The 72089-nt window shown below is 39.0% G+C and overlaps 1 protein-coding gene and 1 pseudogene across 1 annotated transcript; both read left to right on the top strand.

The window, feature by feature from the left end:
• The first annotated feature begins 19516 nt into the window (after window positions 1-19516).
• On the top strand, window positions 19517-37245 carry LOC149144472 (suppressor of mec-8 and unc-52 protein homolog 1 pseudogene; annotated as a pseudogene).
• Window positions 37246-42420: 5175 nt separating this feature from the next.
• Window positions 42421-43072, top strand: LOC149144471 (uncharacterized). The gene has a single exon (XM_089448105.1). It carries the CDS (start codon window positions 42473-42475, stop codon window positions 43001-43003), a length of 531 nt encoding a protein of 176 aa, XP_089304231.1. The 5' UTR covers window positions 42421-42472; the 3' UTR covers window positions 43004-43072.
• The last annotated feature ends 29017 nt before the right edge of the window (window positions 43073-72089 follow it).

Genomic DNA, 72089 nt, shown 5'->3' with positions numbered 1-72089 from the left:
TTTCCTTCTTCTCCAGCTATACAAGTTGGCCAGCAGTCAAAGAGTAGAGACAAAGGGAAATTGAATATGCATGAGGAGGGCCCTACTGAAGGGCAAGAGAAAGATTTTGTTTTGGTTGATCATGAGGACATTGACTTGGGTTCTCAAGGCTCAAGGATTAGAGACATGATTATAAAAGAGAAGGAGGCTGAAATACAAGCCTTATCAGTTAACCTTGAGAGAGCTAAATGGGTCATTATCTACCTTGAGCAAGAAAACAAGCGGCTTACTGACAAACAAGACCTCATGGAGCTGCAAATCATCAAAGAAAACTGGCAAAGGGCCAAGAAGGTAAAGGTCAAGCTGACCTCGATTGAACAAGAGATAGAGAATGACCAGGAGTCTTGGTTGGAGAAGGTGAACATGCACTTGGAGAGGTTGCTTGAGAAGGAAAAAAAAGAGAAGAAAATGCTTCATCACTTAGCCTACCACTACCTAGCCCGGAACAAGATTTGCAATGCAAGGACAAAGAAGCTAAAATCCAAGCTAGGAAGAGTTTTGAGGAACAAGAAAGAGCAAGATAAACTCAAGATCATGGCTAAAGCATCATTTGACCATCAAAGCACCTAACAAGGATCATTCATGCCAAATTTCAAGGAATTTGGAGAAAATGTTGTCATTTTTGAATTTTTGAATTGGAAGAACAGGTGTTTCCAAGCTTTTTTTGGGGGCATCCATTTCTAAAACGGCTTATATATTTGGAATTAGCATGGAAGAATAATTAAGCTCAAAAATAATGAGGAATTTTGGACAAGTTCTAGGTCTCCAAAAGGGAAAAAAATACCCAAAAAGTGCCCTCTCTGCCACTTTTTTGCCACATAGGAAGTAGTCTTGGGAGAATCAAGTTTTGTAGGGGAAAATGAGCTCAAAATTCAGAAATTAAAGTTGTTCCAGAAGGTATATTCGACAAGCTTTCCAACGAGCTATCTTGTACCTGATTTGGACTCCGGGAAGGCTTCCAAAATTGGGATAGAAAAAGCGTTGCGCATTAAAATTTTGGCGCTGCGCATTAAATTGATTTTGCCAATTTTGCTTGATTTTCTAGATTTTTCCTAGTTTTCTTGGGAGATCATTTTTTCCTCATTTATTGGTAAATGTAAGCATGGTAAATGATGAATTCGATGAAAATATGGATGAAAATAACTTCATATGGTAGATACATCAAGTTCCAAGTGGTTTTGAGCTGTAATGAATTGGTTTCCTTGGTTTTAGAGGCAAGTTGTTCCACTGCCTATATTCCTGTTCTTAGTTTAGATATGGTTGAAACCACTCCTCTTCTCATGGATTCGACCCTTATAGATAGCATGAGTGGTTTCCTTGCCTATATTATGTAATTTCTTAGTCATTTGTAAAGGTTGGACTTTGGCAGAAGTGTTGGACTCACTGAGCATTTGTATCAGTAGTTTGGCAAGGAATAAAACCAGGTTTCACAGCTATTTTTGTGGGATTCTTGTGATAGTGAGTTTATGTATTGTTTCTTCTTTGTAATGAGTTTTTTTGTATGTTTTATATGTATCCACATCTCTCTCTCTCTCTCTCTCTCTCTCTCTCTCTCTCTCTCTCTCTTCTAAACTAAATGAATCAAGGTGAATAGACAAAATACACTAATTTTCAGTGCTTTGTCTTGGGAATGCATTTGGTTTTCAATGTTTCCACTGTTTGAAGAGGATTCATATTTTCTTTATACCCTCCTCAACCCCTCAGCTATCTTAATCTACCATCTCAATCCATAGCTAGTACATAAACCCTTGTCTACCTTGCCCTCCAGGACATGACTATATCCCTGAGTTGATTTCTTGGACCCAATCTACCTTCTCCAATTGATCCAGCAACCAAAACCTAAAATCAAACAAAATTCTCTGATCTACTATACCTAACCTAAAATCACCATTCATTTCAGTCATCTCAAGCCCTAGTTGTCAATATCCTAATTGAGATGGACAAGGAGAGAGCCCTCTCCCGACCTGGTAGGGTTAGCTACCAGGTTAATCATGGTTTGATGTTATCCTAAACCTGCCTTCCTTCAACCTAAGGTAGATTTAGGCACTAACAGGGTTCAAATGATGGTAGTGGGTCCAGTGTGAAAATTTGATGAAAAGTGGCCTACAAGTTGTAATGTTTTGTATCAAGTGGATCGAGTGTGATAATTTATAACACCTTGTCCACATAAGTTTTGAGGATTAAATCCTTCAGTAGGGAAGTCGAAGCTTCCTTCCAGTGGTAGCTGGTAAATCATATCAGGGGGTAGTGTTATAGACATTTTTGTGCCTCGCGTCAAGGAGCAGGAAATGTCGATAATTACAGGGATCCTCAGTCCCTAAACATGTTGTTCTTACCCCTAAAAGAGCAAGGTCATCAATCAACAGCACTTCCAATCAGTTCTCCACCTGAAAACACTTCAGAACAGGCTTATTTTGGATCATGTCAGCTGCTTAACTGAGCTTCTGCGCTGTATTGCAACTGTCCCACTCTGTACCTGCGCTGGAAGTCAAAAACAATGAAGGCTACCTGCGCTGGGCGAGATTGGCCAAGTGGCACAGTCATCCTGCAAGGTGTCAATTGCCCAGGAAGCTTCCAAACTGACACTTGGGTCATGAGATTCGCCCTGTGATGATCACCATGTGTAAGCAAGGATCTCCAAGTGGACACAGGAACTGAAGATTAACTGAAGATGGAGAGGACACAAGGCAGCTTCATGTCAGTCTCAAGCTGACTCATCCTTTCCTCTTCTCTCCTATATATAGAGCTCTTCTATGAGGTCTAAGGGGGCTGGAATTTTGTATAAGCAAGGAGGTGCTGTTGGTATACTGCCAGGATTATTGGGTGATTGTTTTACTAGAGGTGAAGAAGAGAGTTCTTGCTGCCGAGGAGGTGCTGCTGGATTGGGGCCAACATCATTGGTTGTAACTTCCTCTGGAACCCTGTTACTTTCTATCAATAAAGTTTGCATGTTCTTCTATATACTTGTTTTACATAGATGCTTTTGTGTTTACATGTATATTTGATGCGACCTAATCCATGCTTCAATTATGATTGCTTGTATCTCGTAGTTTGCTCCCTTTTGTTGTGCAGATTCTGTGTGTAGCTGGATCGGCTTGGAGAGTAAAGAGCTGGGAACGGGATACAAAGCGAGAAGGACAAGGATCGACTAAGCGCAAAACACCAGGTTGGTTGATCCTCTTTCTATTCTCTCTGTGCTTTTATAAAGATGAACATGAAAACTTTGTCATTCAGTTGTTGCTAAAGTCTGTCACCTTTAGAAAGGGTTAGTGTCATCCGCATCGGATACTTTTCCCCACAACAGGTAGGAGCTCCCTTTTAGTGGGTGTTCATAAATGAGAAAAGGGGGTTGGAGCTCCATTCCAGTAGGTGTTGGAGAACGAGAGAAGGTTGTAGCCTTCTACAGGTGGGTTCCTGCATGCTAGTATATGTATGTGCCAGTATAATATTGTAAAAAGTTTTTCTTAATGGGAAAAGAGGACAAAGACAACAACAACGATGGTTTTCTCCCAAATTGGGCTTCCACCTAAAATTCATGGTGTTCATATTTGTTGCTTAATTGTGATTCTTTATTTTGTTCTTACTGCACATTACTGCTGTATATCTAATGTTGATGAAGTACTAACATATTGGTTCAATATATATTGATTGAAAAACTAAGTTGACTGGATATATGCTAGTTCTCTTCATTAAAGTCATGTATATATATAGGTTTCTTTCAGTAAAGTCGCGTACATAAATATGAGTAATAAAAGAAAAGTTTAAGTGAAATTTAAAATATTGATTCAGCCCCCACCCCTCTCAATATTTTTTCCATCTCAAAATGTAGATTGTAATATGCTAAAACAATTGAATTGAATATATTATACTCCTCAGTGGAAACAAAAATTGATCAATGAAATCACGAAGCAGAAAAAGGAATAATTTCAATCACACATAACACAATAATTTTCTGGGGAAAGCCACAGCGAAAATCCCCTTCTATCTATATATTGCATTAATCAGAATATCTGAGAAGAAAATAAAATTCTTGTTCAACCTAAACAATATTTGCACAAGTACAATCTATCTCACTACTTCACAAACCAACTCAAGCCAATACTTAACCAAGTCTGTTGCCTGACAAGCTCCTATTTCCTTCGGCAATTTCCTAGGGAATTAGCCCATATTTAATTGGGAAATTCCTCATCCATAACTATGTAATCCATCCATAGGCCTTCCTCTGATTGAATGCATCACCGATTTAATTTATATGATTTTACAACTGATAGTACAGTGTCCCTAAAATCCAATCTCAATTGGGTATTTCTATAGAGGACATGCACGAGGTATTTATGAGTGAATTATCAGTTATTTGATTGATCACTGCATGTGAATTAAATCCAAATTAATTCACTTGACCTCTCACTGGTTCCTCCATCAGTTAGAACTACTTTAAGTGAATTTAACTCAGTTAAACTAAATTAAATAATTACAACTCAATAATAACTCAACTTAGGACCATAATATTTAGGGATCATGATACATGACTCTAGATAGACTCCCAACTCGAATTTACTGAGCCAACTATGTCAACTTAACTTAGTTAATTGTTACAAGTTTCTATGACAATTAGAATTACAATTTAATTCCTAATTTAATTCAAGAACAAATTAAATTAGTATTTTTCATATTGCATTTTTCCAACACTCCCTCTAAACAAGAAAAGGATTATCTGCTACCTCGATCCTACCTCTTTGAAACTGGAATATGCGTCTTGACAATGCCTTTGTCAAAATATTTGCATCCTGCTCCTCTGTAGGAATGTACTCCAGCAACATGATTCTCCTCTTCAGACAATCTCGTAGATGGTCATACCAAATGTCAATATGCTTGGACCGATCATGAAAATCTAGATTCTCATAGATTTTGATACAAATTTGATTGTCGCAGTAAACCATTGTAGGATCCATCTACTAACCAAACAACCCAAAAATGATCCTCCTCATCTAGATATCCTCACAAGTTTCTTGACTAGCATCCATGTACTCTGCTTCTGCTGAACTGAGTGAAACTGATCTCTACTTCCTGTTGTACCAAGAAACTGCTACTAACCCAATACTGAAAATTCCCACTCATTTTCTCTTCTTGTTGAATGGACTTCATGCCCAATCTACATCTATGAATCCTTAAAGCTTCACTCCCTTTGTCTATCTGTACCAAAGACCAAACTTAGTGGTGCCTCTAAGATATCTCAACATGTGTTTATATACATTAAAATAAGGTTTGTTTGTCTTGACCATGTATTGACTAAGATGGTTAACTGCAAATCACATGTCCATTCATGTTTTCACCAAATACATAAGTGAACCTAGAAGATGTATATATATATATATATATATATATATATATATATATATATATATATATTAGCCTCCACTACTTCACTTGAAGTAGCAACCTCCTTCATCTAGTTACCTATTAGAGGAGTCTCCATGTGTTTGTTTCTCTCCATGTGGAACTTCCTATATATCTTGTTGGTGTACTTTCCCTGAGACATTTCCTCATCTCCTTGTCATACTTCCATACAAAGAAGGTAATGCATGAGCCCTAGGTCCTTCATCTCGAACTCTCTTGCAAGATCCTCTTTGCAATATTTTATCAGCTTCTCATCACATGTCAAAATCAAATCATCGACATATAATACTATAATAAAAAATTTACCTTCAACCACAAAATGGTAAAGGTTCGCATATACTTATTTTTTGGTGAAGCCCAACCTAGTCAAATAGGTGCCAATCCTTGTCTAACAAGCACAAGGTGCTTGTTTTATTCCATACATCACTCGCTTGAGTCTTCACACATGCGAATCTCTATTGAAGGTCTCAAATCCTTCTAACTGCTCAATATACACTTCTTCCTCAACCATTTGTTCAATAATGATGTCTTTACATCCATATGATGTATCTTCCATCCCATCTGCACTAACAATGCTAGAATAGATCTGATTGATGAGTACTTTGCTACACGAGAAAAGGTCTCATTGTAATAAATTCCTTCCACCTAAGCGAACCCTCTGGCCACAAATCTGGCCTTGTGTTTCTCCACACTCCCATATGCTACTTAATTTACTTTGTAAATCCATATAGAACTCATCACTGACTTGTCTACTGGTCTTAAGACCACCACCCAAACATTGTTTCTGATAATGGAGTCATACTCCTCAACCTACTGGTTGTTGCATTACTTCCTCGAATGAGGATGGCTCAATCTCTACACTCTGGCTCATCAGGGCCATGTAGCCAGTGTACCAATTTGGTGACCTCCTCTACTTGCATTGTGATGTGGGTGCTCCCACATTCTCTTTAACATCATGCATCAATCTGTCATCCTTGTTAGTTCCAGTCTTTGTAACCTGTCACCAGGGATCAACATGAGCTCTTACTAGGTTTGGTTTGGTTAGATGTTTTGCACATGATATTCAGCACAAAACATGTCACAAGTGTGTCCATCAGGAACATCTCAGAAAGAGCTTTCCAGCGGTATATTACACTCCAAAAACCGGCTCCCGGATCAAAAGATATGACCAAATGAATGATTGGCTCAAAGACCCTCCCATGCAGCAGTTCATGTATTGAATGATCCAGAGGAAACTAAGAAATGTCAGTGTTTGGTTTTGTGGCTAGACTATTGTGGAGTACCAAGGAAGGTATGTTTCGATGGTCATTTTGGTATCTTTTCATCAGAACTCAAAAGCCTTTTGCATGAGAAATCTAGATAATGATAAGAATTTATAACGAAACACGAGAGATTAATGAAAAGCACTGATAGTCATCATTTCTATGTGCAGGAGGGAGGAAATACGGGAGGTGGTCATTCCAAAAGTAAAGACAAGGATGAGCTAACTGCTGTCCCTTTGACAAAAGATCGGAAACGAACCAGATCACAACGAATCAACCCAAGAAAGGACGCGGAGATACCAGCACGAAACAGAAAAGGGAAGAAGTAACGCAGTATTAATGATTCTGCAAATCCCTCGGGATCTGAGATCCTGAGGGATCGCTATTTTACCTATTTTTTGTACCTAGATATCTCCGCCATCTTCCCTATAAAAGGGGTAGCACTGTTGGCTTCAGGGAGGATCTTTTTGGGGTGTAATTTCTTTTAAGGAAGATCAGGACTATGATCTTTATGTTTGGTTGAAGACTTGAGTTCCTGTAATTTTATTGCATGCTTTAATACAGACTTGTTCACTCTTTTATCTTTGAGCCTGGATCTATCTTAAGCGGTGTACCCCTGGAGGCTAAGGGCCCGGCCCTGGAGGACACTTGCTCTTGTATTATTACGTGTGGTTTCCGTGTGGTTTGTTCATAGACGTACTCTGGTAATCTGCTGTGTTTTGAGAATATTCTATTACATGCTCTGTTGTAATTAAGTCATTTCGTGTTCTTGAACTTTATATCGATGCTACGTTATTTTACCAATTATTTAAGCATTGATTAATCCCTACAGGACACTGTTACTTTATTACAAAATTCTTCACGATTGTGTTTTGCATTATAACAAGTCATCTGGAAATATTTGTTTTACATGGGTATTGAATGTGACTATTCTTTATTATGAGATACAGTTGTATGTGTTTTAACAGAAGCAGATTAAGTATGGTGTGTTTCTAAGGTTCTATAGTATTGTTCCATCATATAAGATTGAGGGATTGGTGTTTTGATTGGCATGGTTAAATAGAGTTGCAGCTTAAAGAACTCAGTTATTACTTATTTCGATTATTGTTCTATTCTTGAACTGCTGTTCCATTTACCTGCTGTTCCATTTATTTGTTGTTCCATTTACTTGTTGTTCCATTTATTTGCTGTTCCATTTCAATTTGATGTTCCATTTCCAGATTGCTAATTTGTTGTTTCTTGAAGACGGACTTAGGCTGTAGAGGACCCCAGCATCTGCTACGTGGTCCCCAGACCTCTGATCTGCACCCATCAGCTATGAAAGGGATGTTTTATTGTTACCAAGCCCTTGGCTGATGTGTTGTTCCATTTCATTATCACTTCTTTTATCTGCTGTTTCATTTCTAATAATTAAGAACGATCCTAGGCTGTAGCGAGCCCAGCATCTGCTATTTGGCTCCCAGACCTCTGATCTATTCTCATCAGTTATGAAAAGGATGGGTTATTGCTACCGAACCTTTGGCTGATGCAATACTTGGTGTGATTTAGTCCTTTGAAGTAGTTAAGTTGTAGACTTGCATTAGTTTACTTTTGTAGTCGTAAATAGCTGTACTACAAGCATTACTCTGGCAAATGCTAGCCTCAGACTGAGACACCCCTTGAAATAACCAGACGATCCCGGATTGACATATTAATGTGAGGTAACTAGAGGTGAAAGAGACCCTTTTTATAGCTCTACATTTTGGCGCCATTGCCAGGGAAGGAGTGTAGCCATTTGTCTTTCTCAGAGTAGTGTACAAACCTGCTAGGGAAGAATTGGGTTTTGAAAACGGAAGGTAAGAACCTACGTGCGGAGCATGTAAAAGCCCTGCTCCTTTGCCCGCTTTCCTGCAGATTTGCTGTTATCTGCTTAAAATTTAGTAGTTAAATTGAGTGCATGACTAAGCAGAAAAAGCTAGAGAAAAATCCCAAACCGTTACCGAAACCAGAAAAAGCTAAGGGACCGGTGACCCTTGGTCGATCGACATACATAGACGAAATCTATAAGAAAGCCGAATCTCAGCCTTCAGTAGGACCCAGGAAAGTTACTTCCAAACAACCTACTAGTTCCCTTCAGGTCTCAGGCTCACCATCTGAAGCCTTTGTTGAGGTGCATAGTCAGACTGATGAACAAGACTTTCAAGAAATTGAAAATTCTATTCCAGAACGACTGCAGGAAGGGAATCTAAGCAATCTTTGTGAAGGAGAAGGAGAAACAGGGGAAATTGGGAAGCCAAGATCTCCTCCTAGGATAATTCAGCCATTAAATAGCCCAGACAAGGGGAGCACTGTAAAAATTATTATTGAAGACACCCTATTTCCTCAAACAAAAATTCTAGATAGAGGAAGTGCTATTAAAACTGTTCCTGTTGAAAATATTCCTCCTCAACCTAGGAATACCCTCTTAGATCTTCCGGAAGGTTATTGGCATATATTTGACCCAATGGCTCAAAATCCACCAAACACCAAAACCTCTACATTACAATACCCCATAGTGGATTCTGCAACAAATGCTCCTATGAAAGCAATCCCCCTTCAACACATTCCTACATTTCACGGACTTACATCAGAGGAACCCGATGCATTCTTATTTGAATTTGATGTGCTATGCAGGGGATATGATTACACCACTGACCCCCAGAAATTAAAATTGTTCCCCTCCACTTTGAAAGGGGCAGCTTTAAGATGGTTTATGGGTTTAGGTGGTGGAGTTATAAATAACTGGGAACAAATGAAAGAATCTTTCCTAAATAAATATCAAGATTACTGTAGGTCTAGAGAACTGAAAGATGAAATATTTCAGATGATAGCTAGACCAAATGAAACATTAGAAGAATACATGGAACGTTTCCAGTATAATCTGAAAAGATCCCCTTATGCATCGTTGCCTTTGCCTGATAACGTGTTGAAAACAACATTAATAAGGGGCATGAAAGAACAATGGATTGAAACATTAAACATTATGGGGAAAGGGGATATATATCAGGAAAGTTTTGCTGACATAATTGATTTATGTATCAGGAGTTCGAGAGGCAGTACACGAATCAAACCAGCAGAACATGATCGATTTGCACGGGAAAATAAAATTTCATCAGAAGGAGTAACACGTGTGGAAATTGGGAATTTACTTGAAAATTTTAAAACTGATATACTAGGAACACTGACTACACAATTGGACATTTTGCAGGCTAAGCAGAAACAAATGGAGGCAGAACAGAATTTAGCAATTTTCTGCCCCAGATGCAGGAAGAAGCATAGCCATAAGGAATGCCCACTAGATACAGTTCAGACATGCGCCATTTGCACAAGGGATCACTCTACAGAAAGTTGTCCCTCATTACCTGGACTGAAAGCGGTATATAAGGAAGCGGAAGAAGAACCAGAAGCAGTGTATCTACTTAACCAGCGTCGTCAGTGGCAGTCGCGACAAACTGGTATGTTTTCAGACCCAGCTTCTTCTTTTCAGTATCTGCAATACAATACTCAATAGTATAATACATGGCAAAGTCAGTTTCAACCCCCATTTCCAAATTGGTCATCACAGTCATACCCTTCTGCAAACCCATGGCTAAATCAGACAAGCCAATATGGCTGGTCGAATCCTCCTTATCCCCCACCATACTGGCAAAACAACCCTTATCCACCGCAATGGACTCCCCCCACTTCACAAAGTTTAAGCTGGCAGAATAACTAGCAGAGACCAACACAGCAGCCAGTAGGAAACATTCCTTTCCCTCAACCTACACTACCAGCTTTACAGCAAAACCCCCAATCTAATCTCAGACCCCAACTCCCAGCCCAGCCCAATACCAATCCAAATAACAGACCGGTCCAAGCACTCCAAATTTTGGAAACACCAGAAGAAGGACCCGATCTGAGGGAGTGCAATGATCTGCAGTTAAGATCTGGGTGTATCATTCAAACAGAGGGAAACAAAACAGTTCAGATTGAAGATCAGTTACCTAGAGAACAGCTGTCACAAGAAGAGGATGAAAACATGCAACAAACTCAGAATCAAGCAACTACATCCTCTCCCCCGTTCCCAGAACGTTTAGTCATACCTCGACCTATACAGCAACCTAATTTTGACATTCTGGGAGAATTACAAAATTTGTACATAAAAATCCCGTTCCTTCAGGCCATTCAGGACATCCCAATATACGCTAAAACTATTAAGGAACTGTGCATAAAAAGACCAAGAAGGAATGTAATAGATAATCCAAGAGTTCAAGTAGTCGGCACTTTATTTGACCTATTATCAAGAAAGGAAACACCTATTAAGTATGAAGACCCAGGAAACCCAATAGTAACTGTTCAAATTTATGGCCAAACCTTAACCAATGCCTTAGTTGATCTTGGAGCTGCAATCAATATATTGACCACCTCCACTTGCCAAAAGTTAGGAATTACATCTGCAGAACCTACTTCAACTTTGCTGGAATTGGCTGATCGATCTGTGGTCAGGCCAGAAGGCATATTGCATGATGTTATGGTCTCAGTTGATTCCTGGGAATACCCAACTGATTTTCTGATAATAAATCCTAAAACCCGACTAGATGGACATCCATTGATCTTAGGAAGGCCTTGGCTCGCTACCGCTGATGCCTACATCGGCTGTCGGCAAGGAAACATGATCATAACTAAGGGGGCAGATATTAAGAACTTAGTACTATATCCCCCAGCGCAGCCAAGCATCACAATAGTCAAAACTAATAGGCACCCTGTAACATATATTACTGACAACATTAGATCTCCATTAACTATACAAGAAGCGCTAGAGTTCAAAAATCAAACAGAATATGATGCCATCAGTAATTTTATTAGTCAAACTAAACTCACATCTCGTACCCAGTGTCATATGATAAAAGTAGCATTTGATAACGAAGTAGAGGAGGAACCTCTGAAAGATGTGCATGACCATACAATCCCTGTCACATCAGTTGCACATAGTAAAATAGTGGAAATCGAACCTGGGAAGACCTTAAACATTAACGCCAACCTTACACTGGAACAAGAAACAAAACTCATCCATGTTTTAACAAAATATAAAAATGCATTTGCATGGGATTACCCCGATATGAAAGGAATTGATCCTCAATTGTGTACACACCACATCTACATAGAGAATGATGAAAAACCTGTTAGACAACCTCAGAGAAGATCAAATCCTCATCTAAAAGAAGTAGTAAAAGTTGAGCTCCAAAAACTTTTAGATGTTAACTTTATCTACCCTATCTCTAATAGTAAGTGGGTCTCCCCGCTTGTGGTGGTACCGAAAAAGAATGGGAAGTGGAGAATCTGCGTGGACTATAGAGAACTAAATAAGGCAACGCAAAAAGATCACTTTCCTCTCCCATTCATCGATCAAGTATTGGACACTTTGGCAGGCAAGAAATTCTTTTCTTTTCTTGATGGCTTCAGTGGGTATAACCAAATACAGATTGCCACTGAAGATCAGGATAAAACTACTTTTACTTGTCCTTGGGGAACATTTGCCTACCGAGTTTTACCTTTTGGTTTATGTAATGCCCCTACCACATTCCAAAGGGTTATTCTTAACATATTTGCAGATCTAATAAATGAAGGATGGAAGTATATATGGATGATTTCACTCCATACGGAGAAGAGTTTGATCCAGCATTGGAAACACTAGAAAAAGTCCTACAACGCTGTATAGCTACCAGGCTTTGTCTAAGCCATGAAAAGTGCTACATGATGATGACAGAAGGACTTATTCTAGGGCACTATATTTCAGCAGTCGGCATACAGGTAGACCCAGCCAAAATCCAAATACTTTTTCTTATTCCTACTCCTACTACTCAAACAGAGGTACGTAGCTTTCTTGGATTCTTTGGTTATTGCAGAAGATTTATAGAACATTATTCACGTATTGATGCACCATTGTATGCACTAACTGGTAATATTGATTTCCTTTGGACAGAGAAATGTGAACGTGCTTTCAATGACCTGAAAAAGCTTGTATCTACAGCCCCAGTCCTTCACGGACCAAACTGGGATTTGCCATTTCAGATATCATCCGATGCCTCAGATACAGCCATTGGAGCGGTCCTTGGTCAGGAGGAGGATAGAAAACCATACGCCATTTATTACATTAGCAAAAATCTATCCCCTGCTGAATTAAATTATACTGTAACTGAAAAGGAATTTCTAGCTGTTATACATGCTATCAATAAATTCAGACATTACATCACTGGATATCCCGTTATCTTGTACACAGATCATTCTGCTATAAAGTATCTAGCAAATAAACCTGTCACAAATGGCAGAATAACTAGATGGCTGATTTTATTGCAGGAGTTTGACATTACAATCAAGGATCGACCTGGCAAAGAAAACCCGGTAGCTGATTTCCTCTCAAGAATGCCAAAACCAGTCGATGCAGAAACAGTTGAAGATCAGTTTCTAGATGAGCATCTCTTTGTTGTTGCTGTTCAAACACCCTGGTATGCTGATGTCGCCAATTACCTAGTAGTAGGTAAGTTACCAAAACATCTAACCCTTAATGAGCGAAAACAGATTGTCCAGCGAAGTACCAGATTTTCCTGGATTGGAGGCTATTTGTTTCACACAGGGGCAGACATGCAAATCAGGAGGTGCGTTCGACAAGATGAAATCTTTGATATATTGAAAGCATGCCATGACCAACCATGTGGTGGAAATTTTGCTGATCGCAGGACTGCACATAAAGTATTACATACAGGGTATTATTGGCCCACAATTTTTAAAGATGCAAAGAAATTTGTCCAAGCATGTGATAGTTGCCAGAGGGCGGGACACCCTAGTCACTCAGATGAGATGCCCTTGAAACCACAGCTAGTCATCGAACCATTTGAGAGATGGGCCCTTGATTTCGTGGGGCCAATCAACCCACCATCAAACCAGAAAACATACATTCTAGTGGCAACAGAATATGTCACTAAATGGGTTGAAGCGGAAGCCTTGCCCAGGGCTACAGAAGAATCCGTTATACAGTTCCTGCTCCATCTATTTGTGCGCTATGGCCTCCCTAGAGAGATAATCACAGATGGAGGGCCACAATTTGCTGGAAACAGAATAGCGGCAACACTCAACAATTATCATGTTCAGCATAAAATGACCACCCCATATCACCCACAGGCAAATGGGCAAGTAGAAAGCAGCAACAAGATAATAGAAACAATTCTAGCCAAAACAGTTGCATCACATAGACGCGATTGGGCTGCCAGACTACCAGAACCACTATGGGCTTATAAAACAACATGGAGAAGCACCACTAGCCACTCACCTTACCAGCTTATATTTGGAAAACAACCTATCTTTCCTGTAGAATTTGAAATCCAGACATTACGAACAGCACAAGAAGTAGGGTTAGACTTAACTGAAGCGCAAACTAATCGATTGCAAAAGATTAATGAGCTGGATGAAATTAGACTGTCTGCACTTCAACATACTGCCCTGATACAGCAACAAAGAGCTAAATGGCATGATGCTCTCATCAAAAACAGAGTCTTCCATGAAGGAGACTAGGCTCTTTTATATGACTCTAGATTTCAGGACTTCCCCGGGAAACTCCAGACTCGTTGGTTGGGACCATATGAAATTCAGAAAGTACATGACAATGGTACCCTCACACTAATTACTATTGATGGTTCTGGGTATACCTTTAAGGCAAACGGCCATCGAGTCCGTCTCTATCGCAAACCACTTACTCGGCAGTCCTTTTGCCAGCAATTACGCCGAGATTCAGATATGGAGATCTTACGGGAGGAAGACAAGTCTCCTCCACCTGTAACTCGCTAAGAAGTTTACTTTTCTTTACAATTTGTATATAATTCTTTGAATTGTTTTTGTACATATTTTTTACAGCATGTTGTGATTTTTGCTATTCCTTTTTCCAAAGGAACAGCACTTGTGATTTTTTCTGTTCCTTTTTCAAAAGGAACAACACTTGTGATTTTTGCTGTTCCTTTTTCAAAAGGAACAACACTTGTGATTTTTGCTATTCCTTTTTCAAAAGTAACAGCACTTGTGATTTTTTTGCTGTTCCTTTTTCAAAAGGAATAGCACTTGTGATTTTTTCTGTTCCTTTTTCAAAAGGAACATCACTTGTGATTTTTTTGCTGTTCCTTTTTCAAAAGGAACAGCACTTGTTTTTTTTTGGTGTTCCTTTTTCAAAAGGAACAGCACTTGTGATTTTTGTTGTTCCTTTTTCAAAAGGAATAGCACTTGTGATTTTTGCTGTTCCTTTTTCAAAAGGGACAACATTTCTGATTTTTGTTGTTCCTTTTCTAAAAATGAACAGCACTTGAGTGTTTTTGCTGTTCCTTTCTAAAAAAGAACAGCATTTGTGTGTTTTTACTGTCTCCGAAAGAAACAGCACGGTTTGATTTCTACCGGTCTTTTTCCAAAGGAACGACATTTGTTTGATTTTATTGAACTGCACCATTGATTTCCACTGCTCCTTTCTCTAAACGAACAACCGTTGTTGTATCTTTCCTTGAAACTGCACTACTCATATGATTTAAAACAACTTGTTCCTTCTCAAGGATGCAGAGTGCTAATGGTCTTTAGAATACAGCTATCTACTTATGTGATGGAAACAAAAGCACAGTATACGGAAATCGGTAAATCATAAATCGCTATCCTTATAAGCAACTGCCCTGAATTGATGAAAGGATGTAGGGAAAATATATGCTTACTTATCACCTTTTGTTGCCATTGTTCTACTAACTCTATTCTGATTGGTAATCTCTATCATGCTGATTTTTTATCTATTTTAATTATCATTCGCCAATAAGATCAAAGAGTTTATATCTTCCTATTGGGATTTTAAGACTTCTTCCACCATTCCTACTCTTAAGGAGTGCGGAACCACCCTTTGTGTATAAACAGGAAAGGTTCTCTATTAAAACCAAAGAAAAAAGAAGCAAGCAAAGCAGTTTTGTCAAATTGTAGGATAGGGAGTCTCATTACGAGCTGGCCTACCATGATCATCAGGATGGAAGCGAAGTGGCATTCCCATTAGGGCCACCACACCCGGGAAATGGTCCAAAAGGTATATCAAAATAAATAAATAACCCTTGGAACAAGAGGTCTCACCACGAGCCGGCCTGCCCACTATTCGCTCCTTCCTCGTGAATGGCACTATGACTAACTGGTTACCAAGCCTGCATAGTGGCCTACAGTTTTGACATCACATAACACTTCCTCGCATACACAAAGGACTATGGTTCCCGGGGTGAAATAAACAACTCTGCCAAGGTTATGGACACCTGTTGGCAGCAGAGATCTGTTAATGGTATCGAAGTCGTAACCTTTACACCAATGGGTAAGGAAATTATAACCTTTGTATCTTATAACGTGATAATTTAATTACCCAGCCATATACCGCATGACTATTTATTACCGCCAATCATTACGGAGCTAGTGACAGTGATCGCATGGGGCTCGCTAATTATGGCAAATGTCTATTCCCAAACTTCCATCAACTCATTGCAGTCGCTTACGTATTAAAAGCGATTTAACTTTTCACCTCGATTCCAGTAATACGTTGTTTTTGCGGACATGGCATATTTTCATAAGCTGCTCCATAAAGGCCTCGTGGACGAAGCAGACACTGCTCCTTTATTTGATGGCTAGGACAGCCTATCATATTGCGGGGGGGGGAGTAACCTCATTATTCCCCAGAATACGTGTCAGCTCGTTATTCGAGAATATCTTGTACTTGAGCACAACACAGCTCAACGATATGATCATTTGCCATTTTTGTTTCTTCTGCATGAATCGCTGTTCGAAGTTATTTCCATTGCATACGCCGTTGTATTTAAATTTGAACGAGAAACTCGCCACCAGCTTCTCTGCGTCTTAACGAACAGCTGATGTTCCTTTGAGAATTTGCAAGTGAAGCCATGGGTGGAAGGTCAGTCCGCAGAGAACCACAGACATTGACTGTTCCAGCTGCAGCCCGAAGAATTCTGAAGAAAGGAGGATGGTTGACCTACCTCAACCGCCTGAAGGAGTCTAATGAAACTGTGGAACGAATTTTTACAAAACCCACACGAAATTCCATCTCCAGCCTACTCCCTCACTCCTCTGCATGTCAACTACAATGTTTTCATGAGGCCATGAAAAAGGGTATGCTGGGGGGTGTGTAGAGTACCAAGGAAGGTATGTTTTGATGGTCATTTTGGTATCTTTTCATCAGAACTCAAAAGCCTTTTGCATGAGAAATCTAGATAATGATAAAAATTTATAACGAAACACGAGAGATTAATGAAAAGAACTGATAGTCGTCATTTCTATGTGCGGGAGGGAGGAAATACGGGAGGTGGCCATTCCAAAAGTAAAGACAAGGATGAGCTAACTGCTGTCCCTTTGACGAAAGACCGGAAATGAACCAGATCACAACAAATCAACCCAAGAAAGGACGCGAAGATACCAGCACGAAACAGAAAAGGGAAGAAGTAACGCAGTATTAATGATTCTTCGAATCCCTCAGGATCTGAGATCCTGAGGGATCGCTATTTTACCTATTTTTTGTACCTAGATATCTTCGCCATCTTCCCTATAAAAGGGGTAGCACTGTTGGCTTCAGGGAGGATCTTTTTGGGGTGTAATTTCTTTTAAGGAAGATCAGGACTATGATCTTTATGTTTGGTTGAAGACTTGAGTTCCTGTAATTTTATTGCATGCTTTAATACAGACTTCTTCACTCTTTTATCTTTGAACCTGGATCTATCTTAAGCGGTGTACCCCTGGAGGCTAAGGGCGCGGCCCTGGAGGACACTTGCTCTTGTATTATTACATGTGGTTTCCGTGTGGTTTGTTCATAGACGTACTCTGGTAATCTTCTGTGTTTTGAGAATATTCTATTACATGCTCTGTTGTGATTAAGTCATTTCGTGTTCTTGAACTTTATATCGATGCTATGTTATTTTACCAATTCTTTAAGCATTGATTAATCCCTACAGGACACTGTTACTTTATTACAGAATTCTTCACGATTGTGTTTTGCATTATAACAAGTCATCTGGAAAGATTTGTTTTACATGGGTATTGAATGTGACTATTCTTTATTATGAGATACAGTCGTATGTGTTTTAACAGAAGCATATTAAGTATGGTGTGTTTCTAAGGTTCTATAGTATTGTTCCATCATATAAGATTGAGGGATTGGTGTTTTGATTGGCATGGTTAAATAGAGTTGCAGCTTAAAGAACTCAGTTATTACTTATTTCGATTACTGTTCTATTCTTGAACTGCTGTTCCATTTACCTGCTGTTCCATTTATTTGTTGTTCCATTTACTTGCTGTTCCATTTATTTGCTGTTCCATTTCAATTTGCTGTTCCATTTCCAGATTGCTAATTTGCTGTTTCTTGAAGACGGACTTAGGCTGTAGAGGACCCCAGCATCTGCTACTTGGTCCCCAGACCTCTGATCTGCTCCCATCAGCTATGAAAGGGATGTGTTATTGCTACCAAGCCCTTGGTTGATGTGCTGTTCCATTTCATTATCACTTCTTTTATCTGTTGTTTCATTTCTAATCATTAAGAACGATCCTAGGCTGTAGCGAGCCCAACATCTGCTATTTGGCTCCCAGACCTCTGATCTATTCTCATCAGTTATGAAAAGGATGGGTTATTGCTACCGAACCTTTGGCTGATGCAATACTTGGTGTGATTTAGTCCTTTGAAGTAGTTAAGTTGTAGACTTGCATTAGTTTACTTTCGTAGTCGTAAATAGCTGTACTACAAGCATTACTCTGGCAAATGCTAACCTCAAACTGAGACACCCTTTGAAATAACCAGACGATCCCGGATTGACATATTAATGTGAGGTAACTAGAGGTGAAAGAGACCCTTTTTATAGCTCTACAACTATGATAGACAAGAAGAGACTTATTTCAGTATGAAGTTGGTGTTCAAATGATAGAAATATATAATGAGCAAGTACGTGATCTGCTTGCAAGTGATGGTTCAAATAAAAGGCTTGTGATCCGAAGCATATCCCAACCCAATGGCCTCAGTGTTCCTAATGCTAGTATGTTGCCTATTGAATCAACACCAGATGTTTTAGATTTAATGAAAATTGGACAAAAGAACAGGGCAGTAGGTGCTACTACTCTCAATGAATGTAGTATTTGTTTTCACAGTGTCTTGACTGTACATGTGCAAGGAATAGACTTGTCTTCTGGAGCTATTCTTCATGGGTGCCTTCATTTGGTTGACCTTGCTGGGACCGAAAGGGTTAACAAGTCAGAAGTTACTGGGGATAGACTTAGAGAAGCACAGCATTTCAATAAATCTCTGTCAGCTCTTGGGGATATCATATCTGCTTTAGCCAACAAAAGTGCTCATGTACCATATCGTAACAGCAAGCCTACTCAGATTCTTCAGGATTCCTTAGGTGCTGCACAAAGCAACATGGAGAGTTAGGAAACTTAAGGATCAGATTGCAACACTGAAGGATGTTGTTACAAAGAAAGATACTGAGATTGAACGCTTACAGACATTGAAAGAGTCAAGATTCCATGCTCAAAATACTAATTCTCATAGCGACAAACTTAGGACTGAAGGCCCAGCCCAACTCTAAGTCTCAGTGCCCCCTGCATCAACAACACACACAGCTAGAAGCACAACGTTTACACCTGGGCAATAAACAGAAAAAACAATCACACAGTTAGTTTCTAAAGCAAGGTTATTATCATGACATTCAACACATCAAGTGTCAAGGGGATTAATTCCCATAGCGTGCGGTTGAATACTGAGTTATTTAGGAATGGTGACCAAGACCTTGAGTCATCTGTATGGGAATTCAAAGATGCCTTTTTGCAACATCATGGTAAAAAGTGTTATAAAAATTGTGGTACCATTTTGCAAAGAGAATTCTTTGCACCAAACATTTCAAACACTATAAAATGAATGCCGGGTTTCTCTTAATACTGTAGACAGCCTTGAAACATTTGTAGCAGATATCAATAGCGGAAGATGGGATGTGATACTGCCACAAGTTGCATAGCTTAAACTTCCTAGAAAGAAACTAGAAGACTTGTATGAACAGATTGTATTGGAGATAATTTAACTTCGAGAATTAGATACTGCAAGAGCTATTCTAAGGCCGACTCAAGCAATGGGTTTCATGAAGCAGGAGCAACCTGAGCGCTATCTACGCTTGGAACACCTTCTAGTTCGCACATATTTTGATCTTCGTGAGGCTTATCACGAGTCCTCAAAAGAGAAGAGGCGGTCACAAATCGTTTTGATTAATGGCCTTGATTGGTCAATCTTTGAAGTGGAAACAACATCGAGGATTACCTCCTCCAGGTACACAATTTGATCTCTTCAGGGGCACTACAGTAGTAAAGGCAGATGAGGAAGAAATGTATCCGACAACACTGGCACATATGTTATAGACATTTTTGTGCCTTACATCTCTGAGCATGAAATGTCCATAAACCAAGGGATCCTAAGTACCTAAAAGTGTTGTTCCGACCCCTAAAGGAACAAGGTCAACAAATTACAGCTTCTCCCAGAAGTTCTCCACCAGAAACTGCTCAGAATCAGTCAAATCAGGATCATTTCAGCTGCTCCACTGGCTAGCTACGTTGCATAGCACCCAAATACACTAGCTAGGTGCGTTGCAACGCACCTAAATGCACTACCAGGGTGCGTTGAGCGGGAAATGACAAATGGAAGTGCCATTCCGCGAGGTGGAAAGACAATGGAAGCTTCCAGAATCTTCTCCAATGACACTTGCCTCACTGAGTTCGACCAAGGATGAGTAAGAGGCTCTCAGTCTCCAAGTGGAAGCAAGAACTGATAGAGAGAAGCCACTAGTCAAATCATAAGCTGACTCATACTCCTTGCATACATCTATATATGGATCCCTCATCCCAGAGATCCAGAGGCTGGAATTTTGTACATTGCAGAGAATTGCTGTTGGTTTTGAGATAGATATCAGAGTATTGGGTGATTTATGCTTTGTTGGAGGTGAAGAGGGGCTTCTGTGCTGGGAGGTTGATGCTGGATCAGGAATCATCGGTTGTAACTCCTCTAGGATCTTCTTGTTATATCAATAAAAATATTTGAGTTTCTCCTACATGCTTGTGTACCATTGATGTTTGTTACATTTGTATGTTTAGCTTAAATTTGATCCTAAGCTATTTATGAATATAAATCCATGTCTTTGTGTAGTTTTCTTCTTCTGTGATCTTACAGGAACTTGGTGAAGCTGGGCAAGTAAGGGAGCAGGTAGCTGGAAGCTGTCAAAGAGGAGAGAGATTGGATCAAAGGACTAGCGCAAGACACAGGTTGGTTCATCCTATTCCTCTTCGTTTATAGTTCATAAAGAAGAATACGAAAGTAGTTTTCTCTGTTTGTTTCTAAGGTCACTGTCACACCTTAGTGGGATAGGGTCGTTCTGAATAGACACTTTTCCCGTTAACAAAATGGCGACTCCGTTGGGGATGATTGTCTAGTTAGTTTGTTTGTGTTTCTCTTGTTGTTTGTTTCATAAACTTAGAAGTAGCAATCGAACTGCATTTGCCATTAACAAATGCAAAGTAGACATCTGCTACTTCAATCCATTCACTGGATCTGTTTATGATTTGAACAGCTGATTCACAAATGATCTGATTGCCCTTTGTGATAGCTCTTAGACCTCCTCTAAATCTACCCTCTGATTGTGCATTACTGATTGCTTTTACTCGGCCAAAAACCATAGATTAAACTACAAACCGTGACCCAGAACCCGGATAGAATTCTCGTTTCTGCCCCAGCGCAAGCTCTGTGAAGAGGTTCTGCATTTCAACGCACTTCCCGAGAGGGCTACCTGCATTGAAATGCAGTTTCTCTGTGTAACAGGTGCGCTGATCAGCCTAGCCCTGTGCAGCTGAGGTTCTTTGCTTCATTTTTTCAGTTTTGTCTCTGATTTTTGCAGCCTGTGATCAGTGTATGTGTCTGTTTAAAAACCCCTTTTCTTTGCCTTAATTCTGCCTCCTTTGTACAAAAAGACTGTAGATGTTTTTGTGTGTTTGTTACATCATTTACAGTTTTCCATTGCAAAAGTAGAATAGTCATACTGTCGTCCTTTGATTTAGATCTGTCGTAAGTGTCGATTTTGATCTTAGGAGAAAGTTTATTTGTTGTTGACAGTCGATTATGCTTTTACTTTTTCCTTTGGTTTGAATTTGTGACTTTCTAGTGTCGAAACGAGTATTTATTTCAAAATCATAAAGTGTCGTAATCATCTCTACCTTTTGATTTCGAAAAGAAGCTTGTTTGTGTTGGTCACTTGAAAGCAAATTCAGATTTGTACATCAACTTTCTTTTTAGGCATCAATGTTAAGAAAGTGAAAAACAAATACATGCACATGTGCATTTGCATATTGACAGTCTGTTTGGCTTGATTTAGGAAAGTGCATTTACAGTGTGCTCTTTGCTCTTTGTGAAAAGATTGTGTCTTTCTTTTCCCCTTGTAGCTAGGATTTTCATTGCTGAAAAGAGATAAAACTTTGCTTATCATCTTTAGATTGCATTTTAGGAATTACATCTGCATCTCGTGGTGATCCCAAAAGGCAAACTTCATAAGAAAGATCAACTTAAAATAAATTCAATGAACCTAACAATGCTTTGGAACTTAACGCACAACATTTAGAGGTCTAGGCTAGAGACATATTCCGGCATCGTAAAGCCTGGTAACTGTTGTCCTCGCTGATGGTTGGGTGATTCCTCCACTTTGAGATGATAAGTGCCAGTACGGACTTGTGCTCCCACGTACCGTCGAGTATATATTGGGAGACCCCTATAGGCTTAAAACCTTTTATCCATAGGAAGCCGTGTCGGCCGCCCTACTGATCGCAATGCACCGAACACAGCATTCGGGAAGATTGACTGCCGTACCATAAAAAGTATTCTGCAGTTTTGTGATTGGTTTGGTACTCCCTCTACCTAGATCTCCAGAGCAGTCCCTTTCGTTCCTTTTTAGACTCCTTAATGGAAAAGGTCCATCTGAGCACTTGTCACTTCATGCTCATTAAAAATCGAAGGAGACTAGAGTCATCTTTTGTTTTTTCTCGACTCTTAAAAACTGAAAAAACAAGTTGTGTCAAAGCATCTAAAAATTTATTTTAAACGGAATATTCATTACCCCTTTCCTACGTTGATCTTGGGTTGAGAAAATGGAGTCTACCAACCAAGGAATTCCCCTTGGTGGAAATCCTAGTCCCTTCTCCTCTTGGGGAGATGTTGGTGCACCCCATATGGCCACATTGTCGCTTCTAGGACTGACAATTGGCTTGCCGGTATGGCTCTTCTCAACCAATGTCATTCAGAACACCACTATTCCTGAACAATCGAATCAGAAATTAGACGAGTCCAGAGTTGCCCACTAGCCTTCTACTTCCTCTAATTCTTCCTCTCCTCCTTCCTCTTCGCTTGATGGAACCAGTAAATCTAGAAGCCATGTTCCTAAGGAGAAGAAGGAAAAGAAGAAGAAAGAGAAGAAGAAGAAGGAGCCAAAGGTGAATGGGGGAAAACGAGTGTCGTCTAACGAAAATCCACACACTGCACCGACCAGGCCTAAATCGCCATTTGTCATTTGCAAAGGAGACCACTTTCACATAGATTGTCCTTGCATCCCTCGGATACTAAGGGACTGGTCTCCTCGTTTGCACAATCCGATGTCCTCAACCTCTGATGATCATGTTGAAACCACACCGTCAACTAGCGAAAGTGAAGCCCCGAGACAAAAAGGGAAAGCTAAATTTTCTTGTAAACTGTACGAAGGAAGTCATGCCATCCGCCGTTGTCCCTTCTTAGACGAAGCTAAAAGATTTTTGGATGATCGTCCGGTTTCACCGTTACGACTTCCTCCTGGATATAAAAAACTCTTGCCGTCCGTCGCTAGTTGAGAATCCAGCTGGCCCGCTCAAGTGGTCGGCTGAAGCGCCTATCATTGAAGATAAACCAACTGAATCCATACCAAACGAAAGTCAAAAGGTCGAGGCGGCAGTTGACCCGGTCTTGCCTTCAGAGGTTTTATCTTCAGATGATACAGTCACTGAAGAGAACAAAGATGACACCATCCAAATTCTCTTCATCAAAACAGACTCCGACGAACATGGGGGCAATCTACCCATTCCTTTACCGCAGGAAGGAAGTTCGTTAGAGCCATACCCGGCCGTCTACTCGGTCCCACCTCCAAGCAACCTAGTTGTCTCCTTCGACTGGAATCAACTAGGCAGACCCCGTTTACCAGCAAGCATACCATTCCGAATTATCGTTCAAATATATAGAATGGTCATGGTTGGTACCATCATAGATGAGGGGGTTTCTGTGAGTATCCTTTCCTCTATTGCTTGGAAAGCGCTTGGTTCGCCATCGCTTTTGCCTGAAATGAGAAATTTGGCAGGCTTTAATAAAGGAACCAGTCGACCTTTAGGGATCCTTCCCGATGTGCCCATAACATTGAGAGGGAAGACAGTTCGCATGAACGTAATGGTAGTTCAAGGACCCTTGGATTATAACCTACTCCTTGGACGAGACTATATTTATTGCATGGGGGTCATCGTCTCCTCACTCTTTAGAGTAATGTGTTTTCCACACGAAGGAAGAGTGGTCAAGCTCGTGGACCAGCTTTCATTTCCCGGATCACGCATAGCAAATAGTCATATACCATCCCTAAATGGTCTCTTCACGCAAGAAATGTCTCAATTCCCAGTCCGTCCTCCCGATGAGCGCGAGTAATTCGGAGAGATACGACTGAAACCCAGGGGGCATGCGTCCTGGTCTGCTTCGGCAGGAAAACTTCGGGTATAGGGTAGGTTTTTGCGGGAGAATATGACTAGTTTGTACCCCGTCCGTCAGTGGAAGAGGGGTTATTCTAGAATAAGATTCTACTGTCAAAGTTATGTGAGTTGGCGGGCATCGTCGCTCACCTTTGTTTATCTCGGTAGACATCGCCGAAGAAGTGTTTTTTTTTTACCGTGAATAGAACAATCTTTGGGTAACCTGTAAGAGGTAGACCTTTCCTGATAGAACAAATGTTTTGTCTGCAAATTGAGGGGTAACCTTGAAACCATATTTTATACCTGGGGGCATGCAAACCTTTTGGAGTGCAAGCAAAGAGCGATTATTTATCTGTTTTTTGGATTAGTCGTTTCCTAACTTGCATAAAGAAAGGATGTGGGGAAAAACTCTAAAAACTGCCATTTTATATGTGACATTCTTATCATATGACTGGATTAATCGAGCAGTTTTAGCACATAGTTCAAGCTCGTCAAAAAATAAACATAAGACATGAGAAAATGTTTCCACCTGCGTTTAAGCTCGTTAAAAAATGAACTATTCCCCGGTAAATAACCACCGTGAATGTAACATTTCAGCCATTAAAGCCTTGGTCGTGTTTGCACCGTCACCTCCACTTTTCCATTGGCCGATCATTCACCTCCATTTGATTGTTTACCCATTTTGAGGAACAGCTATGAAGAGTGATTTCACTAGCCATCCTTGTGACACTGTCGTGATTGGAAAATTCCAAACCTTACCTGGAATCAGCTGCTACCCATTTTATCACTCGTTCCTCAAAAGACGAGTCTTCTTTAAGCTCTTTTCAACTGACTCGTAAAATATGAAAAGATTGCTGAGTTTTGGCCTTCCAGCTCGTTAAAGCGACCGGAAGTGCTATCCCTCCTCTAGATTTTAATCTTTTTGGACCTGAGGGATTATTGCACAAAAAGATCGAGCGCTTGTTTTGTTCAGCTCGTTAAAACTATCGAAAATTCATCCCTTCTGTATTGTTTTATACTTTTTCGGACCTAAGGGATTAGATGACGAAAAAGGAATTTTGGAGTTACCTTTACGTACCTTTTCAGACTCTCTAAAAATGAAAAGGACCGAGTTATCTTTGTCGTTAAACTCATTAAAAAGATTAATAGCGACAAACTTGTCTTTAGACGAGAACGAGTTTCACTATCGCTAGGCTCGTTAAAACATAGCGATGGGTTTGCCTGAAGGGAAAATATAGAACAAGCATATGTTATCCTCCTCAAGCTTGACAAAAATAAAGAGGTACTGGTCAGTAATGACTGGGGAAAATTTGGGAAGAAAACTCAAAGAATCTTTATTAGTAGCAAGTCGCTCTTGAACATGACACTTCCACTCCGTGTCCGAGTCGGGTTGGGTTGTTTCATTCACCGGTCACATCACCATGGTCACGCCATACCATCCACATTTGGGGTAAATGCTACCAATCCATCACATAAGTGTCGCCGACATGTTCAAGAGAAGTCATCCAGAGAAGTCACCTGTGTCCCATCCACTACCATACATTATACTTCATTCTGTCATGACCGCCATCCTGAACTGTATATCATCAGATTTTTTTCACCTCCATCAAAATCATTTGCTCCGTTCTGTGTCATTGATGTGGGATTCCTTAAGGCCCTCCTTTGACGGATCACTTCTTGTCGACATAAGCTCATTATCCAGGAAGTTGATCTAGGAACACCCCATTCAGTACTTTGAAGCTTGCATGCCTCAATGGCAAGTTTCTCACTTCTGGCGACAGGTATACATCAATGACCTTCGACCGAAAGATTTTTCGTGGTGTTCGACGCCAAGTCCTTTATTCACACCACGTGAATTGTACTGCAGTACCTTGAGGGTCATCATCATTATCGGTGATTCCTCTCACGCTTGTTAACAGTTTACATCATTGACTGGTAATCAAGCGATGTCTTTCCATGTTCGACTTCAAAACATTTCTCACATGGATCGACTTGTACTTCGAGTGAAGATCGGACGAGATTGAAGACCCCGGATCTAGTTTCATCCATCCGGGCTGCGATATATATTCAGGAAAATAAAGACATTGTAATGTACAGCATTGCAGCACAGATAATCATCCTACCAAAAAGATGATGGCTCTATCAGAATCATCAGTCTACCATCAGACGATTGTCTGTCCTATGTACATGAAAATGAATTTATAAAGCTGAGCATGGAAATGCCCGCCTCAGCTAGATCATGAAAACAGTATGAAGATAATGTATTGTATTGTATCTTATTACAGGTCTCCTCCTAGCATTGAAAGAACTTCGAATCCTCCTAATAAAGCATTTCACCCGATAAACGGCCTCATACTTTAGGGGGCAACTGTTATAGACATTTTTGTGCCTTACAGCTCTAAGCATGAAATGTCCATAAACCAAGGGATCCTAAGTCCCTAAAAGTGTTGTTCCGACCCCTAAAGGAACAAGGTCAACAAATTACAGCTTCTTCTAGAAGTTCTCCACCAGAAACTGCTCAGAATCAGTCAAATCAGGATCATTTCAGCTGCTCCACTGGCTAGCTACGTTGCATAGCACCCAAATACACTAGCTAGGTGCATTGCAATGCACCTAAATGCACTACCAGGGTGCGTTGAGCGGGAAATGACAAATGGTAGTGCCATTCCACGAGGTGGAAAGACAATGGAAGCTTCCAGAATCTTCTCCAATAACACTTACCTCACTGAGTTCGACCAAGGATGAGTAAGAGGCTCTCAGTCTCCAAGTGGAAGCAAGAACTGACAGAGAGAAGCCACTAGTCAAATCATAAGCTGACTCATACTCCTTGCATACATCTATATATGGATCCCTCATCCCAGAGATCTAGAGGCTGGAATTTTGTACATTGCAGAGAATTGTTGTTGGTTTTGAGATAGATATCAGAGTATTGGGTGATTTATGCTTTGTTGGAGGTGAAGAGGGGCTTCTGTGCTGGGAGGTTGATGCTGTATCTGGAATCATCGGTTGTACCTCCTCCTGGATCAATAAAACTATTTGGGTTTCTCCTACATGCTTGTGTACCATTGATGTTTGTTACATTTGTATGTTTAGCTTAAATCTGATCCTAAGCTATTTATGAATATAAATCCATGTCTTTGTGTAGTTTTCTTCTTATGTGATCTTACAGGAACTTGGTGAAGCTGGGCAAGTAAGGGAGCAGGTAGCTGGAAGCTGTCAAAGAGGAGAGAGATTGGATCAAAGGACTAGCGCAAGACACAGGTTGGTTCATCCTATTCCTCTTCGTTTATAGTTCATAAAGAAGAATACGAAAGTAGTTTTCTCTGTTTGTTTCTAAGGTCACTGTCACACCTTAGTGGGATAGGGTCGTTGGTAGAGGGAAAAACTCCCCTAGGGCTTTTTGGGCGAAACCCTAGCAGACTGAAAGTTGTCTATTCAAAGAAACATGCATTCATACAGCCATTATGCTATTATAAGCAAATTCTATGATAAGGGTACGTACCTTTAGTCCTACGTTTGAGAAGGCCTTTAGGGTCCAAACCCTTCTTGGAGTTCCCTTCTACTCTTTTGTCCTGCAAAACAAACAATTCAAAGAACACAGCAGTACATGGACAAAAAGTTATAAAGAAACCATCTTCATGTTACAAAGAAAGGTAGTTAGTTATGAAATCCAAACAACCATTTACACATGAATTCAAAACATGAATATCATTAACATAAAGAGGATTCAATTCGGGAACCAAGACATGTGTTTCTTTTATTATAGACAAATAAAGTACATAAAAGGAATATGTTCACCTGAGTCACCTTTAGCAGGCTCCAAGCAAAGCTTCCTTCCGGATCCGTTCAAGCCTCAAGCCTCTAACAAAACTCCTTCCATGACTCTCTCCATGATGTCATAAATAGTGGATGAACATCAACACACAAGGAAACAAAGGTTTCCTGTACAAAATGGGGGAAGTGCAGAAGGCACAAGGGACTTCAGACCTGGTCAAAGGGAAAATCTCAGCATAATAACCTTTCTCTCTATTCTCTCCTCCCTTAGGCCTTCCCTTTGAGGTCTTTTTATACCATCTCCAAAGTAGTTTTTTAGTTAGGAGTTGGTTGGGAACAGTTGGGCCACGGGCACTAACAGGTGATCAGCAGGTAAAACCCGTGATCTCCGCCCGAAAAGAAGGAATTTTATATTTTTTTAAGTGTTTTAATACATACATGCGGGTTGGATATACACAGACCCGCGTATACACGCGTTTAACTCAGGGCAATGTCGCATATAAGGAATAAAACACTGTTTTTTAAATTTTAGGACCAGGTCTGGAAGGAGGGGTTGCCCTAGGCCATGAGTACAGCATCACAAACCATAAGAGTGAGATTTGGAGCTATAACAGATGCCCCATAATATATGAGGTCAGAAGGGGTACATGATGGCCGAAATATATTATGCGAGTACATGGAAAGGAAGTCTGTCAAAAACCGAGGAGGACTTCACCAGAATTCAGCCTGCCAAGCCACCAAAGGAGATCAGAAAGAAACACTGTCTGAGGCGGGCATACCCATGCTCAGAAAAAGTAAAGCATGTCCGCATATCAAGTACAAGCGGATCCACTAAGTATACAAGTATAAATGACTGAAAGATACATAATGGATCATCTGATCATAATGAACAAGTGCATGTCTGAATATCACAAATAAGACTGTCAATGATGCTGAAAGATGCAACGGATCACTGATATCAAAGACTGATCCCAAAAGGTACCAACTGAACATGATGGAATAGGATGGTACTACACTGCAAACTCAGGTGCTAGCATATAGAATGTCGCCATGACTGACTGCAACATATAAAGTAGAGTGGTATCAACTAGCAGCAACAGGAGCAACTGTCAAGTGAACCAATGAATGCTAATACAACCTGAGGTCTTCACCGACCGCCGTGGTACATTTCTACACCATGGGAATAAATGATCTGAAGTCGACCATGTGAGAAATCATTTGATTATCGGTCATTGATGTATACCGTTAACAAACGCGAGACTACTCACCGATAATGATAATGAGCGTCAAGGTACCCAGTACAATCTAACAAGTGTGAATAGATGAGCTGGAGTCGAAAACCTGTAAGAATCTATCGATCAGGAGACAATGATGGTTTCCCACTGTCGATAGCGAAGGATCTGCCACTAATGACTGCAAACCCAAGGTACTGCCAAATGGACTCTAGATCTTTGCCCCAGAGCAATGAGTCGAAGTCGATAGGGAAAGATCCGCTAGAAGGAAGGCATTAAGGCATCCTCCATCAATCTAGCGCAAGTGTAACCCGTAGGCCAATAATGTGGAAGGAATCAGACGAAAAAGATGTAGTAACCCAACCGAAGTACGTTTTCGGCGTACACAAGATGTGGCTAGCGCACGGCAGAAACCCTCTGAATCAACCAATAATGAAAGCCGACATAGAGGCGAGGTATCCACCAATAGGGTCAAATGGAAACCAAGGTACTGCACGAATCGCAATGTGTGATAATGTAAGCTGATGTTGAACACAAGGGAAACCACTCAGTCAAAGACCCATGATACTGATCGATGCTGAGCACAAGGTGACCTATCAATAATGAAAATAGGGCTAGGGTGCGGCTCTAGGCCTGTCCTTAGAGCAAGGTGTCATTGTCGATAAGGACAAGACCCACCAGCAAGAAGTCAATGGGGACCTTCTCAAACCGGCACGAGTAAAGGACCAATATAACTGATGTGATGATAGACATGACACTGACAACCAGGGATGGCTGACTGAAAAAATGAGTCAAGAGACACCGCAGAGAGGCCGACTCAGGCTAACTTCCCTTGAACAAAAGCACGACTCAATGTGACTATGTGGCAGCATATGACGACTCTGTATAAGTTCGCCATGCAGGAGGCACGAATGAACCCTCCATATGATTGGAAGAGATAACCAATCAAGGGAGAACTGACTCAATAACAAGGTTATGGCGTTCCTAAGTCAAACTAAATCCCACCCATGCGGAGGAGACTTTTTTTTGAGTGCTTTGTTCAAGGGCGACACGACTGACTCTAGCTGCCAACAATAAATGGAAATAATGTCCTGTTCCCGCTCTTTTTGGAATATTTAATTTTTTTGTCTTTTTCTGTTAAGCCGGAAAAAGAATAAAAGAATGCTATGGTACAGTGGAAAGAACGAGTGTCGGTGAAATAGATGATCTAGTTCCTGGGAAAGGAACGTTCCTATGCTCAATGCAGGGAGGTGAAAACTGGTCAGTGACACTCAAAGGTATGTTCCTTCCATGGGTCAAGGTGTGTCAAGCTGTAGAAGTCAAAGATATGCAAGGTTGATTTTGCTGACGTCATGGTCAAAAGTTGGCTTAAACATGAGTCCAAGTGAAGCCGGCTCCAGGCCAAAAGGTGCAAGTGGTCAACATGCAATGCAGGAGTACAACTCAACACAAAGGAGCCTCTAGGGTATAAGGCCATAACAAAGCAGAGAAGCTAAGAGGAATGAGTCTTCAACGCGTAAGTCATGGCGGGACTACAGAGGAATCCCGGGCCTAGGGATAAAAAATCAACATGAGTGCCAAGTGACAACAAGGTACTAACTAGGGCACCCATGATAAGGTAGGCTCTACCACACAAGTCATGATACTTCTAAGCAATGAGAAGGTTCTGCACCATAACTTGGTGGGGTCGATCCTAAGGCAAAATGGGAAAGGAAACTGATAAGTGCACAATGCAGGCGAAAAAACCTAACCTATATGCCAGTTTCGAGAACCAATACCTGTCAGAACGGACCAACCATAAACTTCCAAAGGAGAAATCTTCCAAGTTCTGTAAACATAAATAGGAACACTAGACACGAAGTTAATACATCCCACATATAAACTTCATATAGAATCTTTGTGTTATAGAATACCAGACTTGAAAATGCGTACCTCATATGTACAATATGGTACAGGGGACCACGCAGCCTTGCGGCTTATGCATAATAGTTCTGCTGAACAAACCCCTTGTAGGGCTCAGGCCAAGGGCTCCTTTGGTAGTCATAACTCATGGCTTCAAAGAGTTCCTCCTGTGAAGGCAAAACAAGATCTGAGAAATCGTGAGAACTACAAGGATTGAAAGAGGGAATTAAAGGGTCCCATGTCCCTATAGGAAGAATCTCTCGGTCAACTGCCGGGACCAAGTCCCAAGAAGGAGAATAATAGGTCAAAGGATTCTTCTTAGAAGCGATTAACCATTGAGGATTCAATGCCACATAATTGACCCATGGCGGGGTAGAGTCTACTTGAACACTTGGAACAAACCAAGGGGAATTCTACAGTAAATTCGAATTAGGGTGGTGATTATCAGATGCAAGCTGATCAACAGTGACAATATTCCCATTATGAGGAAAGCAGATTACTCGAAAGAGTTAAGACACCACAGCATTCATAGCATAGATATAATCACACCCAAGTAGCATATTAAAGTCTAAAGGGCTATTAACCACCATCATATCGATTAAGACAGTCTTCCCACCTAAACTGATAGGCAATTGAGGAAGAACACCCATAGATTTACCAGGTCTTCTATCATAGGCTAACAACTGACTCTGAGCTGTCAACAACTTTGGGGAACCCAAAGCTTTCCAAGTCAAAGAGGATATAATACTTTCAGAGGATCCTTCATCCACCATACATCGATAGACATTTGTGGAATTAACCCTGACCTTTATTTGAAAAGGTGCAGCGGAAGGAAGACGAGGCTCAACAAGGCTATCCCAATCAAAGGAAACACTCTTAGAACTTGGAGGGGGAAGATTCGAAGAAACTGGAATGCCCCCTATACTAGAAGACTCTGTACTAGAGATCAAACAGACTCTTTTGTTAGGCACTTCACCCCCAAAAGAGGAGTGTAATCGGCTAGCGATTGCACTGGCTCTACCACCTTATCAACCAATGGTTGATGGGATTGATTAGAAACCATATCAGATCTAGGAGTAGAAGTACTTTCAGACTCGGACGACATCCATTGAACCTCTGGAATACCAGGGCATAAATGAGTAAGATGGTCTCCCTTGCATATCTTACAAGGGAACTTAGGTTTAAAACTTCTACGTCCAGGTTCCTTATCAACCTCCATTCTGCCAACATGACTAGCAGTGGTTCGTGGAGAGTCCCGAACATGACTTGCAGAGGTCGGTGACTCTTTGCTAGTATGACTTGCAGTGACTAGACTCGTTCCCCCAGCATGACTTGCAGCAGCTGAAGACTCATCTTCAACATGACTCGCAGAGGTTGATGATGAAGTGTTAGTGTGACTCGCAGTGACTAGACTCGTGCCCCCAGCATGACTAGCATTGGCTGAAGGCTCATCTCCAACATGACTCGCAGAGGTTGAAGATGAAGTGCTAGTGTGACTCGCAGTGACTAGACTCGTGCCCCCAGCATGACTAGCAGTGGCTGAAGGCTCATCTCCAACATGACTCGCAGAGGTTGAAGATGAAATGCTAGTGTGACTCGCAGTGACTAGACTTGTGCCCCCAGCATGACTAGCAGTGGCTGAAGGCTCATCTCCAACATGACTTGCAGAGGTTGAAGATGAAAGGATAGAATTCTTCTTCTTTAACTTCCTCTTTCTCCTCCTTTTAGATTTCTTGTGACAAGAAGGCGAAGAAGGAATCCCAGATTTCTCTTTGAAAGAAGATGAACAATTAGCACCCATGTGATGCCCTTGAAATAAAGCATTCAACTGAGAGGCTTGAAGATCATTTGGAATATTCAGAGTGGACCACAGCCAAACGGGTAGTCCAACATTCAACCCAGGAATATTCAAAGTGGCCATCAAGGGAGTACCAATGTTTCCAAAGGAAGGAAAAGCACAAGGATCTCCTTTCGGGAGGGCACCTTGGTTGGTTTCCACGAGAATATTAGCCATATCTAACTGATCCAAAGACCCTTCCCTTACGGGAATATAGAAATAACTCTTCCAGGAATATGGATAAGCAATCAAAACCTTTGCCCTTGAGGAGGCAACTCCACAACTTTTGAAAGAACGACCAAAAGCCTTTCAATATCAGTAGAGTGGTAAGCCGGTCACTCAGAACACAAAGTCCAAACGTGACTAGACAAAAATACCTAAAGCCAACTATATACAAGGAACAAAGAGCACACACTATAAATTCCCTAAAGATATCAGCCAGTCAAACAACTTCCAAGTATTTCCGCTCCGGGTGATGAGGACCGGACACCAAAATACAAGAAAGTGGAGTTAGGGGCCTTCCGAAGATAGTCTGGGATAATGACGGCCCAGTCCTATCAGCAAAGGTAACAGAGGAAGTTACGCTGACCTCATAACAACAGCCTGCGTCGGTGCAAGCACCCAACCTTCGCAAGGGTGCCCTCCAGTAGTACCATTGAGAGTGATGCAACGTCAACCTCAGGTGCCACGGGATTCCCCTCCGCAGCCACCTATGTAGTTCCCTTGGAGAAGCAACTATGGATACCAACTCGTCGCAGAAGCCAGGCGGAACAGTCGTGAGGTAAGTTTGGACAGGTAGGAGAGGGGGTATCTCTCTTCCCTGTCTTTACAGACCCTCGTGCTTAACTCCCAGATCCGGAGCTTTCCTGGTCTTCCTAACGCTATTGGATTTTCTCTCGTTATTCAGACTCCTACGTTTGACGTTTATATGGCCTTGGAGAGTTAACTCTCCACTCGCCTAATCCAAGGCCCTAAAATCCTAATCTTGTTGGTGTAACTGACTAAAACAAAAAGTTCTAGTGAATTTTAGTTAGCGCTTGATTTTATTAGGTTGTTCTTTAAGTCACAAGGTAACGGAAGTGAAACTAGTAGTGTTTTTTGACGCAAAAGAAATTAATAAAACTTAACTACATGCGCATGCACTTTTTCGTTTTTCGATGAAGATCAATTTCTATAGGGTTCAGAGGTACTTGTAATAGAACAAATTTTTCTTTTCTTTTCGTTAATGCACACTTCACACTCACAAAAGCTAACAAAGCTATATATGCCTAAAAAGGGGATGAAAATCTATCCTACTGCAACAAATATATGCTGATGCAACAAAAAATGAAAGTTGCTTGCTTATCAATCTTTATCTTGCCACTTACAATGCTTAGATGGAATATGAGATGTTACCATTCATTTCGTCTAAACACTAAAAGCAAGTTCTAAGACAAACATAAAGCACTTTCACTTCTCTAAAATGAAACCAAATGAAAAGCAAGTTCAAGAAAGCAAAACTAAGATTTTCAAAAGATTTTCTTCAAAGAAACAAACAAAAAAGTCTTTTCAAAAAATGCTCTCAACAACACTGAAACTTGTGATTGAAGAATGGGCAATTAAACACTTTTGCGAATCAACACCACTTAATGGATGAAAACCCAACAAAAATAAATGTGTTTGAAATCGCTTTTAATAATCAAAAGCAACAATGAAAGCTTTGGCCAAAAAAACGAAAAGATCAAAAATACAAATTCCAAGAAAGTGTCAAACAACAACTTTCATGAAACAAAGAAGTAGATGGTCACAAAAAGCGATTTTGTCAAGCAAACAAAAAGTCACCAAAAGCAAGATTAACACAAAGATTGAATTCAATCTCCCTACCCTGATGAAACAGAGCAGCCAAGATTCCTAGCAAGAAATCTTATGTGCTTTAGCCAAAAACGATGACGCTTGCAATCAACAAAAAACCAAACCAACACTCCTTATAATCAGAGAGAATTCAGAACGAGATGCTCGCTGTAAAACAAATAACTGATACTGGAAAATGACTGTTTCAGACTGACTCAAACCACCAGACAAACCTTTAGAGGCCAAAAAGGATTTACAAATCTTGAAAATTGGGATATATACGCGACTGTATTGTAGTACATATTGCGTGTATACGCGACTGTGTTTGAGGAAACCTGCGTATACGCGGGTTCACTCAAAGAAACAAGCGTATATACGCTTCTGTATCTAAGAAAAACAGCGTATATGAAAAGCTTCAAGAAAAATAAAAAAGACAAACTGAAGAAACTGGCAAAGCTTAAAGTTCAAGCACAGACCATATAGTAACAGCAAGTAGACAAGGCAGCTGAGCCCTGATTGGCTTGAAAAACACCCAAACTAGGAACAACAAGAGTGTTGTCCCCAGTGGAGTCACCAATTCTGGTAGAGGGAAAAACTCCCCTAGGGCTTTTTGGGCGAAACCCTAGCAGACTAAAAGTTGTCTATTCAAAGAAACATGCATTCATACAGCCATTATGCTATTATAAGCAAATTCTATGATAAGGGTACGTACCTTTAGTCCTACGTTTGAGAAGGCCTTTAGGGTCCAAACCCTTCTTGGAGTTCCCTTCTACTCTTTTGTCCTGCAAAACAAACAATTCAAAGAACACAACAATACATGGACAAAAACTTATAAAGAAACCATCTTCATGTTACAAAGAAAGGTAGTTAGTTATGAAATCCAAACAACCATTTACACATGAATTCAAAACATGAATATCATTAACATAAAGAGGATTCAATTCGGGAACCAAGACATGTGTTTCTTTTATTATAGACAAATAAAGTACATAAAAAGGAATATGTTCACCTGAGTCACCTTCAGTAGGCTCCAAGCAAAGCTTCCTTCCGGATCCGTTCCAGCCTCAAGCCTCTAAAAAAACTCCTTCCATGACTCTCTCCATGATGTCATAAATAGTGGATGAACATCAACACTGTTGCGTATAAGGAATAAAACACTGTTTTTTAAATTTTAGGACTAGGTCTGGAAGGAGGGGTTGCCCTAAGCCATGAGTACAACATCACAAACCATAAGAGTGAGATTTGGAGCTATAACAGTCGTTCTGAATAGACACTTTTCCCGTTAACAACATACAATTAAATTTGGGAAACAAAGCGACCCAAAATGTGCTCGTTTCTCTCCAGATGGTCAATACCTTGTCTCTTGCTCAGTTGATCGATTCATAGGGGTCTGGGTCTACATCAGTGGGAAGCTTAAAAAGGATCTTCAGTATCAACCTGATGATTCCTTTCTGATGCATGATGATGCTGTCCTCTATGTTGACTTTAGTCGAGATTTAGAGATACTAGCTTCTGGTTCACAGGATGGGAAAATTAAGGTATGGTGTATACGAACAGGTCAGTGTTTAAGGCATCCAAAGCATGCACATTCTCAAGGCATTACAAGCCTTTCCTTTTCTCATGATGGTAGTCGGCTTTTAAGCACATCATTTGAAAATATTGCAAGAATACATAGGCTCAAATCTGGCAAAATGTTAAAGGAATTTTGTGGTCATAAATCTTACCCAAATGATGTAATATTCACAAGTGATGGGGGTCATGTTATTACTGCTTTTAGTGATTGTACTGTATAGGTTTAGGATATGAAGACAATTGATTGTATTCAAACGTTTAAACCTCCACCTCCTCTCAAGGGAGGTGATGTATTAGTGAATTTTGTCCACCTTTTTTTTTAAAGAACTCAGAGCAAATTGTAGTCTGCAACAAGGCATCATCAATCTATATCATGACACTCCAAGTGAAGGTTGTCAAAATTTTCTCATCTGGAAAAAGAGGAGGAAACGCTAGAAAGGTCGAAATCATGCAGCAAGTGCAAGCAAGTCAGCAGGATAAGTGTATTCGAAAAAGGTATCTCAAGTGCAGAGTCAATTATATTTGCATACAGAGAGAGCACGCATTCTCCCTAGAAGGCTTACAAGTTCAGTAGGACATGTCAAGTTAAAGAAGGCAGCGCAGGTTGTGAGTCCATCTTCTTTGCACCTCGAGGAAGAGCCACCTGATGTTTCTCACAAAATCATCAAACATGAAATGAAGAACTTTGTGTCACTTATGCAATAATAAAAAAATCCATCTCAAGCAAGGATAATTTTAGGGGCGAATGTTCGCCCTTTGGCGAAATTAAGGGGTTTTAAATTTTTAGTGGGCGAATATTTTGTATAATAGTACATTTTTACAAATCACCTCAAATAGCCCACCTTATTTTAAGGGAGGGGGTAAAAAAGGTAAATTTAGCCCTTGAAATTAGGACTTACAACCATCCATTCGCCCATTTTCAAGAATAGGTTTTATTTAAGTGAATCCTATGGGCCAAATACCATATTTATAAAAGAGGTATGGTAAATTAATAAAAAATATAAATAAATGAGAGGTATGGTAAATAAATAAAACATTTTTTATATTTACTCCATAAGTCACCTTATATACATGTAAGGGTGTAAACAAATAAAAATATAAGTAAAGTGGAGGTATGGTAAATAAATAAAACGTCTTTTTATACTTACTCAAAAGGTATGGTAAATAAATAAAAATATAAATAAACTAGACGTATCGTAAATAAATAAAACCTCTTTTTATGTTTAGTCCATAACCCTCGTTCTATTTATGAAGGCTCAAGAAAGAGGTTTTATTTAAGTGAATCCTATGGGCCAAATACCATATTTGTAAAAGAGGTATGGTAAATTAATAAAAATATAAATAAATGAGAGGTATGGTAAACAAATAAAACATTTTTTTATATTTACTCCATAAGTCACCTTATATTTACGAACACTCAAAAAATGGGTTATATTTAGGTGAAACCTATGGCCAAAATACTATGGGACAAATACCATGGACTAGATTGTTATTAATACCATGCAAAAAACCATTATTAACCATAATATTAGAATTAATAAAAATAAAAATGGCACATGGTATTGACCCATGGTATTCACCTAGAATGTAGCTTATTTAAATGGGGGAATTAAACCAGCATGTAGCCTATGCTAAGATTCACTAGGACTTTACAAAGTTTTATTATTTAGTGAAAGACTCGCCAAGATCTTACAAGATTTTATAATTGAGTAAAATATTCGCCATGCTTGGTGAGAGATTCACCAAAAAATTATATATACATATTATATTATTGATAAAATCGCCTTCCATTTTTCCTATATACCATGGAGATTCGCCCATTTATTATATTTATAAATTTAAGGGGGGTTCTTAAAATTTTCCCTGATCTCAAGCAAATTGTCCCAGATTCGAGGAAATGGAGTAAAAGAGGAAAATTAATTGAGAAAACTAAAGTGTCAAAGCCGTCAGGCACAAATCCAGCAGTGGTTGAGGAAAATCTCAGATTTTAAGGATTAATATCAGCAGTCAAAGATTGAAACAACAGTAAAAGGGCAGATTTTGTGGAATTCCACCCTTAAAGGAAGCAGATCTTGACCAAAATTCACTAATTTTGGTTTTCAAAACAACTCTATTTGTCATAGTTCACGAGAGTTTTATTTAATTTTGTTTTATAGTTATGATATTGTTTTATGTTAGGATTTTATTATTAATTTTTATTCTATTTTTTATTTCCTATGTTGAGGAAATAAAAATAATTTTGTAATATTATAAATAGGATTAGTTTTGAAGATGTAAGGGTTCGATGTTTGCAACAGGAAGAAGCACTTGGACTGTGTAAAGTTTTATTGAATATCATAATAAAGTAGTTTTTTCCCTTTAGGCCTGGGATTCATCACGGTGCTTAAATGTTCAGTATGTTTTTCTCCTGTAATTCATTTACACATTATGTTTTTCTCCTTTGTTTCAGCATTATCTAAGTGATATGTTAGGAATTCATCCATAAAGATGCTCCTTTCATGATGATTTTGCTGTTAGTTGTAATGGTTGTCTTAGCAGAATTCATTCGTTGCCAGATGCTCTGTTGAGCAACCTCGTTATTCTCTTTGATCTAAATTTGTTGCTGCAGATCCATCCTTTGTCTGATGCCTGCAAGGCAGTGGGCTTTCTCCCTCATACTTCTCACATTTACAATCTTCAGTTGGCTGAACATGGCACTTAATTTGCCCCAAGTTTGCTGGCAGAAACTGACATCGATTCGATAGTCCCATCACCCTTTCTCTTGCTATTTTCAACCCAAAACAAATCCAACTAGAAACCCTGAGCTACTATACCTAGCTTAGAATCTACATTAAATTTAGTCATCTCAAGCCCTAGTTGCCAATATTCTAATTGAGATTGACAAGGAGAGAGCCCTCTACCGACCTGGTAGGGCTAGCTACCAGGTTAAGCGTGGTTTGATGTTACCCTAGACCTGCCTTCCTTCAGCCTGAGGTAGATTTAGTCACTAACATAGTGGTGACCATACTGGGGAAGAGGTGACAGATCTTCTCCAGGAAATATCATTCAAGTTGCAGATCTAATTGCTGATGGTGGACAACAGTCAGACACATATGAAGGCTGAAATCATCTACCTGATGACTCCAATGTTCAAGATCCTGAGCTTCAACTTCACTGCCATAGAAATCCAAATTTCAGAGCATTAATGACATGGTATGTGGATAATCCATTATCTAGTGAAATGTTATTGATTTTAAGGGATGAGATAGAAAAATTTCAGATTGATCAGAGTTTTTTAACATCATTTCTTCTTAGCTTGAAATCTAGTCGACTCACACCTGAGAATAAATATTGTTTTCTTGGCTTAGTTGTTGAAAGATTGGAAAATGAAATTGAACTATTGGATGTTCAAATTAAGTCACATGAATTCCAAGACCCTAAACAGTTCTTGGAAACTCTCCCTCCTCCCAAAGAAGAAAAGATAAGGCTTCCCTTAGATGGTTGGATGGAAGGATGTTATGATTTACAGTGAGGATGTGACAATCTCCAGCCAAGAGCATATGTTAATGAGTTGGGGTAGTAGATAGAATCTAGTTTCTATGATCCTATAGCAGCATATATGGAATATATTTTTGAGTTGAAAGAAAAACCAGGTTTCCTTTTACAGAGCTAGAGGTACTATGGGTATATATTGCTGGTGGGATTTCCAACTATGTTCTGGTTCAAACACTATCAAAAAACTGCATCTTTGTCACAGTTACTTGACTGGTTAGTCTGGCATTACAATATCACTTGATCTATTGATTTGGTTGTGAAGTAGGGTAGGACTGTGCATAAATAAGCTGCCAAAGGTAGCATTTAAGTCTCTAGTATTTGTTATGTATAATTTGCGTTATGTGTATGTTTGGATTGGGATGAGTTGTTTTGAGTTTTCAGTTGTTTGACCGTATTTCCCAATGGATGAGGCACTTGGTCTACGATGTTTTTGACACCTCCAAGGAGCTTCCATCCCCAATAAGGCCGATGTTAGTTCGAGTCTTCGCATCCTATCACCAGGGATCAACATGAGCTCTTACTATGTTTGGTTTGGTTAGATGTTTTGCACATGATATTTAGCACAAAACATGTCACAAGTGTGTCCATTGGGAGCATCTTGAAAGGAGCTTTCCAATGGTATATTACACTCCAAAAACCGGCTCTCGGATCAAAAGATATGACCAAATGAGTGATTGGCTCAAAGACCCTCCCGTGCAGCAGTTCAGGTATTGAATGATCCAGAGGAAACTAGGAAATGTCAGTGTTTGGTTTTGTGGTTGGACTGTGATAGACAAGAAGAGACTTATTTCAGTATGAAGTTGGTGTTCAAATGATAGAAATATATAATGAGCAGGTTCACGATCTGCTTGCAAGTGATGGTTCAAAAAAGAGGCTTGTGATCCGAGGCATATCCTAACTCAATGGCCTCAGTGTTCCTGATGCTAGTATGTTGCCTGTGGAATCAACACCAGATGCTTTAGATTTAATGAAAATTGGACAAAAGAACAGGGCAGTAGGTGCTACTGCTCTCAATGAACGTAGTAGTCATTTTCACAGTGTCTTGACTGTACATGTGCAAGGAATAGACTTGTCTTCTGGAGCTATTCTTCATGGGTGCCTTCATTTGGTTGACCTTGCTGGGACCGAGAGGGTTAACAGGTCAGAAGTTACTGGGGATAGACTTAGAGAAGCACAGCATTTCAATAAATCTCTGTCAGCTCTTGGGGATATCATATCTGCTTTAGCCAACAAAAGTGCTCATGTACCATATCGTAACAGCAAGCCTACTCAGATTCTTCAGGATTCCTTAGGTGTTGCACAAAGCAACATGGAGAGTTATGAAACTTAAGGATTAGATCAAGCAACACTGAATGACGTTGTTACAAAGAAAGATACTGAGATTGAATGCTTACAGACATTGAAACAGTTAAGATTCCATGCTCAAAATACTAATTCTCATAGTGACAAAATTAGGACCAAAGGCCCAGCCCAACTCTAAGTCTCAGCGCCCCCTGCATCAACAGCACACACAGCTAGAAGCGCAACGTTTACACCTGGGCAATAAACCGAAAAAACAATCGCATATTTAGTTTCTAAAGCAAGTTTATTATCATGACATTTAACACATCAAGTGTCAAGGGGATTAATTCCCATAGCGTGTGGTTGAATACTGAGTTATTTAGGAATGGTGACCAAGACCTTGAGTCATCTGTATGGGAATTCAAAGATGCATTTTCGCAACATCATGGTAAAAAGTGTTATAAAAATTGTGCTACCATTTTGCAAAGAGAATTCTTTGCACCAAACATTTCAAACACTGCAAAATGAATGCCAGGTTTCTCTTAATACTGTAGACAACCTTGAAACATTTGTAGCAGATATCAATAGCGGAAGATGGGATGTGATACTGCCACAAGTTGCATAGCTTAAACTTCCTAGAAAGAAACTAGAAGACTTGTATGAATAGATTGTATTAGAGATAATTTAACTTTGAGAATTAGATACTGCAACAGCTATTCTAAGGCCGACTCAAGAAATGAATTTCATGAAGCAGGAGTAACCTGAGTGCTATCTACGCTTGGAACACCTTCTAGTTTGCACATATTTTGATCTTCGTGAGGCTTATCACGAGTCCTCAAAAGAGAAGAGGCGGTCACAAATCGTTTCGATTAATGGCCTTGATTGGTCAATCTTTGAAGTGGCAACAACATCGAGGATTACCTCCTCTAGGTACATAGTTTGATCTCTTCAGGGGCACTGCAGTAGTAAAGGTAGATGAGGAAGAAATGTATCCGACAACACTGGCACATACAATTAAATTTGGGAAACAAAGCCACCCAGAATGTGCTCGTTTCTCTCCAGATGGTCAATACCTTGTCTCTTGCTCAGTTGATGGATTCATAGGGGTCTGGGTCTACATCAGTGGGAAGCTTAAAAAGGATCTTCAGTATCAAGCTGATGATTCCTTTATGATGCATGATGATGCTATCCTCTGTGTTGACTTCAGTCGAGATTCAGAGATACTGGCTTCTGGTTCACAGGATGGGAAAATTAAGGTATGGCATATACGAACAGGTCAGTGTTTAAGGCGTCCAGAGCGTGCACATTCTCAGGGCATTACAAGCCTTTCCTTCTCTCGTGATGGTAGTCGGCTTTTAAGCACATCATTTGACAATATTGCAAGAATACATGGGCTCAAATCTGGCAAAGCGTTAAAGGAATTTTGTGGTCATACATCTTACGTAAATGATGCAATATTCACAAGTGATGGGGGTCATGTTATTACTGCTTCTAGTGATTGTACTGTACAGGTTTAGGATGTGAAGACAACTGATTGTATTCAAATGTTTAAACCTCCACCTCCTCTCAAGGGAGGTGATGTATCAGTGAATTCTGTCCACCTTTTTTTTTAAAAGAACTCAGAGCACATTGTAGTCTGCAACAAGGCATCATCAATCTATATCATGACACTCCAAGGGCAGGTTGTCAAAATTTTCTCATCTGGCAAAAGAGGAGGAAATGCTAGAAAGGTCGAAATCATGCAGCAAGTGCAAGCAAGTCAGCAGGACAAGTGTATTCGAAAAAGGTATCTCAAGTGCAAAGTCAATTATCTTTGCATATGGAGAGAGCACGTGTTCTCTCTGGAAGGCTTACAGGTTCAGCAGGACATGTCCAGTTAAAGAAGGCAGCGCAGGTTGTGAGTCCATCTTCTTTGCGCCTCGAGGAAGATCCACCTGATGTTTCTCACAAAGTCATCAAACATGAAATGAAGAACTTTGTGTTTCTTATGCAATAAAAAAAAAATCCATCTCAAGCAAATTGTCCCAGATTCGAGGAAATGGAGTAAAAGAGGAAAATTAATTGAGAAAACTGAAGTGTCAGAGTTGTCAGGCACAAATCCAGCAGTGGTTGAGGAAAATATCAGATTTTAAGGATTAATATCAGCAGACAAAGATTGAAATAGCAGTAAAAGGGCAGATATTATGGAATTCCACCCTTAAAGGAAGCAGATCTTGACCAAAATTCACTAATTTTGGTTTTCAAAACAACTCTATTTGTCATAGTTCACGAGAGTTTTATTTAATTTTGTTTTATAGTTATGATATTGTTTTATGTTAGGATTTTATTATTAATTTTTATTCTATTTTTCATTTCCTATGTTGAGGAAATAAAAATAATTTTGTAATATTATAAATAGGATTAGTTTTGAAGATGTAAGGGTTCGATGTTTGCAACAGGAAGAAGCACTTGGATTGTGTAAAGTTTCATTCAATATCATAATAAAGCAGTTTTTGCCCTTTAGGCCTGGGATTCATCATGGTGCTTAAATGTTTAGTATGTTTTTTCTCCTGTAATTCATTTACACATTATGTTTTTCTCCTTTGTTTTAGCATTATCTAAGTGATATGTTAGGAATTCATCCATAAAGATGCTCCTTTCATGATGATTTTGTAGTTAGTTGTAATGGTTGTCTTAGCAGAATTCATCCATTGTCAGATGCTCTGTTGAGCAACCTTGTTATTCTCTTCCATCTAAAGTTGTTGCTTCAGATCCATCCTTTGTCTGATGCCTGCAGGGTAGCGGGCTTTCTCCCTCATACTTATCACATTTACAATCTTCACTTAGCTGAACATGGCACTTAATTTTCCTCGGGTTTGCTAGCAGAAACTGACATCGATTCCATAGTCCCATCACCCTTTCTCTTATTGTTTTCGACCGGAAACAAATCCAACCAGAAACCCTGAGCTACTATACCTAGCCTAAAATCTGCATTAAATTCAGTCATCTCAAGCCCTAGTTGCCAATATTCTAATTGAGATTGACAAGGAGAGAGCCCTCTCCCGACCTAGTAGGTCTAACTACCAGGTTAAGCGTGGTTTGATGTTACCCTAGACCTGCCTTCCTTCAGCTTGAGGTAGATTTAGGCACTAACAAGCCTCTCTAGTGCTCTTTCTTCCATCTCTGCAAGTCACTGCATGAGTGGGTGTTTCAACTCTCTTATCCTCTACATGTGGTTTCTCCACATCAGCATGAGGTTCTTCCTTTAGAGCTAAAAGATCCTCATTGTATGTAATTGAAGCTCCCCCTCAAGGGAAAATCTCATGGCCTTATCTTCATCAAGCTTCACATATCTATGAACCACTATCATCATGTTGTATGGCAAGTACACACGATAGTTGTGAGGTGTATCAGTGAACCCCACAAATATGCCTAACTCAGTTGTTAGCTCTAGCTTTTTATGTGCATCCTTCGTAACTTGACAGTAGACTAATGAACCAAAGATCTTAAAGTGTGCAAGATCTAGTTTCTTACCTAAAAAAGCTTATTCTGGTGTACTCATCCCGAGAATTCGATGAGGGCTTATGTTCCGCACATAAACAATGATGTTGCATGCTTCAGCCCACAAGTGTAATGGTAGGACTTGATCATGTAACATCGTCCATGCCACTCTCAAAATACTTTTGTTCTTCCTTTCAGACACCCCATTCTGCTATGGCTTATGAGGTGATATTAATTCATGTCAAATGCCTTTTGAAGCACGAAAGTTATTGAATTCAATCGAGACATATTCTCCACCATTATCACTTATAATAGTTTTAACTTTCCTGCTAGTATATTTCTTGAAAAGTGCTTTAAATTCACAAATTTTAGCGAACATCTTATTTTTCTTCTGTATGAATAAAATTTAGAACTTATGAGAAAAATAATTAACAAATATTACATAATTCTTGTGCTTGGATGTGGATGTTGTCGAGAATGGTCCACACACATCTAGGTGAACTCGATCAAGGATCGCTTGCGTTCGACTGTCTTTATCATGAAAGGAAGCTTTGGTATGCTTCCCCAAATGTACACCCTTTGCATGTGTCTCTCTACTCTAGTGTACCCTTAGGAAGTATTGTAGAAATTTGTTGCATGATCTTCAAAGCTCCATGGTGTAAGTGACCCAATCTTCTATGCCACAACTCACTGCTGTCTTGGCTCTGCACCTTCTCTACTTTAGTTGTCAAAGTAGCATAGTCTTCTACATCCAATTTATAGAGGTTATTCACTTGAACCCTGATCCACTTCACCTATCCTAAGGCTATGTGATGAAGGAAATCCTTTCTCCTACTAAATATCACATCGTAGCCATGGTCCTCCAACATGGCAACAAAAACCAAGTTCTTCTTCAAACAGAGAACATACATGCCATATTTTAATGTGACGGGAGAACCAAAATCCCTCTGAAAGGTAACGGTATCGATGTTGGTCATGCTATACCTCCTATCATCTCCCACCTAGATGTGCATATGGAAGTCCTTCTCCTCTAAGTCACTGAAGAACTCTTTGTTTCTGGTCATATGGAATGAGGCTCCATTATCTAGGTACCACAAACTACCCATCACCATTGTCACCATTTAAGCAATGAGGGTGAAATCTAGTTCGAATTGTGAAGCAAGAGCTTCACCTATCACTCCTCCTGAGGGTTTCTTACCATCCTTCTTGTGTGGACACTATGGCATAGTGTCCCAACTCGTGACAGTGAAAATTTTTAAATTTCCATATGTCCTTCTTCGTGGCACCCTAACTGGAATCTGATTTGGAATGGGATGACTTCCCTTCCCTTTCTTTGACTTTCCAGCTAAGGTACAATTCTCCTCATCATCATGCTTGGATGAGGATCCATATTTGATGTTTCACCGAATCTCTTCTTGTACCAATTCAGACCATAATCTCTCCTAGTCTGGTAGCTTCTCCCTCCCATTAATTGAGTCCTAGTAGTTGTGGTAGCTCTTGGGAAGTCCTAGAAGTGCTAGGCTCATCATATATTCTTCAGAAATGGTAACACCGACACTTCCAAGCTCATCCTGACATTGGGTGAACTTGGTCATGTACTTCGGTACTGAGTTTCCCTTCTCCATCTTGATCTTTCTGATCTTGTCCTTCAGTGCCAACTTCCTGTGGTCACCGTTGTTTTGAAACAGTTCTTTCAAGGTCTTCCACATTGAAAATGGATTTTCCTTACCATGGAGGTTCGAGACAATATGATTTCGAACTCCTTCTAGAATAATTATTCTCACCTTTTCCACACACTTTCTCAACTCTGCAAGATCTTTAGCATCAAATGTTGGAGGCTTCGAGATATCATGATATATGAATTCCTTTAGCCCGCTGTCTTCCAACACTGCCTCCATCCTGTCCTTCAAAGAAATATAGTTCGAACTACCCTCAAGGGCATATTCTAGTATCAATACATATAACAATATCCTGCTAGATTTGAAGTGTGATACTGCAAATTAGATTTTTTTTTTTTGTAGAAAAAACTCGTATTTTCCTCTTCTATGGTGATTTCAGCTCCAATACCATGTAGAAATTTCTACTAATCTAGTTTTGATAACATGTAGAAAATTCTACAAATATAGCTCTAATACCATGTAGATTTTTCTTGTAGATTCAAACTGTAGATTGTGATATGCTAAAACAATTGAATTGAATCTACTCTACTCATCAGTGAAAACAAAAATTGATCGATGAAATCACGAAGCAGAAAAAAGAAGTATTTCAATCACACATAACACAATAATTTTCTGGGCAAAACCACAACTAAAAACCCATGCTATCTTTATGTTTCATTAATCAGAAGATGTGAGGAGAATATACAATGCTTGTTCAACCCGAACAATCTCTGAACAAGTACAATCTATCTCACTGCTTCACAAACCATCTCAAGCCAATACTTAGCCAAATTTGTTGTTTGCCAAGCTCTTATTTCCTTACGCCATTTCATAGGGAATTAGCCCATATTTAATTGGGAAATTCCTCATCCATAGCTACGCAATCCATCCATAGACCTTCCTCTGATTGCATGCATTACTTGTTTAATTTAGATGATTTTAAACTGGTAGTACATTGTCCCTAAACTCTAATTTCAACTAGGTCTTTCTCAAAACTGACATGCATGAGTTATTTATGAGTGAATTATGTTGGCATTATGAGATAAGTGTTGACCTTGATGGCAAATCACACAGATGACAGATCATAGTGCAGCAGGTCAGCAGCAAGGATTTGATTATCAGACTACAAGAATGAAGAGAAAATATATATACGCAGGTTCATCATGACCGAGCCATGTATACACGCGGGTTAGTCGTTGAAAAGACGCGTATGCGTATACACGCACTTTCACGCAAGGAAAAGCGCGTACATGTCGGAGAACTTATGTTTGGTCCATGGTATTTAGTCCTTGGTATTTGGACCATGGTATCTCGTCAGAAGTGTTGAACCCAGGTATTGGGTCCCTAGTATTGGTTCTCAATGGTGTTGGACCATGGTATTGAGTAAGGCCTAAGACTATAAAAGGAGAGGAAGATCATTAGGCAAAGGGATTTAGAAAGTCTTGAATATCTGATAAAGCATGAGATCCAATATGCAAGTTATAGGTTGATGATGCATTACTTGATCTGAGCTAAGGAGGAATCTCATCGGTTGATGGAGAACAAGATCTAAGGATAGATCGGGATCAAATGGTTTGAAATGAACTATCTCTATATGGTTGATTATGTTATTCTAGCTCTACATACTGACGCATGTAATGTTCTGAACTAAGTGTAATTTAAGTTTGAAATAGCTGCAATTCATGATTGAATATTTATAGATCTGTACGGAGGTTGGCTTTGGTGAAATCGCGTATGTACGCAGGTTTGATTCATCATAGTAGCGTATACATTATGAAGTATGATGTTTGAAGTTGCAGTTGGGTCTGATTGTTATTGCAGAGTTTTGTTGTCTGCTCTGTGTTCTAGTGACTGTGTTGTTGATAAGGTTTTAGTGTTTCAGTGATTCAAAAATTGATGATGCTAGTATTGATTGTTTTGTGCCTCAATGATATTGATGGGTCCAGTATGAAAATTGGATGAAACGTGGCCTTCAGATTATAGTGTTGTGCTTCAGGAGTACCCAGTCTGAAAATGTATGAAATGTGGTCCTTGGAGGATGGAAGGAGATTGTAGGCCGGCGCCTACGTACTAGTACATCAGCTAGTACAAGAGCAAAGGGAGTGGTAGCTCCCTTCTAGTAGCAGCTGGAGAATGAGTAAAGGTTGGAGCATTTCTGTAGGTAGGCACCTACGTACTAGTAAATGGATCGGTTAGTACAAGAGCTAAGGGGGTTGTAGCTCCCTTCCAGGAGAGTGTGAAGAATGAGAGAAGGTTGTAGCCTTCTGCTGGTAGAAGCCTGCGTACTGGTATAAGACTGCACCAGTACAGAACTATTGTAAAATGAAGTTTCTTATTAAAATAAGATAGAGACGACTTGCAGCAGGTGGTTTTCACCCACATTGGGTTTCCACCTTATATCATGGTGTTCATGTGTGCTTCTTGTGTGTGATGATCTATTCTATTTTATTGCACCTGCTTACTGTACATATGGTTAATAAAGTTCTGATGCACTAACTAAAGATCAACATTTAATGGATTAACTGAATCATAAGTATTCTGGATATACGCTAGTTGCATTAGACATAGTTGCGTATACACGCGGGTTCCCTTAATTGAAGTAGCGTATATGTATCTAAGTATGGAGATGAAAAAGTTTTATTGATTTGATAATACTGATTCACCCCCCCCCCCTCTCAATATTATTTCCAACAATTGGTATTGGAGCAGGTCCTTTGGTAGAAGCTTGATCGCTTGAAGGAGATCCGTGGAACAATGGGAAAGAAGCTTAAGAAGAAAGCACCTAAGAAGAAGAAGACATCTCAGAAAGTCTATGATAGTGGGAGCATCGATTGGGGATTATGTGGAAGAAGCACTTCAGGTTCAGAATCACTTCAGAATGAATATGAACAAGATCTATTAGGTATGAATTTGTTATCCTCTGGTATCCATCCATGAAAGATGATGAAAGTGATAGCGAAGCAACTAAATTTTCTCTTATGGGTGAGCAAGAAAGATATCAAATAGAGGCAGTATTTAGAAGGCTTACAGACAAAATTAGAGAACAACAAGATCTATTGAACAAAAGGGAATGTGCTTTCAAAGAAGAAGTTACCAAACTAAAAGCTCAACTAGAGGAAGGAAACAAGGTAAGGAAGTTACTCAAGGACAAGGAAAATCAATGTCAAAAGTTACAGGATGAAGTGACATCATTAATAAATGAAGTAAATGAAAGAAGCACAACTATCAAGAAACTCAGAGATAGATCCAGTTACTATGAAAGGCTTGAAGCTACGATCCTCTCGCTAAAGGAAGATCTTGAAGAATCAAAGAAGCAGAATAAAGAACTACTCCAAGCTCTTGAAAAACAAGAAAATGTAGTTCTTGAACTAAGACATCAGTTGGAAGAAGAAAGAAAAGTTGAAGAAAACATGAAGAAGCAGCATCTTGAAAGGGAAGAGCAACTTCAGGTTGAGGTAAATATTCTAAATGATAAATTAGAAGAAAAGGATAAGCTCTTATGATTTCAAGATAGTATTAAGATCTTGGATGATATCCTTAGTAGTCAAAGGTCTCCTGCTATCAAAACTGGTCTTGTTTTTCATGAATCTATTAAAGGTGAATCTAGTTTAGGAAATAAGACAAGGAACTCTAATGAAAAATCTGAAATGCTCAACAAGGAGATGAAAGGTCGACCCCATCAACAACCAAGGAAAGAAATTCTTCAAAGAAATTTTTTTACTCCTCCAATGAATAATGTTGAATGTTATGTATGTCATAATCTTGGACATGTTGCAGCCAGATGCAGAAGAAGAATGGTTCAAGACCATCACACAGAAAGATCATCACGGTCCAGGTACTTTAAGGGATATTGTTTCTCTTGCAATATGTTTGGTCACAAAGTTGTTGATTGCTACAGAAGGAATATGAAATAGGTAAGATGTTATGCCTGTAACAAGCTTGGACATATAGCAAAGGAATGCAGGAACAAAGTACGGGCACCATACCAAAAGGAGAAAACATCATCACGCTTGAAGATATGGAAAAAGAAGGAAGTTCTGTCAGAAAGATGTGGCACCGCACAGACACAACACAACACAGACATCACAGACTCAGGGGGAGCTAAAAGTGTAAAACTTCAGTGTCCTAAATATCATACGCAAGTTTCATAAAGGGAAGTCGCGTATATACGCGAGTTAGACACTGCAAAGTCGCGTATATGTCAGTCTGAGGAAAAGCAATGGGGACAGGCTCAGAAAAAGGGTCTAATATGATTCAGTCCATTATTTGCTGATGATGTGTGGAAATGTCTTGATACTTGTAAGATGTTTAGAAGTGTTTTGATCCTAACTTGATGATGATGATGTCTTGATGCTTATTGCTGATCAGATATAACAGTAAACAGATGGCACAGGTTGAGGGGGAGCATATGCCTTTAATAATGCATTGTTGGCATTATGGTTAATAGTCCTTGGTGATGATGCTTATATGGCTAAAAGATATATCTTGCGATGATGTGGTTATGAGTTGTCCATGATAAAATCTCATATGATTCTTGGGGTTACATAGTTGATGTTCAGATCATACTTGTGGATTGATTCTTAGATGGTGCATATATGATTCTTACATGGTGATCTTCATGAGGATAAGGAGAATTACAAAGCTTCAATACACAACTTCAATACTTGATGATGAGTCACTCATATGCTGCTGTCGTCATATGCATAAAGATCATATAATACAGTTATGATGCAGGATTCCTATAGTTCTTGGTGCTCATGAGGATTGTTGAAGTTGATGATATAAAGAAGCCTTGACAAAAGATCTTGAGCTCAAGATACATAGCACTGGATACATGAATGATTACTCAAAGTTGCATTGTTGGAGACATGATGATGATGAGTTCTTACCTATATGTTGATAGGTTGATACTTACATATGTTGATTGATGCAGATATTCCCAAGTGATGATACATGGATGATCTTGTTGATAAGATGGCTATGGTGTTTTACACATATGATATAATGTGAATGATTTTATGATGATGAGTTGATATCTATATGCAGACATACCCTGTCATAGGACATTTATAGGTCGTTGATCGGGAAATGGTTGTACGCGAGTTTCATAAGGAGTATCTGCGAATATACGCTTATTTCTGTGGATACAGTCGCGTATATGTTAATTTGAAGGAAATCAGTGGGCCAAACTCAGAATGAGAAGAGTCTGATATGGGCCTGACAGAAACCATCTGGCACAGATGGAACAAGTACAGAGGGAGAACATGATTGTTGTTCTAGATGTTGGTGACAGATGATTATGGAGCAGATCATACATTGTGTATGATAGTTGCTAATGAATATCATGGTCTTATTTAGATGTTTGGTTGTTGGAATTTTGGCACAGGTGTGGCGCTACGGTACAGGTGTTGTCCTTGATGGCAACTCTCTTTGATGACAGATCTCAGTCCAGACTACAAGAATGAAGAGAAATTTCACATACACAGGTTCATTAAGCCCAAGTTGCGTATACACGCTGGTACGTTATATACTAAGTCGCGGATACGCAGGCTCGCTATATACGAAGTCGTGTATACACGCAGTTTCATGAACAGAAAAGGGCATACATGTCGAGAAGCTTCCCTTTGGTCCGTGGTAGTTAGTCCTCGGTACTTGAGCCTATGTTTTTTTACCAAGGTATCTCGACAGACGTGTTGATCCCTAGTTTTGAAGTTGATGGTATTGTGTTACTATGGTTTTTGACCGTGGTATTGTGAAGGGCCTAAGGCTATATAAGGAGAAGAAGATCATTAGGAAAGTGCACTGAAAAAGTCTTGAATATCTGATAAAGAAAGAGATCTAGTATGCAGGTTCTGGGTTGCTTGATCTAAGCTAAGGAGAGATCACACCGGTTGATGGAAGACTAGATCTAAGGATAGATCAGGATCAAATGGTTTGAAATGAACTATCGGTATATGGTTGATTACGCATATTTTTAGATCTGCATACTGACACAATGTTATGTTCTGAGTATGACTGATGTCTGGTACAGCTGCAAGTTATGAGAAATTATTTTTAGATCTGTACGCAGGTTGTCTTTGGTAAAAGCACGTGTATACGCGGGTTGGTTTCATTGAAGTAGCGTATATATTTTGAAGCTTAATTTTTGGGGTTGCAGTTGGGTCTGACTGTTATTGCAGAAGTTCTGTAGTCTTCTCTGTGTTCTGGTGACTGGGTGTTGACAGGGTTTCAGTGGTTCAGTGATTCAAAGATTGATGATGCTAGTATAATCTGTTATGAAAATTGATGAATTGTGATCTTCAGATTGTAATGTTGTGCTTCAGGAATATCCAGTCTGAAAATGTATGAAAAGTGGTTCCTGAAGGAAAGAAGATTGTAGGCCAGCACCTACGTACTAGTATCTTAGCTAGTACAAGAGCAAAGGGGGTTGGAGATCCCTTCCAGGAGAGTCTGGAAAACGAGAGAAGGTTGTAGCCTTCTGCAGGTTGTAGCCTGCGTACTGGTATAAGGCTGCACCAGTACAAAAGATTGTAAACTGAAGTTTCTTATTAAAGAAAGATAGAGATGACTTGCAGCAGGTGGTTTTCACCCACATTGGGTTTCCACCTTATATCATGGTGTTCATGTGTGTGGCTTTTGTGTGATGATCTATTCTGTTATACTGCACCTGTTTACCTTTAATATGGTTAATAATGTCCTGATGCATTTACTGAAGATAAACTAACTGAATCATAAGATTTCTGGTTATACGCTGGTTGCTTTAGACATAGTAGAGTGTACATGCTGGTTCACTTAACTGAAGTAGCGTATATGTTTCTGAGTATGAAATTGAAAAAGTTTTATTGATCTGATAATACTGATTCACCCCCCCCCCTCTCAGTATTATTTCCAACAATTGGTATCAGAGCAGGTCCTTTAGAGAAGCTTGATCGCTTGAAGGTAGATCGTTCATCATGAGCAACTACGAGAGAGAAGCATCAATCAGGCCACCGTTTTTTGATGGGACAAACTTCAATTATTGGAAGGTAAGAGTTACTGCCTATCTTCAATCTCTTGGTACAGAATTTTGGGACATCGTAGAGACAGGCTACACTTTTCCTTCAGCTACTCCTACAGATCCAGCCGAGAAAAAGAAATATGAAACAAATGCGAAAGCAGTCAGTACTCTATTAGGATGTATATCCCAATCGGAATTCATGAAGGTAATGCACTATAAATCCGCAAAAGAAATATGGGACAAAATTGTCACGAGCTATGAAGGAGACGAACAGGTAAAGCGTGCTAAACTTCAAACTCTCAGGATTAAGTATGAGACTCTCAGAATGTATAATGATGAAAGTGTGGCTAACTATTTCCTTAGGGTAGATGAGATTGTTAATTGCATGAAAAACTTGGGTGAGGAAATAAAAGAGACTATTGTGGTTGAAAAGGTTCTAAGATCATTGTCCCCCAAATTTGAATCTAAAGTGTCTGCAATAGAAGAAAAGGAAAATCTACGAATTCTTACTATGACTCAGCTTCACGGAATTCTAACTGCTTATGAAATGAGAAAAGGAGGTCCATCAGACCGAAGAGAAGCTGCTTTCAAGGCTTCAGGCAAAGAAGATTATTATGAAGCAAGTCACGTGCCAGAATATGAAGAAGAAGAATCAAATTTTTTCAGAAATCTTCAAAGGGGTTCTAGAAGGTTCAGAGGTAAGTTACCTTTTAAATGCTTTTCTTGTGGAAGAGTAGGTCATTATGCTGCCAAATGTCCCCACAAAGATAAGAATGACAAGCGAAAGGAACCTGTTAAATGGAACAAGAAACATAATGAAAAGAAGAAAAGCTATTACACTCATGAAGATAGTGATGGTCTTTCAAATAGTGACGAAGATGAACAGGGTAATAGATATAAACTTTTAATGGATTTTGAAGATGATGACTACATGGATGCTATAGATGTAGAAGGCTTCTGTGAAGAAATGAATAATATCAAAGTTTGCTTAGAAGAGAAAAGTGCTATTATTGATTCTCTACAATGTCAACTGGCGGAAAAGGAAAAACATCTTGAAAAATTGGAATGTGAGATTGTTTGTCTTAGAAAGGAGATTGAGAAAACAAAAGCGATTAATCTTAAATTTGTTAAAGGATCTGAAACCTTGGATGAGATTATCAATGTGCAGCGTTCTCCTCTGATCAAGACAGGTCTGGGATATAATGGAGAAACATCTCAAGCTTCTACCTCTAAAAGTTATCTCTATGCAGCAAGGAGGAGCGAGCAAAGACCAAATAAAAGTCATCAGGTGAATCAGGGACAGTTTACCTCAAGAACAAATAAAGACTATCAAGAAATTCGGGGACAAGCTGCCTTAAGGACAAACAGAAGCTACAATCAGCCACAGGTAAAATCTTCCCAATTTGCCCCAAGAATGGATGTCAATAGAAGCTACAATCGGTTGGATGATAGATCTGATTATCGCAGAAATTTCTTTAATGGCCAATGTTTTTCTTGCCATAACTTCGGTCACAAAGCAGCTCAATGTGTTGCCTACAAGACAATCATGACTAGAGAAGCTCAAAAGCAAAGAAGTATGACTGGAACCATGAAAAGGACTTATAACAACTTTTCGGTTCTTGAAAATGAAGTTGAATGCTCTATTTGTAATAACTTTGGTCATGAAGACTCTGAATGCAGGAGCAGGTTCTGGAAGACAACTCAGAAGGAACAAACCTCAAATGTCAAAACATGGAGAATAAAGGAACCGCAACTAGAAAGATGTGGGATAGCCTTTTATGCAGAAGGTCAAGAAAGTCTATGGTACATTGACAGCGGATGTTCGAAGCATATGACAGGGGACAAAGAAAAACTTGAATCATATACCACATTAGAAAAGGAAGAAAGTTTCTTTTGGAAACGATATCTCTGCAGCCATAAAAGGAAAAGGCGTTGCTCCGTTGAAAGAGAAGGTCAAAGCTGGAAATGTTTTGTATGTTGATGGATTGAAGCATAATCTTCTGAGTGTCAGTCAGATGTGCGATCAAGGAACAGAGGTAATATTTAGATCAAATGGATGTTGTGTTCGTGATCTTGATACAGGTGAAACAGTGATCAAAGGAAGAAGGACTCCAAATAATCTATACATATTTGAAGAAAGACAACAACAATGCTATTTGAGCAAGGATGATGAACACTGGTTATGGCATCGGAGGTTGGGGCATCTAAGCTTTCCACAAATAAGGAAAGCATGCAAATATCAGGCAGTTCGTGATCTTCCAGATATCAAAATTCCAGACAACACCATATGCAAATCATGTCAGTTTGGAAAGCAAACCAGAACTAATTTTCCTGAGAAGGAAGGATCAGCTAGCATGCCTCTTGAGCTAGTACATACAAATACATGTGGTCCATACAGAAAAAGAACACCTCGAGGAGGAGAATATTTGATATTATTCATTGACGATTTCTCCAGGTTTGTCTAGTTAGGACTTATGAAGCACAAGGATGAAGCATTCGAAAAATTCATATCCTTCAAAGCCTTGGCTGAAAATGAATCAGGACACAAAATTAAGTGCCTCAGATCTGATAGAGGTGGGGAGTTTACCTCGAATGAATTTTTTGATTTCTGTGAAGAACATGGGATAAGAAGAGAATTCTCTACAGCTAGAACTCCTCAGCAAAATGGAGTTGTGGAAAGAATGAACAGATTAGTCCAACAAATGGCTCGTGCTATGCTTGATGAATCAGGTACTCCAACAACTTTCTGGGGTGAAGCTGCACATGCTGCGGTTATTATTCTCAACAAAACAAATGTCCGAGTAAACAGCACTCAAACTCCTCATGAGCTCTAGTGTGGTAAGACTCCTTCGGTGAAGCACTTTGTTATAGACATTTTTGTGCCTTACATAATTGAGCATGAAATGTCCATAATCAAGGGATCCAAAGTCCCTAAACATGTTGTTCCTACCCCTAGAGGAACAAGGCCAGCTAACCACAGCAATTCACAGAAGTTCTCCACCTGAAAACACTCAAAAACAAGCCAATTCTGGATCATGTCAACTGCTCCACTGAGCATCTGCGCTGAATGTCAACTGCTCCACTGTCTACCTGCGTTGAATGTCAACTCCAACAAAGGCTACCTGCGCTGAGCGTAATTGGACAAGTGGCAGGCTCATTCCTCAATGTGTCAATGCCCAGGAAGCTTCCAAAATGACACTTGTATCAGGGAATTCGACTGGTGATGAGTAAGAGGTTCCAAATCTCCAAGTGGACTCAAGAACTGACAGAGGGAGAGGACACTAGTCAGATCTCAAGCTGACTCATCCTCTCTCCAAAATAACTATATATAGATCTCTCCTCCATGAGATCTGGGGGGCTGGAATTTGGTGATTGCAAAGAATTGTTGTTGGTTTGTGGCTGGAAACATTGGGTGCTTAATGCTTTGAAGGGAGCTGAAGAAGGAATTCCATTCTGCTGGGAAGGAGATGCTGGATTGGAGCCCTATGGGTTGTATCTCTTCCTGAACCCTGTTACTCATCAATAAAGCTATCTTGATTCTTTCCTATATGCTGGTGTATTTTGTATGATTGCATTAGTGTATTTGGTTTACTTCTAATCCTGAATCATTTATGAATATGTATATTTGCCTTTGTATTGTGTTCTTCTCTTGTCGCAAGTAGCTGTTCTCTTGTCACAGGTAGCTGTTCTCTTGTGATCTCGTGGGATTCAAGTAGTTGTTCTCTTGAGCAAGCGACGAGACAAGTAGCTGTGGACACACAAAGAGAAGAGGATCTAGATCGAGGGACAACCGGAAGACAACGGTAAGTTTGCCGATCTCCACTCTTTCACATTTCATAAAGGAAGAATTCATAATAGCTGTATTCGTTTGTTGCTAAGGCGTTGTCACACCTTAGGTGGATAGGATCGTCCTGCATAGGCATTTTTCCCCACAACACACTTCAAAATCTTTGGGAGCAAATGTTATATTAAGAATAATGATGAGCAACTTGGCAAACTTGAACCAAGAGCAGATGAAGGCATTCTTCTTGGTTATTCTCCACATAGCAAAGCATACATGTGCTACAATAAAAGGCTTGGCAGAATTGTTGACAACATTGATGTTGTGGTTGATGAGAAGGGATACATTCCTAGGCAAGTTCATCATGAAGACATCGAAGAAGATGAAGGCTACCCTCAAAGACAGAATGATGAAGAAGAACCTCAAGAAGAAGAAGAACCAGAGGAGCAGACAAGAATAGAAGAGAAGACTCCATCTAGATATGTTCAGAAGAATCATCCAGAATCTCAGATTGTGGGGCAGAAAGAAGCAGGAGTACAAACAAGAAGAACAATTGCAGAAGCTTCAAGCTATTTGGCATTACTCTCTTCCACTGATCCACAAAATGTGAAAGAGGCATGCAAAGATGAATGTTGGGTCAAAGCAATGGATGAAGAACTTGAGCAGATCAAAAAGAACAACACTTGGGAATTGGTTCCTAGACCAAAAGATAAGAACGTCATAGGGACAAAATGGGTCTTCAAAAATAAATTGAATGAAAATGGAGAAGTAATTAGAAACAAGACCAGACTTGTTTGTAAAGGGTATGCGCAGCAAGAAGGAATAGATTTTGAAGAGACCTTTGCTCCTGTTGCAAGACTTGAGGCCATCCGAATGTTCCTTGCTCTCTCAAGCTTTCAAAACTTCAAGGTATTTCAAATGGACGTGAAATAAGCCTTTCTGAATGGAGACTTAGAAGAAGAAGTATATATTGAGCAGCCAGATGGTTTCATTCTTGGGAATGATCCAAACCTTGTATGCAGATTGAAAAAGGCTATCTATGGTCTCAAACAAGCTCCAAGGGCTTGGTACTATCGTTTGGACAAATATCTTCACCAACAAGTTTTTTCAAAAGGATCAACAGATAGCAATCTCTATATGAAAGTTGAAAATAACAAATTGCTAATACTTGTTGTGTATGTAGATGATATTATCTTTGGCAGCAATGAAGAGGCTATGAGTCAAAACTTTGCCTTGGTTATGCAGAAAGAATTTGAAATGTCATTACTTGGAGAATTGACATACTTTCTTGGATTGCAAATCCAACAAAATGAAGGAGGTATTTTCTTGTCTCAAACCAAGTACCTCAAGCAGATCTTGAAGAAGTATGGCATGGAAGATTCAAAGCCAGTATGTACCCCCATGGTTACAGGATGCAGCCTCAGTACAAATGATGAATCAACAGCAGTTCATCAACCAACTTATAGATCCATGATTGGGAGTTTGCTTTATTTGATAGGTACCCGACCAGACATTATGCATGCAGTAGGAATTGTTGGAAGATTTCAAGCCAACCCAAAGGAAACTCATCTTCAGGCAGTCAAAATAATCTTCAAGTATCTTCAAGGGACTCAAAACTATGGCTTATGGTATCCTAGAGATACAGATCTCACTCTTCATGCTTACACAGATGCAGATTGGGCCGGAAGTGTGGATGACAGGAAAAGCACAAGTGGTGGTGCACTCTTCATGGGTTCCAGATTAGTATCTTGGTTCAGCAAGAAACAGAGTTCGATTGCTTTATCTACAGCTGAAGCAGAATATGTGGCTGCGGCATCTTGTTGCACACAACTTCTTTGGATGATGCAGACCTTGCAGGATTTTCAAATCACTTGCACTCCACCTGTCTCTATCTTATGTTATAATACCAGTGCAATCAACATTTCAAAGAATCAAGTCATGCATTCAAAGACCAAGCACATACCAATCAAGTATCACTTCCTCTGGGAACAAGTGCTTGAACAAAAGGTCAAGTTGGAGTATGTTTCTTCTAAAGAACAAGTTGCTAATATTCTCACAAAACCACTACCCAGGGAGACTTTTGAATATCTTAGACAAAAGCTGGGAGTAGTTGATGCTTCATCCTGCTGTTGAAGCTTGTCTATTCTAAAGAAAAGTTGGTGTACGCGTGTTGTATAAGGGATATCCGCGTACATACGCTGATTTATGCAGGTGAAGTCGCGTATATAGAGTTCTGAATAGCAAGGGCAGACTCTGGTTGGAGAAGGTCTGAGATGGGTATGCTAGAGTCCTTCAGGCACAGTTTCAGGGGGTACAGCAGGCACAGTTTCAGGGGGAGCAGCTTAAAGTCTAATAAAGCATTGTTGGCATTTAGATGTTTTTGGTTCTAGTTCACAACTGTTGTTGGTTTTAGGAGAAGGAGCACAGAAGGAAATCTTGGTTGCTGATCTAAAAGATGATTATCAGATGCTGCTGGTGACTTTCATAAGTCTTGGTCTAGATCTTTCGTCTCTATGTCATGTATCTCTTTTTGTGATATCTCTTTTATGATGTCAAGGTCATGTAACGGCCTATGTTGGTTTCCCCACTATGCCTGGGATGAATGATGTAATGTAATTGGTTGTTATATGTAGATTTCTGATGTATCCCCTCTTGGTTGGGAGTATGGATGTATGTATTGAGTCTTTTGGTGATAGGAAGGTCCTTTATGATGTATAAGTCTTGGTTCTTTTTTGAAGAACATCTTTTACAGATCTTGCCTGCAGTCAGGGGGAGCATGTTCAGCACAGCAGAGCAGAGATATCAGCATGTTCTCAGGGGGAGCACAGCCCTTTGCCCTTGATGACAAAGGGGGAGAATGATTCTAAGGATCTTGGGGTTGCCATCAAGTCCAAAGGGGGAGATTGTTGGCATTTTGGCACAAGTGTGGCACTATGGTACAGGTGTTGTCCTTGATGGCAACTCTCTTTGATGACAGATCTCAGTCCAGACTACAAGAATGAAGAGAAATTTCATATACGCAGGTTCAGTAAGCCCAAGTTGCGTATACACGCTGGTACACTATATACTAAGTCGCGGATATGCAGGCTTGCTATATACGAAGTCGCGTATACATGCAGTTTCATGAACAGAAAAGGGCGTACATGTCGAGAAGCTTCCCTTTGGTCTGTGGTAGTTAGTCCTCGGTACTTGAGCCTATGTTTTTGACCAAGGTATCTCGACAAACGTGTTGATCCCTAGTTTTGAAGTTGATGGTATTGTGTTACTATGGTTTTTTACTGTGGTATTGTGAAGGGCCTAAGGCTATATAAGGAGAAGAAGATCATTAGGAAAGTGCACTGAAAAAGTCTTGAATATCTGATAAAGAAAGAGATCTAGTATTCAGGTTCTGGGTTGCTTGATCTAAGCTAAGGAGAGATCACACCGGTTGATGGAAGACTAGATCTAAGGATAGATCAGGATCAAATGGTTTGAAATGAACTATCGGTATATGGTTGATTACGCATATTTTTAGATCTGCATACTGACGCAATGTTATGTTCTGAGTATGACTGATGTCTGGTACAGCTGCAAGTTATGAGAAATTATTTTTAGATCTGTACGCAGGTTGTCTTTGGTAAAAGAGCGTGTATACGCGGATTGGTTTCATTGAAGTAGCGTATATCTTTTGAAGCTTAATTTTTGGGGTTGCAGTTGGGTCTGACTGTTATTGCAAAAGTTCTGTAGTCTGCTCTGTGTTCTGGTGACTGGGTGTTGACAGGGTTTCAGTGGTTCAGTGATTCAAAGATTGATGATGCTAGTATGATCTGTTATGAAAATTGATGAATTGTGATCTTCGGATTGTAATGTTGTGCTTCAGGAATATCCAGTCTGAAAATGTATGAAAAGTGGTTCCTGAAGGAAAGAAGATTGTAGGCCAGCACCTACATACTAGTATCTTAGCTAGTACAAGAGCAAAGGGGGTTGGAGCTCCCTTCCAGGAGAGTCTGGAAAACGAGAGAAGGTTGTAGCCTTCTGCAGGTTGTAGCCTGCGTACTGGTATAAGGCTACACCAGTACAAAAGATTGTAAACTGAAGTTCCTTATTAAAGAAAGATAGAGACGACTTGCAGCAGGTGGTTTTCACCCACATTGGTTTTCCACCTTATATCATGGTGTTCATGTGTGTGGCTTTTGTGTGATGATTTGTTCTGTTATACTGCACCTGTTTACCTTTAATATGGTTAATAATGTCCTGATGCATTTACTGAAGATAAACTAACTGAATCATAAGATTTCTGGTTATACACTGGTTGCTTTAGACACAGTAGCGTGTACACGCTTGTTCACTTAACTGAAGTAGCGTATATGTTTCTGAGTATGAAACTGAAAAAGTTTTATTGATCTGATAATACTGATTCACCCCCCCCCCCTCTCAGTATTATTTCCAACATTGGTCTCATGTAAAGGTCATGATGTAATAGTGTGTCTCTATCTATTGTAGTCATTTGATGAAATCTCTTCTGATCATATAATGTAATCTGTACCCCCTCTATGCATAAGGAAGGATGTTGAAATATTTTAGTCATGTATTTCTTTTATTATCAAGGTCATGTAACGGCCTATGTTGGTTTCCCCACTATGCCTGGGATGGATGATGTAATGTTCTTGTTTTATCATGTGTAATCTTTTGATGTATCCCCACTTGGTTGAGTGGATGAATCAATATTGGTATATCCCCACTAGGATGGGAGATGAATGTATGTATGAGTCTTTGGTGATAGGAAGGTCATTTATGATAGAGTCATGTTCTTTCCTGTAGAACATCTTTTTGCAGACCTTGCTTACAGTTAGGGGGAGCATGAACAACACACTTCAGTAGAGCAGAGACTTCAGCATGTACTCAAAGGGAGCATGGACAGATTAGTACACCTTGGCATATACAAAGGGGGAGCTCATTCAGAAATTTCAGCAGGTACTTAGGGGGAGTATGGTCAATGGGATGTTTATCAAGGAAAGTGAATATCTTGGTCCGCCCTTTGCCCTTGATGTCAAAGGGGGAGAGTGATTTGGTGTTGTTGCCATCAAGTCCAAAGGGGGAGATTGTTGGCATTATGATGCATGTGTTGTACTTGATGGCAACCCACTCATAGAAGAACATCTCACTTATTTATAACTAGATGAATCTTCAGAAGAGATATCAGATGTGACTGAATGCATGGGATGCAGGACAGCTCAAAGGAATCAGATGATAGTTCTAAGTGTGACAAGTTAGCTTTGCCATCAAGTCCAAAGGGGGAGATTGTTGGCATTATGAGACAAGTGTTGTCCTTTATGGCAAATCACACAAATGACAGATCATAGTGCAGCAAGTCAGTAGCAAGGATTTGATGATCAGACTACAAGAATGAAGAGAAAATATATATACGTAGGTTCATCGTGACCGAGCCGCGTATACACGCGGGTTAGTCATTGAAAAGACGCGTATGCGTATACACGCACTTTCACGCAAGGAAAAGCGCGTACATGTCAGAGAAATTATGTTTGGTCCATGGTATTTAGTCCTTGGTATTTGAACATATGGTTTTGGACCATGGTATCTCATCAGAAGTGTTGAACCCAGGTATTGGGTCCCTAGTATTGGTTCTCAATGGTTTTGGACCATGGTATTGAGTAAGGCCTAAGACTATAAAAGGAGAGGAAGATCATTAGGCAAAGGGATTCAGAAAGTCTTGAATATCTGATAAAGCATGAGATCCAATATGTAGGTTATGGGTTGATGATGCATTGCTTGATCTGAGCTAAGGAGGAATCTCATCGGTTGATGGAGAACAAGATCTAAGGATAGATCGGGATCAAATGGTTTGAAATGAACTATCTCTATATGGTTGATTATGTTATTCTAGATCTACATACTGACGCATGTAATGTTCTGAACTGAGTATAATTTAAGTTCGAAATAGTTGCAAGTCATGATTGAATATTTATAGATCTGTACATGGGTTGGCTTTGGTGAAAGCGCATATGTACGCGGGTTTGATTCATTGTAGTAGCGTATACATTATGAAGTATGATGTTTGAAGTTGCAGTTGGGTCTGATTGTTATTGCAGAGTTTTGTTGTCTGCTCTGTGTTCTGGTGACTGTGTTGTTGACAGGGTTTCAGTGTTTCAGTGATTTAGAAATTGATGATGATAGTGTTGATTTTTTTGTGCTTCAATGATATTGATGGGTCCAGTATGAAAATTGTATGAAACGTGGCCTTCAGATTATAGTGTTGTGCTTCAGGAGTATCCAGTCTGAAAATGTATGAAATGTGGTCCCTGGAGGATGGAAGGAGATTGTAGGCCGGCACCTACGTACTAGTACATCAGCTAGTACAAGAGCAAAGGGAGTGGTAGCTCCCTTCTAGTAGCAGCTGGAGAACGAGTAAAGATTGGAGAATTTCTGTAGGTAGGCACCTACGTACTAGTAAATGGATCAACTAGTACAAGAGATAAGGGGGTTGTAGCTCCCTTCCAGGAGAGTGTGAAGAACGAGAGAAGGTTGTAGCCTTCTGCATGTAGAAGCCTGCGTACTAGTATAAGACTGCACTAGTACAGAACTATTGTAAAATGAAGTTTCTTATTAAAAGAAGATAGAGACAACTTGCAGCAGGTGGTTTTCACCCACATTGGGTTTCAACCTTATATCATGGTGTTCATGTGTGCTTCTTGTGTGTGATGATCTGTTCTGTTTTACTGCACCTGCTTAATTTACATATGGCTAATAAAGTTCTGATGCACTAACTAAAGATCAACAATGTAATGGATTAACTGAATCATAAGTATTCTGGATATACGCTAGTTGCATTAGACACAGTTGCGTATACACGCCAATTCCCTTAATTGAAGTAGCGTATATGTATCTAAGTATGGAGATGAAAAGTTTTATTGATTTGATAATACTAATTCATCCCCCCCTCTCAGTATTATTTCCAACAAATTATCAGTTACTTGATTGATCATTGTATGTGAATTAAATCCAAATTAATTCACTTGACCTCTCACTAGTTCCTCCATTAGTTAGAACTTGTTTAACTAAATTTAACTCGGTTAAACTGAATTAAATAATTACAACTCAATAATAACTCAACCTGGGCCCCAAAAATGTAGGGATCACTCTACATGAATCTAGATAGAATCCTAACTTGAATTTACTGAGCCAACTAATTCAACTTAACTTAGTTAACTGTTACAAGTTGCTATGAGAATTAGAATTACAATTTAATTCCTAATGTAATTCTAGGACAAATAAAATTAGGATTTTTCTTGTTGCATTTTTTCAACACAATTTCAGTTAGAGTTAATCTTGGCCTCACAGATTTGATAAATGAAATTAGCATCAAATTTTATAATTATGTTTTAACAACTACTTTAAGGTTTATATTCATGCATCTTTGTGGTTGTCTAACAAAACAAGCATTATCTTGAATGTGTGTGTGTGAGTGTGTGTGTGATATGTTCAAGTACTAAGGTGACTGCCTCACATGTCATGATAATTCCAAACAAATGCATTAGTATGTTTTTGTAACATCTGAATTGCTTGTTCTTTTTTAGATTGTCTAGTTTAGAGTTTTAAATATTTTCCTGGACAAATTTTAAGAAGGGTAGTGTATGATTATGTTATGTTTGTAGCTATTATAGAGATGGGTAGGGACGACAAATTATTTAAATCATAAACTTCTTGAATGTTCAAACCAAATATATGTTTAAATGAATAAAAATGTAAATTAGAATGAAGAAAATATGAATTGGCAAGGAAATTATGAATCTAATTCTCCTTAGTGTTTTCTTTGAACTGCATAACTTTTTCTATTATATAGATTAGTTGGATGTCTTCTCCATTGTTATTAATATCTTCTAACTCTGTAAAATATTTTGTAGTAGGATATAGAGCTACATCTTTAACCGAGTCCAATTGTGATATAGTAAAGCTTTCATAATGAACAATAAGAAATGCATTAGTGGTAGCTAGCCACGACCTTCCTAATATTAAGGGTTGTCCCCCTGAATATTTAGGTTGTAGAATGATAAATTCAACTTGGTATTCCTAGGAATATAAGGAGAAAATCATATCATCCAATACATCTTCCAGCTTAATTTTTTATTGGTATATTAATTCAAGGGTTGTAGGGGTCTATGTTGGCTACTTGCAAATATGTTATGGTTTTTTTACTCGTTATATTGATTGTTTCTCCTAATTCAATTAAAGTGTCAGGTTCTAGAACACCATTGATATGAATTGAAACATACAGGTTTCCAGGATTGACATATTTATCTTTGTAAGTTTGTCCTGTCATCAAAGATGTTGATTTTCTAATAATTTGAATGGATTTTGGTTCAATATTCTTCTTTCCATGTCCTTTTGAGGTAAAGTTCCCTAACTATTTTTTCATAAGTAGGGATATCTTTAATACCTTGGGGAAAAGGAAATTTGATATAAAGATTTATTAATTCTGTAAGTAGATCAAATTTTGAACATGCAATGGTTTTTTCCAACTTCAACTTCCTTGAATAGGGAGGAAGCTTGTACTATTGGGGTGGCTCTTCATTTGAAAAAGTTTTCTTTATTATGAGATCATTGTTTGGTTGCTCAAGAGCTCCCTCCTCTAGTTCTTCTTTAATTACCACAAAGGAAATATTTATTTATTTATTTTTATTTAGCACCATTGATCTTAATCTAACATCTTATAGTCCTACTAGAGCGAGAAAATATATGATAAAGGGTTGTAACTCAACATTGGTAATAAGTTAGATTACCTTATTTTTAGAGTTAGGAATTGGCTAGGAAGATAATTTTGTAGGATTTGGAGGTTGGGTTGGTGGAGGTTGCAATTGTTGAGGTTGTGCAACTAGTTGTCGAAACAATGGTTGTTGATATGGTTATGCATAGTACTTTGGTTAGACCTATTGTCGATATTTTTTTTATTGAATTGGGTAAGAATAAGCAGAAGTGTTCCCATAGCTAGGTCCTCACAATCCTTGTTTCCAAGAATGAATTGGGGCTTGCAACTGAGGACATGCTTGCCAAGGTGTAGTATAATTCCAAACTTCATATGTATGCTATTGACTAGAGTATTATGGAGAAATTGAGATGTGGGATCATAAAATGCATCTGGTGGTCAAGGCTTCCTAGTATCTTGGGTGCAAGTATACAAAGTTGTGTTTTTAATTCATCCCCTTTGTAAATTCCCTTAAGTCCAGGAAAAGATGGACAATGATTTGTTGAGTAATATCCTATAGAAATGACATAAACTTTGATGTTATTCAGAGGGAATTATTTTAAAGGATGTTTATTTATACATTTAGGAAAAAATGGAAAGATATACATTATCCTCTTCTTGCTTATATTTTAACTGTAAATTATATGAATGTAGGTTGACAATATCAAGAATTTCAATTTTGAAATCCCATTTCAGTCCTAGTTACTCCACTTGTTCCAATTTTGGTAACTTTAGAAAGAATGTATTTAGTCCCTTTCCCTTATCAAGCTTGACTTAAAGAATACCTCCTTCATAAATCACTAATATGATCAAAGGTTATTTGAGAAACATCTCTAGCTCCCATTAATTTAAGAATTTTGATAGAATTATGCAAAACTCCTCTAAAAAAGATAGTCATTTTGATATCTTGATTTAGTCTATTTCATTTAGAATAGTGGAGATTATATAAAAAAAGTTTTAGATAATCCTATAAGATCTCTTAATATTTTTGAGTCATCTTGAAATTTATTCTCTCAAGTTTATAGCTTTGCAATACTCTTGGTAACCTTTAAGGAAGGAATTTTTCATTTTTTTACAAGTTTGAATTGTGTTTCATCCTAGTCCCATAAACAAATTCAAGGCTACGTCCTTGAGGTTAAAGGGAAAATTTTGATGTTTTTTTGCACCGTTTTAGTAATTGTAGCCATGATTCAGAATGTCATAAAGAAAGGAATTAGGATCTTTGTTTGCCATGCCATTATAATGACATAACACTGACATGGATGTGTTCTTCATTTATATCATTGCGGTGGGATCCATAATTAAACAACGACAACAAAAACCCATCTCTTACTCCTCACCTTCCATGTTATATTACACCTCACCTTCATCTTTTTTCATACTTATGTCTCCCAAAAAGATAAAATTGTATTGTTGATAAGGAGATTGAGGTTCCAAGGTTGGACTGATCTCCCCTTATAGCTTATATAACTTATTTTTTGCTCTGTAGGATATAATGGATGGGATCTAGGCTTCAATATTTTCTTCTCTATATATTTTTACCTTTTTGAGTTATTTGTTATAGACCTTGAAGTTGTCTTTATCACTAGAGTTTGGTCTTCCCTTCCCCGTGTAGAATTTCTTTCCTGAAAGTTAGTATTTATAGGGGTATTATTTGATATGATGGGGGTTGTTTTACCTATTACTTTCCTATGATTTTTCCCTTTATTGTCTCTTTCCCTATTCATACATTTTTGACATATGCGTATGTTTACTAAGATAGGTTCTACGTAGAGCCTTGCTACCTCAGCATTTCTAGAATACCAACACTAGAAAAAGAATCTTACTTGCAAAAAATATAAAAATCATTAAGGCTCTTATTTAAATTATCTATCTAAAAATGCTTACATTAAATAAATAACAAGGCCAAAATTGGATCACTAATTGAATAACAAGATCACTAGTTAGGATTCAGTTGCCACGCTTTTTTCATCGTTGATCACTTCCAATTCATTTTTTGTTAGTCTTTGCACTTGATCTCGTAACTTTGATATATCATGTTACATTTATTCCTCTTCTTCATTCGTCGTATTAGAGATTTCTGGTTGCTTACTGGGGTGTATCCAATTTTTTGTTGCGAGGCATATTGGCCGAAATTTAGCTTACCAGGATTATCAGGACCACTTTACTAGGATTGTCTAAACACGCTTACATTTAATAAATAACAAGACCAAAATTATAATTAAATAAATAACAAGACCAAAATTATCATTTCCTCTTTCTCTGGGGTTGTTTCTTGGTGTATATCTTCTTCTTTTGATATTTCTTGTTTATTTTCTTCCTCCTCTTCACAATCTATGTAAAATAATTTCTACTTGGCACACATATGACATTTAGTGTATTTCCTATCACAACTATATCAAAGATTTTTTTCTCTTTTTTCCTCTAATTTTTGTTGTGTCAACCTTGTAGATTGTGGAAGATTGGGAGCAAAAACACTTCTATATTTATAGTTGTGAGTGGTAGACTTCCTTGTTGCCATAATTTTGCTTTCAACTTTTCTTGCCATCTTAAATGCCTTCTCCAAGGAATCAGGTTCCCAAAGGAGAACCTCATGTTGGATGTTATCCTTAATAAACTCCCTATGAAGACATCAATCTTTTGCTCCTATGGGATATCAATTACCCTAATATTAAATTTTTGGAAGTCCTCAAGGTGCTCTGCCATTGAAACCTTTTGTTTAATATTTATCAATTGGCTAAAGAAGATGTTTCTCTTTGTATCCTCATAATGTGCTATCATTTCCTCCATAAAAATTGACCAAGTGACAAGTGGTTTATGAAAACAAAGTCATTAATTGTTATGCAACCATCTCACAAATAGATAGATCAATGACTTTAAAATTATCCTCTTCGAGGTAAAAACTTCCTTTACATTATATAAATGAACAGTTATTGGATGATTCAAATTAAAAAACCTCCTTTCTATATATAGGAGTATAAGGGGTCACAATATAATTAGAGTTGACATAACAATAATAATGTAGGGGCACAACAGTAACAATAGTGGGCTTCTATGGGGCACAATAATAACAATATGGGGACTACATGGGCACGACAATAACAATAAGGGGCCTACACTGACAATTACAATGAGGGAATACACTAGTATTATAGGGACCTAACATGCCCCTCTCCTTCAAAAAAGTGTTGTCCTCAATGCTTGAGTAGTTTTGGATGCTTCTGTATAAAATTCTCATCCTCCCATGTGGAAATTTCAGCAAGTAAGTTCTTCCACTTGATGAGATACTTTGAAATTGATCCATAGTTTTTGAATTCTTGTTTCCATGACTGCTTCAGGTTCCAATATGATATTTCCTTCCTCGTCAATTTCTGGAAATATTGTTTGAACTAGGATCTTGTCACCTATAACCTTCTTTAAGCATGAAACATGGAAAACTAGGTGCACTCGGGCAGATGCAGGAAGCTCAAATTTGTATGCCATGGTACAAATTTATTACAACACCTTGTAAGAACCATAATACTTTGGTGATAATTTATTATCCTTCTTTTCTTGTTTGAGGGACATTTGTTTGTATGGTTGTATCCATAAAAATACCTAGTTTCCTACATTAAAATTTCTTTCCCTTCGATGTTGATTTGCCTATTGTTTGATTCTATTATGTTCCAAAGTGAGCCTATCATTCAAGAGTTGGAGAACTTTTTGTTGACGCTCGATGTGATATTCCACGGCTTGAACCTTAGAATTTTCTCTTAAAGATGATGTGATGGATGGTGGATGATATCCATAAAGTTCCATAAATGGGGTCAGTTTTGTTGCAGTATGGAAGGAAGTGTTATACCACCATTTAGCTAGAGGTAACCACTTGACCCATTGTGTTTGTTTATCATATACAAAGAATCAAAGATATCCTTCCAAACATTTGTTCAATATCTTAACTTTCCCATCAAATTGAGGATGGTAAGATGAGTTGTGAGCTAATTGAGTACCTAGAAAAGAAAATAGTTCCTTCCAAAACTTTCTAGTGAAAATGGAATCTATGTTGCTTAAAATAATCTTTGGGTTTCCATTTAGCTTTTGAATTGTTTCCATAAATTCAATATAAAACGTATTGACTTTAAATGGATGAGATAATGCACAAAGTGTGCATACTTGTAAAGTCTATCAATTACCACCATGATGATACTCTTTCCTTCGGACTTGGATAAACCTGTGATAAAATCCCTTGAAACCTCCTCCCAACGTTGAATTGGAATGGATAAAGGTTGTGACAGACCTAGGGTCTTAATTGTATCAACTTTATTTTGTTGGCAAACCAAAAATTCCACCACAAAATTTTGAATATCAGATTTAGGCCATCGCAAAAAAATTCTTTCTTAACCCTATGGTAAGTTTTTAAAAATCCCGAGTGCCCTCCTAAGGGAGAGGTGTGAATTTCCAGAATAATATTTTATTTAAGTTGGGAACTTTTACAAAGGTATCAACGATCTTTGTACCATAATGAATCATTTTTCTAGCTAAATGTATCAAATGTATTGGGATCTTGCTGCAACTTTTGAATGCATTCCCAAACTTCTTCATAATTCTTTCATTCATCCCTTCCTTTGGTTATCCAATTTGGTTGAATAATAGAAATGACATATAGCAATGTTTCCACATCCCCATCCTTTCTTGAGAGTGCATTTGTAACAACATTTTTCTTCCCCTTTTTGTAGACAATTTCAAAGTTACAATCCAACATTTCTGTGACCCATTTTTGTTGCTCTTCTGAAGATAATCTTTGTTTTAAAAGGTACTTAAGACTATCGTGATCCATTTTTATCTTGAAGTGTATTCTCATTGGGTAAGGTCGAAATTTATTAAGTGCATGTAGTATTTCCATCATTTCCTTCTCATAAATAGCTTTGTGTAAATAATTTCCTTTAAATAAATGAATTTCAAAAGAAATGGATATTACCTCTTGCATTAAAACAACACCAATTCCATTTCTTGAGGCATCACATTCCACAATAAAGGTTTTTGTGAAGTTTGGCATAGCTAAGACAGGTGCTTGGCACATTGCCTCTTTAATATGTTCAAAGGACTTCGTGGCTTCTGGAGTCCAAGAAAATGCATCTTTCTTCAATAATGTTGTTAGAGGTGCTTCTATTCTCCCATAATTCTTAACAAACTTGCGATAATACCTATCAACCCGAGAAATCCTCACAGATGCTTTATGGATGTGGGGATTTTTCATTCCTTAATGGGTTTAATTTTGTTAGGGTCTACCTTAACACCCTCATGAGATACAATATGACCTAGATATTCCACCTCCTATACTCCAAAGAAACATTTATAGGTTTTTCAAATAATTATTTTTTGTTGGGTTGTGTTATATTATTTCCACGACTAGCCGACGTAGTTAACCTGGGGGTTAGAAGGGGGGTAGAGCCCCCCCTTCGTTGCGCCGATTGCGTAGCGGGGGGATCATAGGGGGTTTGATGGGTGTAGGTAACCCAACTTTATGGGGTCCAGAGTAGTGCCCTGGAAAATTTTGGTTTTGGACCCTATGTTAGGTTGGGCGGACCTACATATGGTTTTGTGCATGATTTTCGCACATGGTTTTTGACGCGATGATTTTTGGTCCATGGTTTTGGATGTGATGGTATTTTAGTCCATGGTATTGGATGCTTTCGAATGTATAAATATGTATTGTAACATTGAAAAGAATATAATGAAAAATCAAGTTGGTAGTCTCAGTTTTGGGATCCAAGGGAAAATCTTTGTGTATATGTGTTTTATGTGTTATGCTCTCGCATTGTTCATTTTTTGTGTTTTAGAATTTGTATGCAGGTAATTTTTGTACAGGGTTAAAACCTACATTTGGTATCAGAGTTGTTTTGGCTTCAAGGGGACACCTTTGTTGCTAAGGGGTTTTGCTCGGGCCTGTGGTAGACCTTGTTCAGTG

Source organism: Pinus tabuliformis, chromosome X (assembly GCF_031772625.1).
Source record: "Pinus tabuliformis cultivar Carrire ecotype Pingquan chromosome X, CPIR1, whole genome shotgun sequence".
NCBI lineage: Eukaryota > Viridiplantae > Streptophyta > Pinopsida > Pinales > Pinaceae > Pinus > Pinus tabuliformis.
This window is presented reverse-complemented; position numbering and strand designations above follow the sequence as displayed.

Excerpts from the sequence above, each read along its gene's own strand:
- LOC149144471 (XM_089448105.1), top strand. The coding sequence starts at position 42,473 with ATGTATCCGACAACACTGGCACATACAATTAAATTTGGGAAACAAAGC.